The 70,305-nt window shown below is 44.4% G+C and overlaps 3 protein-coding genes and 1 long non-coding RNA gene across 5 annotated transcripts in view; 3 read left to right on the top strand and 1 right to left on the bottom strand.

Moving 5' to 3' along the window:
* Positions 1 to 10,896, top strand: part of GSK3B (glycogen synthase kinase 3 beta) — a 151,710-nt gene extending 140,814 nt beyond the window's left edge. For both annotated transcript variants that reach the window (XM_075034395.1, XM_075034396.1), the window contains 2 exons: positions 1,208 to 1,306; positions 8,224 to 10,896. In XM_075034395.1, coding sequence (XP_074890496.1) covers positions 1,208 to 1,306; positions 8,224 to 8,291 — 167 coding nt within the window. In that variant the 3' untranslated portion in view covers positions 8,292 to 10,896. The remainder of the gene's footprint in view (positions 1 to 1,207; positions 1,307 to 8,223) is intronic.
* A 10,646-nt stretch (positions 10,897 to 21,542) lies between these two features.
* CFAP91 (cilia and flagella associated protein 91) lies at positions 21,543 to 53,720 on the bottom strand. Its single transcript, XM_075034394.1, has 18 exons — positions 53,630 to 53,720; positions 52,715 to 52,791; positions 50,424 to 50,581; positions 47,570 to 47,653; positions 46,219 to 46,275; positions 45,137 to 45,318; positions 44,269 to 44,446; positions 43,759 to 43,916; positions 43,316 to 43,498; positions 43,062 to 43,204; positions 36,819 to 36,935; positions 33,676 to 33,747; positions 32,167 to 32,313; positions 28,836 to 29,057; positions 27,439 to 27,587; positions 26,133 to 26,224; positions 22,355 to 22,674; positions 21,543 to 22,274 (listed from the first exon to the last, which is right to left on the bottom strand). The coding sequence occupies exons 1-17, from the start codon at positions 53,718 to 53,720 to the stop codon at positions 22,373 to 22,375; spliced, it is 2,412 nt and encodes an 803-aa protein (XP_074890495.1). The 3' UTR covers positions 21,543 to 22,274; positions 22,355 to 22,372.
* Positions 53,721 to 53,964: 244 nt separating this feature from the next.
* On the top strand, positions 53,965 to 58,691 carry LOC142033876 (uncharacterized). The gene is made up of 4 exons (XR_012651376.1): positions 53,965 to 54,148; positions 55,309 to 55,459; positions 56,098 to 56,274; positions 57,701 to 58,691. It is a non-coding gene; the product is annotated as an uncharacterized LOC142033876 (long non-coding RNA).
* Positions 58,692 to 62,527: 3,836 nt separating this feature from the next.
* Positions 62,528 to 70,305, top strand: part of COX17 (cytochrome c oxidase copper chaperone COX17) — a 7,853-nt gene continuing 75 nt past the window's right edge. Inside the window, exons 1-7 of the mRNA XM_075034391.1 lie at positions 62,528 to 62,581; positions 63,484 to 63,651; positions 66,195 to 66,302; positions 67,449 to 67,724; positions 67,816 to 67,952; positions 69,677 to 69,783; positions 70,177 to 70,305. The exon at positions 70,177 to 70,305 is cut by the window's right edge and continues 75 nt beyond it. Coding sequence (XP_074890492.1) covers positions 62,543 to 62,581; positions 63,484 to 63,651; positions 66,195 to 66,302; positions 67,449 to 67,724; positions 67,816 to 67,952; positions 69,677 to 69,761 — 813 coding nt within the window. The 5' untranslated portion in view covers positions 62,528 to 62,542 and the 3' untranslated portion in view covers positions 69,762 to 69,783; positions 70,177 to 70,305. The remainder of the gene's footprint in view (positions 62,582 to 63,483; positions 63,652 to 66,194; positions 66,303 to 67,448; positions 67,725 to 67,815; positions 67,953 to 69,676; positions 69,784 to 70,176) is intronic.

Below are 70,305 nucleotides of genomic sequence, written 5' to 3'. Positions count from 1 at the left end.
AAAAAAAATTGCCAAGTAGACTACTGATCCCTTTAGGCCCTAAGTTTAAAGCTTGCATTAAAGAAAAGCAATAGGCTCTTAAAAATGAGCCCAAATAACTTAAGACTGTGTACAAAACCCCCTTACTGAACCCATGGCATGATTTGGATGGGTTTCTGTAGAGCCCTTGCCATCTGGAGGTCTTACGTAAAAAGCTGTCTATTCTCGTTTCTCCTCCAGATGACCTCCTGGAGCTCCAAAAGTCATCAGTCTCCTTCCGCGAGGTGACTGTTAACATCCTTTTCACCGGATATTGCTTTCTCAGGAGACAGCCAGTCACTCCTGTTTCTGTAACAAACAGGACCTGTCTTGTCTCGGCTCAGTCCCACCTTCTGTGAGGCACTAGATGCTGTTGAAAGGGTGCCAGAAGATTGTCATTTGTTGGCAATGTGTTGCCCTTAATCCTCCCACAGTTGTGGCTGTAAGATGCCTATTTCTCATTCTGATACACATCGAAGCTATATTAGGTTTGTAGCCTAAAAGACATGACTATTTTTTCCTTGGTTAATGTCTTCAGAAAGAGTGGTTGCATCATTTTGTTGTCCATTTAAATTCCCCAGCAGACCAATTCCCCTTGCCTTTCCCCGTGCTTTTAAAGGAGATGTCAGCTCTTCTCGGCATCGCCCAAGGAGGCTGCTGTGAGAGCTTGGTCTTGGGTTCCTGGGTCCTTGAGAAAGTGATGCTTGAGTGAGCCAAAGAACTAAATCCCTGAAGCTCTTGGAGCAACTGTTGCAGCTGCTTGCTTGCTGAACCAGTGCCCAAAGCAGCACCACTGTTATCAGGCTTCTCCTTGAGACTGATTGCAAGTGGGTTTGTGAAGGGAACCCTTCCACCGCTCGGAAGGTAACAGCGTTTTCAGGCCGTTGATAAGCAACAGGCTTGGCTGGTTCTTTGCTAACACCCAAGATGCTGTCTTTCTCTAGGAAATAATTCCCATGCACCACTACATGTAGTTTTGACAGTCTGGCTCTGGAGACTGCCTTGCCGAATATCACTGGGGTTTCCTCTCGCTGGTCAGCCAAGAAGAAAACGTAACGTGACCTTTGGCCGTAAGGGCATGCGTTTCACCCGAGGTTGCCGTTACGGGGGGAAACCCAAGGAGCTGAGCCTGCACGCGGGGCTCTTCGTGGACGATGAGCTAACTCTGTTTGTTCCACCTCCCCTCCAGAACTGTCAAGTAACCCATCTCTGGCTTCGATCCTCATCCCTGCTCATGCCCGGAACCAAGCAGCTGCTTCAACCCCTACAAACGCTACAGCGGCCTCAGGTGAGAACATGCAACTGCCTGCCTCCCCCCCACCCTCGCTCCCCCTGCCCAGGCACCTTCCCTCCGCTGAGGCTCGCGAGCCGCCTCGGCCCTCGGGGTGAACGGGGAGGAAGGGTTCGTTCCAGCATCGCCCGAATCTCGGTCTTGGCAGGCGGTCGTTCGGGTGCTGGCTGTGGTCACCAACCCAAATCCTAACCCAGGGCACTTAAACGCTGCATTTGACTGTTTAGTCTGGTCCTTGTCACTCAGACTTCCATAATTAAAAAAAATCATTATCTCACCTGGTTTTTAGCAATCCTTGTGGATTGGTTTGCACCTAATTTCTGAGCGCTCAGCCAGTCTGAAGTTATTACCGAGTTGGAAGCATGAGTTTGTGATGCCTAGGAAGAGAAGAAACAGCTGGCTCAGTACACGTGGCCTCCGTGGAGCGTGGATGGAGAGGATTTTTTCCCCAGAGGCATTAGCACTTAAAAGTCTAGTTAGGGAGTTCAGTCAGCATGCTCACTGCCCATCTGAGTAGTTGCAGTTGCTTCTTACCGAGTTTGCTTGTGTCGCCTTCGGGCGCCAGGCAGATGCTTTTGGGTTTTGGCCAGCGCTGAGTGAATTTCTTTTTTGCCTCGCTCGCTCTTCCTCAAGCTTCTGTCAGAAACCTTTCAAAAGCTCGCTGTTGGCCTGTAGCCACTCCATATTGTATTCTGTTTCCAGTGAAAGCTTAAAAGCCAGGTAATATCAGTTGGGAGACTCCCAAAGAAAATCCCAGGTGCTGCAGGATGTGGCAGAGGTGATTCAGCGTATGGCACTCTTCCGCTGAGTCAGCGCTGAGTCAGCACACCAGTTGGCTGTCTCGGGGCTTGGGCAACGCGAGGCAGGCTGCAAAATGGGTGTGTTTCCATACGTATCCCACGTACACGTCAGTCCCATTTGTCAAGGGCTGTGACCCCCTTTTGAGGTGCAGGAGACTTACTCAGCGTGGGATAGCTGATAAGGAGAAGCCCTAATTAAAAAGGTATTCTTGAAACATGCGGGAAAGCATTCGCAGGTTGATGTGCTGGATGGTTACCTGGTATCTGATGCACTTGGTCCAGCCAGTGCTGTATGGAAAGCATTTTCATACTCCAGGACAGACAGACGCACCCGGGTTTGAAAGAGGAGGCTTCTCTCTGAAAACGTAGTAGCAGTAGATAAAAGATACAGCCGGTACAGTTTATGTGCTCTGAATTTAGGAAAAAGCAAAATTGCTATTTTCAAATTTAGTATGTTTGTTTCATACACTTGGCAGTATTTTGCAAATAGTCATGTTCTCTGTTTCCCTTTTATGTGCATCTGTTGCTCAACAATGAGTGAGGAAAAAAAGCAGATAAAGTAGTAAAAGTAATTGAAAAACTACAAAATAAAAACATGGAAAATTATTTTAAGCCCTTCTGAAAAACATTGTTTCACTTAATGTCCCTTTCATGCCTTTTTAGGAGTTCTCTTTGCCAAGATATAAGTCTTGAGGAATAAATGGGGTTAAGAAATCTGTTTTCACCCAGCACTTTCCAAGACTTCATGTTGGGGGAAAATGCATTAGGCTGAGTCCTAAATGTGAAGTATACCAAAAAAAAAAAAATCCCAGGCAAAACCAACAACAACAAAAAAACCCAAACCCACAAAAAAATATCCTTGCAGCTTGAAAAGAAATTGTGAAATTAAGCTCAGTATTGGGCAACTTGCAGCTTTGGGTTTCTGCAGCACAGCTGGTTGGTAGCTTCTTACTCACATGGGGTTCTCACAGAAGGCGGTGGGCATTTCATCAGGGTTGTGATTTTTAGGAGTAGGTCCTATATGAGGTTATGTTAATCTGTTGTGCTTTGCATGCTGATGCTACACTTAGGAAGAGATTTTCGTGGAGAGGTCCCTTCTTTCCCTATACCCCCTGCATATCCCAGAGCAGTAAATTTCTAGTTTTTCAGTAGCTGCTAACGCAGCATGGGAGCAACTCTCCCACCCAACCCAGGGCAGCCCGATAGGCAGGAGACTTTTCTGCAAAATGTTTGCCTGTGGGACTAAGCGGTACAAGTTCAGAAACTACTTTTTTGAGTGGTGATGATGCAACAAAATGTAGCTCTCAAGCTAATTCGAAGGGCAAAGCAAGCTGCACACTGATCATGTGAATTACAGTTACATGTAACTTGTGTCTCCCTCTAGCAAGTAGAACTGATACTGAGGTTCAAGTGTCCGCTGTTACGTCCAGCGTAGTTGCCTGCTCCATAGGCTTGAGGCAAAGGTGCACGTACATTGAAATGCAGTGTACTCGTCCATCACTGCAGATAATCCAGGTGGGTTGTTGTTACCTGCTTGCAGACAGTTACTCCGTTTCCATAGCTGTCATGTTGGTATGCAGCCATGGCAAAATCCCAGCTTTTTGATGAGGTGTAAAGCACTGCTTTTTATCGTGCACCAAGGCAGGGTCATAGTTAGAGAATAACTAGAAAAATGAGACCTATTTGTCTGAAGTCTAGCAAAGTAGTGTTTGCCAGGAGACTTAGCAGTGGTGTGGTGGTGTTAAGAGATGGAAAGGTTGGCTTTTCAACATACCACATTAACAGTGCAGGTTTCATCAAGTCAGCAATACTAGCCCTTGTGCTAACCAATATGACACACATCTGCATTTTTTAAAAGTTATCCAAAACAAGTAATTTTTGTTAACTGATAGATTCACAGTGGTGATTTCGATAGCACAATGCAGCAGTAATCCTGGGATCATGTTCTTAAGTGCAGGGGAATTACTGTCGGTAATTTTTGAGTGTTAAAAAAATTTATTTGTTGTAAATTTCCTCTTGTCTTGAGGCATAAAGCTGGACTCGCTGTACTAATGGAACCTGGCTTTGCAGTGGGAGTATGAAGCCTTGCTGCACCACCATTAGTAAATTCACCTAAACGTTTGTGAGAAATTCTCTGTGATATTAGTGGCATGTCTAAAGCAAAGTGGAGGAAAAGGAAGGTGGGAGTTACTGGCTCCTGCTTGAAACGGTGTGCTAGCTTTCTGTGAATTATAGTGGCCGTTGACTAAAAACGCCAGTGCAGTTTTATTTGTGCGGATGCTGACTTGATCTAGCTGGAGGAAGAGGAGGAGGATGGTTTCATAGCTGTGTAGCCACAGCACCTGAGAGGGGAGCGTGCACACCAAGCCAAATGCGTATCTGCTTGTGTGACTATGTGGTTTTCTTCCTGGAACAGCCAGCAGCAGTAGTTACCTCCGTTAGTCAGCGTTAAGATGGGAAGAGCGTAATTGCCATCTGCAGGGAAGTTGCGCCAGCAGGGATGCTGGGGTCATCGTCTTAGGCATCCCGCTGCGTTGATCCCATGTAATCCCAAATGCGATGGTGTGCCTGAACTTTCCGCAACAAAACAGATTAGAGCTGGTGTTACCTGCCAGCGTGTGGCAGTTGAAAAAGACCACAGTGTTCCATAAAATAAGATTTAGCGCATTTATGGTATTCCCATTGAAGGAATTTTGGAAAACTTCAATTCCTTGATCAGGAGAAGAGGGGCAAGCAATTTGCTCAGGCTTCTGCAAGCTCGGCACTGGGGTGGATTCATGATAGAGGAGTAGAGCTTGCACGTTTCAAGCTCGCCAGTTTTGCTCTGAGCCCTGGATTTTGACATCCGTAGGCAGGCACAATAGGAAAACCGGGCTTTTCTCCTCCTTGGCTTGTCTCCTCAGCTCTCCTGTGAGGACTCCCAGGCTGGTGGTAGTTCCGTTTCTGTATCTTTGCAGATGAGCAGCGCGGTCTGTCAGCACTACGGATCCAACCAGCTAATGCTGTCATTAGTGCTAATGGGCTTTCTCAGACTGAGTTGGCGTCTCTGTCCTTCTCTGAACTGTAGCCCCATCTCTCCTTTCCGGGAGGTTCCTACGGAGTGCCACGTACCCCGCAAGAGAGCCGAGGCATTCCTCAGGGGGAAAAGCTGAATTGGAGGAGGTGCTCTACGTTGATGAGAGATACTTTTGCCCTCTGTTTGGAAGAAGCGGCTGACACTTAAGCCCGAATGTGGTTTCTTTGCCCGCCCAGGCAGAGGTGTCAGGCGGGTGGTTTAGGACGAGGAGGCTGCCCTGACCTCACGCCGCAGCCTCCTGCGTAGTCATCTGTCCCGTACCGGGAAGCTGCGTGTCAGCTCCTAGCTTCGCTCCACAGCAGCACAGGCGGCTGCTTTGCAAAGCAGAGGTTTTAGCAGCATCGCTGAAGGCCTAGATTTTCTTCTCTTATGCCCAAATACTGATTTCTCATGGTGAGGAGAAGTGAATGTCCCGAGACCCTCGTACTCCAGTTGTGCTCTTCTTCTGGTGCTTCAGCAAAGATATTCTGGAACAAGCCTCTCTTTGTTCCCCAAATGTTCTGTTGATGCAGAGTCAAAGAACAAGCCGGAATGTCAAAATACTGCATTTTCTTGCAGGTTCAGAGCCAGTACAGCCTTGAGCAGGCTCTGCTCTCTGTCCCAGCCTGGGTGGACTTCTCTATATTGTTGTGAAAAGCGCCATGTAAATGGTCTTGAGCTGCATCACCTCGTTTATTTCCTTTTTAACATGTGGCGCATATATTTCTCAGGAACTCCCCCATTAGAGTGATGATAGAAAAGGAGCATATGTTACATGAAGTAGCTCCATCTCCTCTTTTTTTTTATATCTCTGCTCAGTAGCAATGTAATGATAACTATTTCAGCCTCTGCTGTCTTCAGGAATAGATCAAAAGGCACATTTCATTTCAGCAAATGAAATACAAGCACTTTCTGTACACACACAGAGAAATCCTCTGCCAACAGTACAGACTCCAGCTGGACTGCTCGCATCAGGCACGGCAGATGTTGCATTAACTGGAGTTTATCCATACCTGAAAATTAAACTAGAACAGGCACAGTGAGAGTTTAAGACGTGGAAACTGTTAGCTGTCTGGCTGGGTCATTTTTGATTTCCATGGTCATAGTTGGTCTGCACGCATGTGGGATTTGGGAGTTGCTCCTTCGGGGGAATTCTCCACGTAGGAGGGCATCTCTCACATGCAAGGCTAGCTTTCCAAACAACACTGGTACTGTTGTCATGCTGTCTTAGTGCTATAATTATGTGAGCTTTTTTTTTTTATCATGGTGGTCATTCCTTTGTGAGGGAGGGGTTGCAATTAATTTGGGGTGAGAGGAAAGGGAATGGGAAACTCCCAGAGCAGTTGTCTTGCATCCTCTGCCCACACGAGGATTTCCCTTTCTTCCCCCGCACTTGTCGCAGTATTTCCTTTTCAGATGGGCATCATCCTCTCTTCCCACTTGTCCCTTGTATTCCTGGATGCTCCTATTTGATTTCCTATTTTTGTTGCCGTTGTCTGTGTATGTTACTTAATTTGTCACTCAGCAAGTGCTGCCCGTCTCCAGACTCTCCTTCATTTCATTGCCTTTGCTCGTGGCTGCACTTGCAGCTGTGGTCAGGTCAGCCTGGCAGGAGAGGAGAGGGGTTTCGCTCACAGGTGACTGCAGAGCGTTGCCTGGCTGCGTTGCCTCGCCAGCTCTTCTGTGCTGGAGAAGTATTACTGCATCCCCACCGCCCACCAGTTGCATTTTGTCATGTCTATTATTTATGCTAGTCATACTGTCCTTCAGTCTGAGGTCAGTAAATTATTCTTTATTTTTATGAGCCCTTTTCCCCGTGTTTTTTCGAATGCACTGTTTGCCCAGTCTGCCCTCTTCTGTACTGAGATAATACCTCTTTTTTTTTTTTTTTTCCTCCTGTTGCAGTATTGATAGCTTTGCAGTTAACCTTACTTAAATTAAGTGGGAGAAATGCATGACGGTCTCTTGCAGAAAACCTCACTTAATATCATTTTCCCATCCTGTATTTATTGTGTTGAGTATTTTATGTGTTTAACCGTTCATCCACTTATCTTTTTGTGACCGTGCTAATTAGATGCTATGTAGGATGGTTCCAGATGAAGTTGATGGTTTGTTTTTTTTCCTACCAACTCTTCTAATAGGAAGAACAGGTTTTTTCGGAGAAAACACCTGATGCATGTGGCCTCTGAAAACACAGTTACAGTGAATTTGCTTTTGGTATTTCTTTGCAAACACTGTGTTTTCTTGGAATGCATTTTGACATGTGCCCATGATCCTATGACTTGTCTCTCTGCGGAGCACTGTCCCTCCCAGAGAAGGGAAGACAAAGTGTTGGAGACCATTTACTGCAGAGACCCGATCCTCTAACGATGTCGTGTGCTTACGTAAACCTCGTTACTGGCTTCAGGCCTTGACGCTGGTCTGCTTCAGCAGTTCAGGGGGTGGCAGATCCCACTATTTGGTTGAGCAACACAGAATAAAGCAGTAGACTTGAAAGATGTTTTCTGAGGCAACAAGTGCATGAATTACACATTAACACACAAGCTGTTTCTGCCAGGGAAGCAGGCTTGTCACGTTCATTGTCTGCGCTCATTCACACAATTAACAGGCAGCTTTGTTACAAGAAGGCTAACGATACGAAACTTCAGCACCAACGTGAGACCTCGTAGCAGCCACGGATACTTGATGCGTTAGCGTTGGCAACGCGAGTGTGCCTCGGCTTGTAGTAGAGTTACTGGAGCGTAACCACGGGCAATGTTGCGTCCTGCAAAATCTCGAGCCCAGCTGGGTGTTCGCATGCTGGCCTGCACCCCTCTGCCCTCCAGGCTGCCTTTGTCCTGCTTAAAGACCCCCTTCCCACCCTCTGCCCGGACCGAAGTGTTCCATCTGCACCCCCTGAAGTCAGGAAGAGCATCCTAATCAAACAGCATCTCGGTGGGAGTCATGGGTTTCCCTGTGCGGAGAATGTCCTAGCTGTTGTTCTAAATGTGTCTGTATTTTGGAGGTAATACTGGTTGTTTTTTCTCTCTTCCCTTCCTCTCGCCTGTCGTTTGCTGCAGATGTTAACGCAGGAGAACGAGTTCAGACCAATAGTGTAGCTACAGCATCAGCCTCCAACTCCACCTGAACCGGTACCAAGCAGCCAGCTGCACAGGAAAAATCACCAGTAATTTGAGTCTTGCTCAGCAACACTGGTCACATTTGGAAAGAAAATTAAAAAGAGGAAAAAAAAAAAAAACCAACAAAAAAAAAAAAACCAACAAACCAACCAACCTGTTCATTTTAGTGTTCAATTTTTTATTATTATTATTGTTGTTCTTATTTAACCTTGTAAAATATCTATAAATACAAACCAGTTTCATTGTATTCTCACTCTGCAGGGTGTCCGGGGCAGGGGACTAGGTGGGGGGAGGAGGGAAAGCGGAGCAATACAACACACCAATGTCTCTCCCCTCGACAATCTCTTCATGTTGGAAGTTTGCCGTTGTGTACTTCAGAACCAGGACTCTTGCCTCATGCCCCCCTCCCACAACAGAAAGAAGGAAAAAAACAAAACAAAACAAAAACCCCAAACCTCATTCTCTGCTGAAGTTCGGGTTTTTTTGTGTTTTTTTTTTTAACCTCTTTTTTTCTTTTCTTTTTAAGTGAAGTTTCGGACTTTGATGTAGTGCACAGCTTGAATTTGGTCGGGAGCTTAGCAGGGGTCATTCAACAGAGCTCAGCGTTTCTTGTCAGTGAATCCATATCCCAGGTTGTCTGAAGAACTGCCCCGGCTCGGTATGGGGAGCAGGCGACGTGGTAGGAAAATAGGTTGCCGTGGGGTGGGGGGGGAGGGTTTGCCGTGTGTCTAAGGCTTGAACCGCTAGTGGAAGCCTTCCATTTTAAAAAATCAGTGCTAGCGATGAAGAAACCTGCAGCTTCATTACGGGAAAGGTCTTACCCCAGTGGGTTATATATAATATAATACACACACATGCACGAACACGAGCGGTTAGCTTTACCGAAGCAGCTCCTTTGCCCAGCCGGAGCCCCTGCCCCCCGTCGCGGGCCGGTGCAGGGCAAAACGGCCGGCGGAGGCGGCCGGTCGGTGGGTCGGCTCCCATCTTCAGCAGAGAAGAGCGGACGAACAAAACCCTCGGAGGGGGCGGGGGCCCAGCCGGGGACGTTAAGGGACTTTTTGGAAAGCGGCCACTGTGAAAACTTGGTGGTTTTGGGTGGGGTTTTTTTTTTTTTTTCTTCCTCCTCCCGCCCCGCCCCGGCTCTCGATTTGAACAGGCTTCCCTTTCCCAAGGTGCGTATAGGAAAAGGACACCAGGGTTTATAATGTGAACTGTAACAGTCTACTGGTTTATTTTGTAATATTTTTTTTAACTGCAGTTTTTACTTGCAGGATGCCACATTCTCCGATAGTTTCGATTTTAAATCCACAGCTAGAATCTGTATTTAATTTCATCTTTTTTAACCTCTTGCTTTTTTTGATCTCTATTTATTGATGCGCGTTGCCACGTCGCCATTATGTTTTTACATTGGTAGAATATTAATAAAATACACATCCGAGTGCTCTCGACAGTAATTTGTACCTGCTGACTTGTAGGAAAGCTGGCTATATATGAGTGTGTGTGTATATATATTATATAAATATATACATGTATACATAGATACAATACTGCTTTTTTTATTTTGTCTACGATCTCGAAACAGTCTGACTGAAGTGTGAGGTGAATGCTTGTTCTAGTCCATCTGTTCAGGGTCCGGGTTTCCTCCCTGCGACGGCGCGTGGCGTGAGCATCCACGTCTCTTTTTCCTGAAGTCAAAGCAATATTCCTCGGGAAAGGGTCAGGTGAGCGGCCGGACGCAGCCGCGGCGTAGAAACGAGACTTTTGGAGACCCGATCTTGTCGTAGGCTTGTGGTTGGTGTCCGCTGCGGCCTTACCCTCCTTCAGAGAAACCGTAGTCGCCTTTGGTGCTTATCAAGCTGTTATTTGACCTGCGGATCTCTCAGGCAAGCGGTTGCTTTTCGGGAACGCGCGGACCTTCGCGTGGCCTGGCGGTTGCCGGCAGTAGCGGCTTCAGCAAGCTCGGCAGCTGCGGGGGCGGCAGGGGTTTTGCTCAAGAGCTCGGTGTGTTTCCTCTTGTACCTTTGATGCTGTTGACGTGGGATTTTTTTTTTTTTTTTTTTTTTTTTTTTTTTTTTTTGGAAAACTGTCTCTTAGCAGCCCTGGAGCTGGCAAAAGCCCTGCTCTCTCCCTCCTGCCTGACACTCGGGGAGGGTTCGGGGAGGCAGGAGCTGTTTCAAGAGGTGAGCGACCACCTACCGTGAAACTGATAAAACCCTCATGTTTTCATCAGTCCCTTGGCGATTTGCTGTTGGGCACACAAACGAAAAACAAAACAAAACAAAAGGTTTTAAAGCTTTTTAGCTGTCATTAAATTCTGGCTGGCCGCAAAGGAAAGCACGCCCACGTTTAGAAACGGAAGGCTTTCCAAATCGTTACCTGCAGTTTAATAGAAAGGGTTGAAGAGCATCTTAACGCGAGAGCTCGGCTAGTCGGTGTCCCGAAAGGTAAGTGCAGGAGCTTGGTTGACCCAGTGATCCAAATAGATGCAGGAAACTCAAAAAGTAGGACAGTGGCAGGGTATGGATCTGCTGTATAGGCGAGACTGCTGAAGCATCGGCCACAGACGCTGTTATTTGGAGGCAGTAAATTACCGAGTCTTTAAAAAAAAAAAAAGTAATAAAAATAATGAAGAAAAATTGCTGCTTGTGCCAGGAAATGTGGCTTTTCTTCTTTTTTGTTTTATCTTTTTGCTTCAGACTGGCGGAGGGGAGTTAAGAGCTTTTCTCTCTGGTTTCGTGACTGTGCCGGCGTCTCTGTGTGTGTCTTGTGTGTGTGTGTGCATGTGTGCGTGTGTGTGTGTGTTAGGCTGGGGGGAGGGTTGGGGGCACCCCTCTGGTTTTATTTCTTTTTTTCAAGGATCATGGCAGGATCACACACTCTTTTATACAAGTTAGATCCAGGTCTTTGAATAACCTTTTTTGTAAATAAGAAAAAAAACAAAAAAAAACCAACAACAAAAAAAAACAAAGCTCCTCACCAAATTCAAGCTTGTACATTATTATTTTTTGTTGTTTTTGAATTTTGAGTTTTATTGTTTTGTATGTAAATATGTGGACCCAGGAACTGTTATTAATGAGCAAAAAGTTACCGTTCAGGGCAGTGATTCTGTTTAATAATCAGACAAAATGTAGACGAGCTTTTTAAAGCCATATAGTTTTAACTCTGTACAGTAGGTACCGGCCTGTATTATTGTAACAATAACTCTAGCGATGTATAGTGTATCTATATAGTTTGGAGTGCCTTCGCTTCCATGATTTTTTGAATTTTATTTCCCTTTTTTTTTTCTTTTTTTTTTCTTCCCTCCCCCTCCTTTATTAACAACGCCTCCCACCCCAAACCCGCATCTTTGCTCCCCACCCCCTGCTTTCTAACTCTTTGAGTGCTGTAAGGTTTCGGTGATACCCTGATCAGTAGCGGAACGAAAGGAAACCGTCTCCACCGTCATTCATTTCATTGGAGCCGTGGCTTTGTTCTGGATCTCTCCCAAGTTGCCCACCCTGCCCTCTCCTCCTCCCGCTAGCAGCGACTGGTTTCGTTCGGACACTTGCCCTAGCAGCTCGTTTAGACTTTGCTCGTCTCTTCCCCCCCCCTCCCCAAAATCCTGCGCCCAGAAGTCGGCTGGGTGGCAGCAGCAGCAGCAGCGGCTTCCCCGAGGCTCGGCCTTTCCACCCTCCCTGCGGCTGTGCCGGGGGCAGCGGTCGGGCCCGGCGAGCGGAAAGGACCCCCGGGGAGGGAAACCCCCCGCGCCCCCCAGGGATGCTGCGCTGTAGGAGTCCGCGGTGGTTTTTTTTCTGCTGGGGGGACTTTCTGTTGCCTTTCTTCTATTTTTTTCCCCCACACCGTTCCCCAAAGTCACTTTTGTTTTCTTGAGATGATAAGTTTAACATGACTCTTGATTTCTTGTGCCCAGCACGAAGGCCTTGTTTCTAAAACTAGTTTGCTTGTGTTTTACTACCTTGTTAGTATTCCACATAAGATTGTCTTGAATGGGAAAACACTTAACTCTTTACCAAACCAAAGGTTGCTGTTTTATTTCGAAGCATCTCGTGTTCATTCCAGTGAAGCAGAGGCTGCACTTTCTTTCCGATGACACGAAGGTCAGTGATGCCAAGCTGTTGGCGACAGTCCGCTCAGAGCTGTCCCTCTCTTCTTTTACTCTCTTTCGGGCTTGTTTTTTAACCCAGTCTGGTCTTGATCTGTCCTTTACGTCAGCCCTGCCTTGGCGTGGGTCTCTGAGCCGGACTGGATCGCAGTCTGTCTCCCCCCACGGACACCCGATCAAGACGCTGGTGTTCTTTAATGTTAAACTTATCTACCTTGCTAGGGAAAAAAAAAAAAAAGAAAAAAAAAAAGACCTGCAAAAGAAAATTGGCTGGTAGAAGATCCCCGAACACTTTGTCCCCTTATTTCGAAGCCAAGCTTTACCTAAAATAACGGCAGGTGCCTGCGACTCGCAACTTAAAATTTCCCCCCGGTTTTCAGTACTTGTAGAAGTCAAGCAGCCTGTCAGACTCGTACTCCTGTACTAGGAACCTCAGCCACCGCGGAGAAAAAGGAAAAGCTGATGAGGAAAAGCACAGTAGGGTATTCGGTCTGGGCTCTGCCTTTCGGAGACTGCCAGCGGGTACCCCTGGGGTGGCAGCTGATTTCCACGGGGCTCTCAGCCGGTTCTGGTCGTAGTTGGCTTCGTTTTGCAACACTGCAATAACGGCAAAACGACAGGAAAGGAAAACAGTACCTAAGGGGTTAGCTTGAGAAAAGTAGCTTCCTTGTGTTGGTCTTTCTCAATTTATTTTTAATATATATATATATAAAATATATTTATATATATATAATTTGCTTGCCTGTAAAATTTGCGTTCATTAATGTGTTGCTGATGGATCACTTGGGCCTGTACACACCAATTAGCGTGACCACTTCCATCTTAAAAACAGAAATCTAAAAATATATATATATATTAAGGACTGTGGGTTGTATACAAACTATTGCATACACTTGTGCAAATCTGTCTTGATTTAAAGGAAAAGCAAAACCTGTATAACATTATTACTACTTGAATGCCTCTGTGACTGATTTTTTTTTTTTTTCATTTTAAATATAAACTTTTTTTGTGGAAAGTATGCTTAATGTTTTATTATTTCCCCCGCCCCATTCCCCTTGTAAATACGTTTTGTTCTGTGTGACTCGGTTCGGAAATAGTTAACTGGTACTGTAATTTGCATTAAATAAAAAGTAGGTTAGCCTGGAAATGAAATTTAAAAAATACCAAGTGTGTGGTCTTTATTTCAAAAACTTGCCCCTTTCTTTCCTCCTCCTCTCTCCCTTCTCCACCCCTTGTTCCTCACCCTCACACCTCTTTCCACTCCGCAAGAATAGGTGGACGTGAATCTTTGTAATAATAATTAAAAGAAAAACCACAAGAAATAAGCATGTTTTCTTAAATGAGCTGTGTTATTCCATGCTATTTTTCAAGAGATGCCAGCTTGTCTATGATACCGTTTGATTTGATGGAGAGAGGAACCCTGGGACATAAATATTTCAAATTAAAACCAACCAATCTTCCTTTACCGTCCACCTATAGATACAAACTTAAGAACCTGTGTAAACTGCTGGCTTTGATGAATCCTGCACTCATGGTTGTTTGGGTTTGTTTTTGTTTTTTTTTTTATCATTTGATCCCATTAGTAATGTTATTTGGTGGTGATCTGTAAAGTTTGTCGAGACCACGTCCAGTGGACCGTTCCTCCAGCAAATCAGCACGTAGCTATCTCTGAGTTGGGTTTCCGGTACTGGATAATGTATGTATTAAACATGACATGTCTATTAGCGCAAAAGAAAAAAGAAAAAAAAAATAAATAAAAATCCTTTTTTGGGCTGGCTGACCTGGCCGAATCCATTCTGTCGCTATCCTAAAGGCTAGATGCGAGGTCATGTGACTGCTGCTTCAATAAAAACAAATTTATATTGCAAAGAGGCTCCTTTTGGTTTGTTCGTGTGCCACGAGCTGCGGTCGTCCCCATGAAACCTCCTCTGCTGGGCTCCTCCGGGCTGGAGCCTCCGCTCTGGAGCTGCTCCAGGAGAGGTGGGAGCTGGGTGGGAAGGGTTGTCCCCGCGGCTGCTCAGGGGAGAGACCTCGGTTTAGGAGAAAGGCCGCCTGTGCCCAAATTCAGCCGGAGACTGGAGAAGAGGCTGCAGGTACCAAACCGGTCGGTGCGTTAAAGGTCCGAGCGGGTGAAGCGCGGCGCTCGCCGCAGAGCCGAGGTATCCCCCGCTCCCCGGACCAGGCAGCCGGCGCCGACGGGACGGTTGATGCCCTTGGTGGGTCCACGCCGTAAGTCTTGCGTCGGGCTCCCTCCGACCCCCACCCTGCTTGCTGCTACGCGCCAGTTTCCCCGGACCGAGCCGTTTTGGGGGCTGTTCTCACCCTTCCTGGGTGCTGAAGCTGCACCCCTCAAAGCGGGTGCCAGCCCACCCCGGCTCGCTGACGGGGTCTTGTTTTGTTCAGCCTCTGCCGCTCCAGCAGGTACCGGGATGGGGCCTGGGAAGCCGGGAAGCAGCACAGGCGACGGGCTGCTGTCCCTTCACTTAACGTCGGTCCCCCAACGTCACCAGGGTTCGGGCTGCATCTAACTCGTGTGCCGAGACCAGGGCTGCTCTGCTCCACCGGTCCAGCCCCCGGCGTTAAGGGTGGCCAGTTCCATCTGCAAAGGCATCGCTACCTGTACGGCACCTCGCTAGGTGAGTTGGTTGATTTAAAGTTCACCACTGATGGGGAGTTCATCACAGTCCTCAGTAATTGGGGAGGAGGGGTTAATTATCCTTGGGCACTTTTCTAGACACACATGCACTGGGGTCTCCTGTCTCTCCTGAACTCTCACCGCGGACGTGAGCTGTGGGCTCCAGTCTCGGGTCTCTCTTCTGCATGTCAGAGGCCCTTAACCAGGACCCGGTCACCTCCTAACTTCTTGCTAACCTGACTGGAAGGGGCTCTTCAGCTCCTTCCCATCTTTCTAATCCTTTCAATTATATCTATCTCCTCTATGGTTGTTTTTTACATACTCCTTGAGCAGTGGGTACCAAAACCAGCCAGAGTTTTCCTACGATGGTCTCCCCAGTGTCAAATAAAGGCACTCAGAGACCATCTTGCAGCCGGTGCCTCTCTGTCTCCTTACCTGAGGATCACCTTCACCTTTCTGTGTGGAGGCTCCAGTTGTCCAGTTTATCCATCACTCCCTCCCATTGTAATTCCTGAAAAAGTTATCACTGGGACTTTTATAGTTTCATCCCAATCACCCTTTTAAAAGATAGAACAAAAGGCCTTAGCACCAAGAGCCAATCCCCACACAACCTCCCAGGGAACAGTCATTCCATCACCATTTCCCAAGTGAAAATACCTTCCGAGACCTCTCTGTAAACCAGGTTCAAATCCACTTAATTGTCAGTCACCGATGCCTTTGAACGATTTAAAATGCTAATCCAAACGCAAAGCAGTACCGAGCTGAATGTGGTACAAAAGTCTCCTCCACTGAGGTGCTTTGTCTTTATCCACCAAACTTCCAGCCATCTGGGTTGAAATTAAAAGTCGGCGTCAAGGCTACTGGCACCGTTTGTTATCTGGAAGGTGGCAGCTTTCAGGCTGCTGGTGGTAAGGTCCAAGTCGCTTTCAGCGCGAGAAGAACGAGAGCCACAAAAGAGGAGGGAAGCAAGCCGCAAAACGCGGAGGGGAGAGCGGGAGCACCGCGGTTTGTGTCTGAAGCACGAAGGCCAGTTGCTTGGAGACGGCAACGAGCCTGGCAGATGGTACACGACCTCATTAACCAGTCTTGAACCTCGCTTCCCCCCTTGGCTCCGGGAAGGGCTTGGCTGGGTCGTCTTCCCTCGCTAGCCCTGGGGAGGGAGGTGGCATTCCTGGCGAGGGCAGGGCTGCTCCGGCTTTGCCGGCTTTGCTAAACCAGTCGTGCCCAAAGGCTGCAGGGTCGGACCCGACCTGCTGCCAAATCCAAGCTCTGGTGGGAAAGGAAGGTGCGTAGGTAGCAATGCCACACGAGGCACGGCAGGAAAACCAGGCTCGTGTCTTGGTGTGAATGTCGTACAACTGCTGAGGCTTTGGAGCAGAGACCAGTCCCCCAGTGCAACTCTTACTGGTGCTCATCGCAGGTGATGGTGCTCAGGGCTGTAAGGAGAGTTGGACTTTCACAGCAAACACCTGCCTTTGGTCGATGCAGGAATGCGGTGCTGGATCTTGTTGCACACCCAGCTAACTCCTGACATCCTGGCACAGATATTTTCTTCTTGGTACGTCCTACTGCCTTCTGAGAGTCTGCATGTGACCGGGTAGGTCTCCAATGTAGTCCGTGGAGCTAAAGCTTTCGCTTTCAGGGATTCCCTGCTCTCTGCATCATCCATCTCTGCTCGTGCTCTCCAGAGGCAAGGCTGGGTCCTCCAGGACAAGGTGAGTGGGGAACGAACAACCGCAGCAGGGTAGGCTACCCAAGTCCAGGGCAGTCTGCGGGGCCTCCTCGCTTGCCACAGAGTGAGAAAATGTGGCCGCGGGCAGATGAAACCTCATCCCCAGGCAGAGCTGCCTAGCAGAGGAGCCATGGGCAGGGACCTGGGGTCTGGGTATGTAACACATTGCTAAGTAGAAAGATGGAGGAATTTGGGTTGGTTTTTTGGTTGGGGTTTTTTTTTCCCTAAGCAAAATTTTTAAAAACTGGCAGAATCCAGGTGTTAGAACACGACTGTTCATCTTAGCTTGCTGCCTGAACGCCCTGTGCTTTACGCCACCTCCACGTGGTGAGCATTCGCGGGGTCCAGACGCCTGTCGCTGATGCAGGAATACGTGGCAGGTCTTGTCAGAGGGAAGCCGGGGCTGCAGGGAGCCGGGTCTCTTTTCCCAAGTAACAAGCAATAGGACAAGAGGAAATGGCTTCAAGTTGCGCCAAGGGAGGTTTAGATTGGATATTAAGAAAAATTTCCTGACCAAAAGGGTTGTCAAGCTCTGGAACAGGCTTATGGGAAGTGGTTGAGTCACCATCCCTGGAGGTATTTAAAAGATGTGCAGATGTGGTACTTGGGGACATGGTTTAGTGGTGGACTTGGCAGCATTAGGTTAACAATTGGACTCGATGATCTTAAAGGTCCTTTCCAAGCTAAATGATTCTATGAGTCTACGTTTCCTACGGCGTAAGAGCAGGCGTGTCCTCCTCCTCCCTTCTGCAGCTCATTCCCGTAACCAAATCCTTTGCCAGGCAAGAGTGCTCAGGAGGCGGATGGTGATTACTGGCAAAACCCGGGTTGTCTGAGGGCATTTTTGCTCAAGATCACCGATGTTGTTTGGGATGCTGTCATTTGTTAGTAGTCTCAGGCAATGAAGGGGACTACCCAGCTAGGGAGTCTTTGGACCATCTCGGTTACACTTCATTCCTCTTTCAAGGTTTTTGTTTTGTGGCACCAGGCGTAGAAACAGGTTGGTCAATGGAGGCTGTTTCTGCTGGAGACAACAGATTCGGGGCCTGCACAGCAATGAAAAATGGTTTGCATTTGGCTGGAGGCAGAAAAATTACACGGGCAGGTGGAGAAAGGCTTCAGGAGGTAAGGAACCAACATAGTGTTTGCAAGAGGCTTTAAAGGTTGGCCGTTACTGGTTCAGTAATAAACAAAGGGGAGATTCATTCTTAGGATCAATCCTGCAGCAACTTAAGGAGAGAGGAGCGAATGCAGCTTTTCAGTCTCCGTAACGCTGGTGGGAGCGGCTGCTTTCCAAATTCTAGCAATGTAAAATGGTGAGAAGATGCTGGCCGAGAAGGGTATTTAGGAGAAGGTTTAGTGCGCTCTCGGTTTAGGGACTACGTAAGAGCACTGGTTAAATATTTCAGGCTTCTTGCTGCATCTGTATTCAGAGCACTGGTGTTGTTCACGCTCAGTGCTGACGTTGTCACCAAGAGCAACAGCATCGGGTCCTTTCTGCGCAGCTGCAATTAGCTCACTGCAATTTGCATTGCAGGTAGCACCGCACGCTTCCAGCCGCTACCCCAAGGAAGAGGAGGAACATCCCAGCGCCCAGCACTGACCGAGGAGCTCCAGGATGGGCAAGGAGTGCAGGTTTCTCTGAAAGCTCCCTGTCGGGGGGACCAGATGAGATAAATCTCAGACGGCTGGGCATCGGCTGGGCTGCGCAACAGGTCCAACCAGGCGTAGACTAGTGGCCAGGCGCGATGGTGAGTGTTCGTAGGGGCAATCGCAGCTCTCAGGTCTGTTGGGGATGGTGTGCTGAGCCAGGCTGGCCGGGGAGGGCTCTGGCCCCGAGTACCAAGTGGATACAGGTGGGCAGCCCAGGAAGGAAACGGGAACGGGACATCCCTTCCAAGTGCTATGTGAAGGATTGGGCTTTGGCAAGTGGGAACAGGCCAAGAGAAGTGGCCTGGACTCCAGCCACATGACGTGGAGGATGAGGTGCATGGGATTGACATGGCATGTGGGAGAAAAGGAAGAACGAGAGGGAACGAATGATACGATCAGAGCAGAGAGCCAGAGCTGCCTCTCCTGCCCCGGTTTCAGCGTACACCCTTCCTATTGGCCCGCTGGGACTGTCTCTCCCGTGCAAACAGCGTCTGTTGAGATGCTTTCCCTGCCAGTCCTGCTCCTGGCAGTGGCTGTGAGGAGAGGTGGGGGCCTCGGTCCGGAGTGGTCCCAGGCAAATTGAATTTACTAGTCTAGGTGTACGCATTACATCTCAGGGAGTTGGTTTTGGCAGGTGTTCAAAACAATTCCTGCCTCTCCGGTGGGATGGCGGGCATGCGTGTGAAACAACAGCTCCTCTTCCAAGCCCAGGCCCGACTCTGGAGAACACTGAGGTGAGGACGCTGGTGGATGCCGAGAAGATACTGACTCACCGGTCAGCAAAACGCAGGGAAAGCTGCATGAACAGGATTTTGGTGGAAGCAGGGAGACAGGACTGGGAGGAGGGAAAGTTAGTATCAGTGCAATTGGACCTCGTTAAAAGCCTTTGGCATGTGAGGACCATACTTGGAGGATTATTCCCCCACCAAAGTTGTGTTGAGGTCTGAACTGAGCCCAACAAAGTAGCGGGCAGGTCCTGTGTGCTCGTGAGACCGGGAACAGAGGGAACAGCAGCGCTCAGAAAGCGGCAGGAACAGCCAGGTCTACAGCAGCAACTTTTGCGATGGTCATCTTGCTTTTAAGGGAGGCAGGAGAGACGGGAGAGCATGGGTTCGTTGTGTTTTTATGTTGACTAAAACATAGATATAGTAAGCGCCCAGTGGAAAAGGTGCGTTGGCTTCCAGTTGTCCTACCAAAAGTCCTTTTTGCTGAACTGTAGGTATTGCGATAGGATCTCCTCCTTCCACACTGCAAGAGCCGTATCAGCAGGGAAGACTTGAGACAATTTGCGTTCATTCGTTTACCACAAAGAGACCGATTTTTCAGCCTTCTCACAGTGCAGTGACCCCAGAGGCTCGTTTGGTTCAGCCCGTCTCTCCCACCTGTCAGGATGCAGAAGCCGGCAGAGCAGCACAGCCAGGCTCCCTCCCAGCGGGCAGCTGGTGAAAGAAAAGCGGGACAAGCAGAATTTCCCCAGTGTTTCCACTGTATTGGTGCAGCCCTGGAGGCATCTGCTCTGTTTGTTTCGGGTACGGGCTCCTCCCCAGGGTTGTTCTGGCTCCTGCTAGGAGAGGGAATGGTGCATTCTTCTGCTGTTGATTTATGATCCCAATTCCCTCTCACTGTGCTCGTTTTCTTTCTCAAAGCACATTCTGCAACGCTTGAAAAAAAGCCCGCATGTGACAACTGAAAGCAGTTTCTAGAGCAGAGTTTCCTGCAGGAATCCTGCCGTGGCCGTCAGTTTACACGCTAGGCAATGTCATGTGGAAAAGATGGCTTTACCACAATGGTGTCCCTTAAATCATAACAGAAGCCAAGATATTTATAGCTCAGGCTGTCCATAGCATCTGGAGTCCTCTGCCCCCTCGTTGTCATGCAGAGGGCTGTATCCCGGCAGAAGACCGCAGCGCTGCAACCTACGTCCATTCCCACACCTGTTGGAACACTTCTTATCTTTTTAAAACCACGTCACATTGCACAACAAGCTACCTGGAGAATGTTTATTTTAACCTACCATCTCAGAAATACAGTAAATGCCTCAATGGATCAGTCTTCCTGTTCTACTGTTATGCTGCATCAAGTTTTCCATGTCTCTCTCATTACATAGAATCTTGTGATTCATGTTATCCCCCCCCTCTTTCAACCAGGCTAAATTTGTCCAAGGTGGCCTGAGGCAAAAGAGCCGATCCCTGCACAGCTTCTCCTCCCACACTGTGAAGAGTGTTTCTTTCTATGTTTTTGCATTTGCTACCTTCCCTTTTACTGACTAGCTATGTACGCAATGAGAATTTTTCCAAATCCCCAAACCCTAATGGGATCATCCTCACAGAGTCCTAACCAAAACTCATCACCCATCTCTGACTCCTGCCAGATTTTGCAGTACTTGCAGAGGCTGCCTGACCCCACCAGTCACCTGGTGCCCCTGGTTCAGTGACCTGGAGACCAGCAGTGGTTTCTTGGTGCAGCCCTTGTTTCCTCTCTCCAGTTCTGATTTACAGCTCAGCAGAATATGAGGGTATTCAGACTTTTTTCCTCCTCTCTCCTCCCTGCCACTCCCCCCACCAGCCCAATCCATAAACCAGAAACCTGATGCAAAATTTTTCCAGGAATGCACTCGTGAGCCTGAATTTTTCACCAGCTGCTAGTTTGTGTTTTGAAGGAGCAGCACCGTGTTCAGGATTAGTTAGCTGGACTGTATCTGAGACTTTATAGACCCAGCACAAAGAACAGGCTATCAGTTACACAGAAATGATGGAAGTACACAGAGATCAGCCCATTATCACATTAGCACTGAGAGCTAATACTGCTATTTGTTGCATAAGTTGTAGCCGTCCATGAGTAAGCATTTTGGGTGTGGTGATGTGGCTGCGCCGGCTCCTCCAAAAGCTGGTGCATTTGATGTTGGTATCGGTGTAAATGTACCTTCCAGATGCTAAACCCGCAGACTTCAGGAATTTTGACAGGTGAGTGCTGGAGAGCTGAGCAAGTCCCTGACAGCTCTCTGATCAGATGCACTGCGCCTGTCTGCAGCCTGCTGATTTCTGACATCCTGAGCTGGAGCACCCCCATGCTTGCAAACAAGGCAAAGCCAGCATCCTTTCTGGGTAGCCCCCTGGAGCTGGAAAGCCAGAGTGACTAACACTGTTCTAAGAAAAATAAGATTCTTTCCAGAATTGTTCTCCTTTGGGATGATAAAAAGCAAGAAGAGGTCAGCCCAAAGAGTGACATTTCTGGAAAAGCCGTAAGCACTGGCTAATGGGTTCTTTGCACAAGCTCCATCAGCCCCTGCCACGTCATTCTGCTATCACCTAGCCTTAGTTATTAGTGCCAGACACTGCCTGGTTGGCAGGAACCACTCTGCTGAGGTCAAGGGCGCCTGTTCTTTATGCAAGGACTAATTATGTGAAAAGATGATGCAAGAGCTGACCGTTTTCATTCAACTTCAACGCTTTATAAATAGCAGTGCTAATGCAGGAAGCCGCTCTGCCCTACTCCACTGAGGAAATCAGTGGGACACGCTTGAGAAAAGACTCTGTGTATGATCTCAACTCAAAATTTCCCACTGCTGGAATATTTTTTCATTTAATGTTATTGATCCAAGGAAATACCATCAAAAGCCCAGGTGCAGATCTTTATTGGTCTGTGCCTGGAAAACAAACAAGGAATGCTGCTTTCTCACTCAAGCTTCTCTTAATAACTAGAAGAGGAAAATTAGTTAATGAGGTCCAAAGCTAGTTGGGGAAGGGGTGGAGGGGGTGGTCTGGGGCTGCTGCACCAAAATGTATACAGAGTGGTTCCAGGACAACATTGCTGGCAGGCAGCAGGAAGGACAGCCCAAGGGACAGAGAGGATTTTCCATTCTGGGTGCCCTGAAAAAAGTAAATATAATGTGCTTGCCTCTCCTTCATCATGCTCTGAGCTCAAATCACAGAGGGGAAGGGAAACTCACCTGGCTCATCTTCTGTCTCTAGGAGGCTGTGGGATCCTTCTCCGATCCATCAGAAAGGTTCACTGCTGTCTCTCCTGGGCTTTCTTCGCACAGAAATTTAGCTAGTTCGTGTGGAATGGGGGCAGAGCAAGCGCTCTCAGCTGCACTTGGTCCAGCAGCTGTCCCACTCAAAGCAGCGCTAGCTGTCCCAGCAGGAGGATCTCCCTTTATCTTGCTGGCAGATGTCTCCTGATGTAGTGCCAGATCAGCCAATACCCTCTCTGTGCCCCTGTGGATGATCTGATGAGCAGCATAGATGTGTTTTCTTTGGGATTGCCTCACTGCACATAAAAAGAGGTAAGCCTTTTACTTGGAAATGTACAGCAAAGCGTTCTCTGTAGGGGAGAAGGGAGGGATAGCTTTTAGCCTTCCTGCAGCTGTGGAAAAGCCTATCTCAGGAAAAAAAAAAAAATCACGCCCTTCTAACTTTGGCTGAAAGCGTTCTACTGCCACCTAATAGCAGCAACCAACTTTGCATTTCACTTTGAAGACTAGCCCCCACGGTGGGAAGGACAGCCAAAGTGTTTTCCTTTCCAGCTTAGGGCATAACTGCCCAGGATATGTTATCAGGCTCTAAAATAACCTCTACTTCAGTGTCTGTTAATTGCAGCAGGCCTCTGGAAGACTGGAGCTGAAATCTGCCCTCTCCTGTGTTACGATTTTGCCTGCACTGAGAAACTCTTACTGAGTTCCAAGTAAGACTTGGAGACAGTATAGACACATTCAATCACCTACCTTACCACTTCCCTTTTGCTGCTGCAGGATTGTTCTTTATTGTGCTTTACAGTTTTCATCCAATCTCATTTGTCTATATTTCCGACCCACCTCTTGGGAAATAATTACCTAAGCCAAAGCATTCACCCTACAATTCTCTTCATTGCTCTTCACTATTCTTTGTTCCCTCTTTCTCTCTCTAGACTTAAGACACTGGTAAACAGTCATGGAGATTGAAATACTGCATGCTTGTAAGGAGGGTGTGGGGAATGTTGCAGGACCGAGTTATGGCTCTCATCATGTCATTTCCCTGCAGAAGTCCAAGCCTTCCTTGTTGCTTTGGTCTGTTTATGTTGTAAGGCTGAGTGGTACTTTAACTGTGAATCTGAACCACTGGCGTCTTGCATGCTGTCACACAGTTCTGCATACTGTCATTGACTCGGTCGCTCAACTTTACTAACCCATCCTGTTTATGTTTATCCATCTCCCAGGTCCATTTTGTCAACAATGAATGCAACTGGATCTCACTTGCATTTGAAAAGCTGACATTCACCAGCCAGCTCTCAATTCCCAGGAGAGCTTTTTCTACCCAAGGCATTTTGGCTTCAGTCGTGTATGCATGAACTGCATCAACCATACTGGGAATACTCTCCTGGTATTGCTGCAGTCCCCTCCTCCACCCACAGTGAATTCCATCTAAAAGAAAGCAGGCTCAAATTGGTGAGTGATTGTCCTTTTAAAAGTGAGTTTTTTCATATCAGCACACTGACTTCTACTTCCAATGAGGGAGAGTTCAGAAGTGAGATGCAGAGGGGTTTCAGGATGAGCCAATATTGCATAATCCCTGCTTTTATGCATAGGAATGTGACAAAAAGAGGAGAGAAGAAAAAAAAAAGAAAAGAAGAAAAGACTAGGTAATGGCAAAATAGAGATGTTTAAGGCGAAGCTAAAGCGTAGGCAAAGACTGAACTTGGAGGCCCTCAAATCTTTGTTCTACAAATGGATTTGCTCCTCTGGCAGGCCAGACAACTGCTCTCAGATCAGTTCCTGCTAGTTTCAAGGAGGGTGTATGCTCAAGCATATGCCAGATTGCTAAAACACAGTTTCATAATGAATAATCTGGCTCGCTATAGGGAAAGCTTTAAAAGCTGCCACAGAAACACAATACAGTGATGGGCTTATGAGATCTAATGCCATTCTTTGATACCATTTCCCTTGGATTTACATGGAATAGTTACCGATTCTGCTTCCCTGAAGGTATCGCTGTGCAGGAGGTTTACGGCAGGGTGTGTCCATCAGAGCATACATTTGATAGAATTCAGCTCTCTCTTAAGTGTATGGAGTCCTCTCCACCTCATGCAGCAATAGCAGAAGAGAGTATGAGCCAGGTCTCTTCCTGACCTTTGATGTCTGCTGTCACAAGAATATTGTGGCAAATTTCACCTGATCACATTTGAAGGAGCTCTTGTACTTTATTACTTATTGCTCTAGGTCTTCCACCAGCATCCACTTTAATTTTTGTCTGGGTCTAGCTCTGCTTTCCAGGCAAACCCACTGTAGCTATCACAGATTTTGAAGTTTTTTTCCCTCTGTTGCTTCAGAGTGCTTCTGAGGTGCTTTGTTCGTTAGCTGCTGTTGGATTTAAGCTCAGTATGTATTTTCTTCCTTGATGGTACCTCTGTATGTCCAGAATCCTAGGCCATCTCCAGGTCTTCTCTTCTCTTCTCCCTTCTGAGACAGGCTACCCTGTGTGTTTTAGTGCCTGAGCTACAGGCTTCATTGACTAAAATTACAGCACCTGCTTTGGTAGGCTTGCAGAAGCAGGGCCAAGGAGAAGGGAGCTGATTTAAGCTTATGTAGAATTGCCAGCTGCTGAGTAGATACTGTTGTTGTGACAAATATGCAAACTAGGAAGAAAAAAGTTTGCACAATTCGGAGACCACAAAAAGTGTTTGCAGGGTTTCTGTTTTCATTCACAAAGCAACAAAAAAAGCAATGAAGTGCCTTTGTTCTCAAGTCAGAGAAGTACACCGCGGAAAGGACCACTTCAGACTCTATTGTGATACAATTGCTTTTCTTAGGTTATATCCACTTTCTGTGGGTGACTGGTTTCATCACAGTCTTCTAAGTGTGCTGGTCAGTGGAAACATCCCAGCTAAGAACAGCCATTAATTCATTATACTCAATGTAATACACAGGTTTCCAGGACCCTCCCCTCTGTATTTTGACAGATACTATTCCATTTTGGCTAAACAGAAGCATCCTTTACAATTGCAAGATTATCTGCTTAAAATGGAATGCCACTACAGCCAACCCTAAAACCTTATCTTTGCTTCTAGCTCTCAACCAGTTGGGGGGGAGGGGGAAAGCATAGGAAAGCATATAATCTTCCTTCCACATATGGCACGTATTTAAGTAAGCTGCCTGTTAAAGACTTAAACGTTTTTTAGAAATTGCCATATAATACACAAATCACAGCTATGCTACTTAAAGACTTTTCCCAGTTTGTTTTTGAAGGTGCAATGGGTGTAGGGTTCGGTGTTCGGAAGATCTCGCGATGTCATGGAAAGTTAGAGGGTTAGTCGCAGCCTTGTGATGTACCTGTAATCCCGCCTCCCCTTGTTAGCATAAAAGGAATTAACTGCGCAATAAAAGGCGGAAGTTGGCGCTCACACTGTGTGTGTTATCTGTCTCTTTCCCTGGTCCGGGCCGACCAGTGATCTAAGCATGGCACCTTGATATGTAGCGAACGCTACACAATGGGCTGCTTCTTTTCATGTAGTTTTATTGTTGCAGATACACCAAATTTACATCAGGTCTGAATTCAGGCCACCATTTTAAAAGACTAAAGCTCACGAGAAATTGGTAAAAAAAGGTCAGAGGGCTTAACTTTCTACCTGCAGAGTGCAAAAGAGGAATCTCAGAGAACTGAGACAATTCTTGGCACTGCATCTTTCCTTTCAGTGAGCTAGAGCAAGGAGGGTGAACCAGTTCACAAAGAGAATAAAGTTACTGGACTCCTTACCTTTTTCTCTGATAAACATTTTCTCAGCTTCTGGAATCAGGAAATCATAAACCAGCTCTGCTACTATCTCTTCTGACTGCAGGCGAGTTCGACTACAGAACAGATGCAGAGTGGTATTAGTATTTTAATTTTCTTTCCAGGTCACCTCTGAAAACACAAGACTCCCTTGTAAATATTCGTGCTATTTTCAAGGGAGTGTATTTTCATGGCAGTAATTGTCAGCTGGGTCTCTTTACCCTACAAGTAAGTGACAGTGTGACTATTCCCCTTTGCACTGCACTGCCAATGTGTTCAATACTGCATTGGAAAGCACTATTTCCAGGGAGAAGATCACCCTACGCTCCTTATCCTCAAAGGTATTTAGGAGCCCAGTTCTCACTGATGACAAACTGAGTTAGACATGCAGATACCTCTGAGGATTTGCATCTTTGTCAATTTAGTCTTTGGCCCATTGCTGAGTTTGCTAAATTTTTCCCTTTTGTGACTCTGCATTTGGCTGGTCCCCGTGCTCTTTTCCATGCCAGTGTTTAGTGGGTTCCCAATTGGCCCAGGGGCTGCATGCATTATCTACGCTTCATTCTCCCCAAGGATTTCAACATTCTGGTTGTATTCATCTAGTTACAAAATACACAGCTGCTGTACCATAGGAGAGTCACTGTGTCATTGGGATTTTTATGGCTCAGTTCCAAAAAAAGAGCATAGAAACTGAACTGGAGGTTTGGCAGGTCCTAAAAAGTATTCACTGCTGATGCCCCAGCCAAACACAAGACTGTGGTGTTCTCAACAACTTACTCTACTCAAAGTGCCTTGTCAGGCAGCCATCAATATGACTGACCCCCATGGAAATTGGCAGTTTCTTAAAAAACAGCCACCCCAGAATGAAAGGCTGCTGTATAGCTGTATCTTTTAGCATCTCTTTCAAACGGATTTTCCGTAGTAGTGTAAATAAATGAAAAGACCAGTATGAATGGGTATTGCTTTAGGCAGTTCCCAGATTCACTTAAGGCTCAGTCACAGCATCACATTGGCATGGAGAAGTCTAAAAAGGGTGATTCACAGATCCCACAAGTGATTTGCAAACAGAATCTGGCACATGCTGTATAGAAATAAGGCTCTGATGGATTTATATGTGTGTACCAGGTAGTAAGTGTGGTTCCCATACAGCAGTCGCACTACTGAAGCGATCATGAACAGCATTGCTCTGCCCTTCTCATGTCTTAGATTACACATGTAACCACAGATGCAGTTGGTCAGGCAGGTTCTAAACTGCTGTAAACAGCCTCTAATGTGCCATTTAATAACATACCGACTTTCCATTTCATAAGCAATGTCATTGATTTCTACAGCCATTCTCTGAATCTCTTCCCTGGCTTGTTCTTCAGCTGTGTCCTCCATGCTACTCAGGATAATGTCTTCCAAGTAGGAGTCAATAGTCCTCTGGTGCACTTTCACCACCTGGAACAAAACACCAAGATATTGTTCCGCTGTGCCAGGAACATGGTGGAAGCAGATTTCCAAAGAAGCAAGAACAACAGATTTTCACCAGACTCTTAATTTCAGGCAGGCCAGCCTGAGATTTGGTTTCAGAGGTGTTTTCTGGGAAGAATAACTTGTGTAAAAATTCATTTTCTGATAATTCTTTCTGAGAACTAATTGAACAGAAACAAGTGCAGGAAAGAACCGGTGGTGGAAAAAAACTTATCCACAGATCCAATTCTGCTGCAGCAGGTTAGTTCTATGAATGCAATAGCAGTTGCATCCTCAGTTCTCATGGTCCCCTGAGCAACAACTGCCAAATAATAATCATCAGTATTGACTTCAGTAAATTAATCAACTTTCATTCAAGCAAATCCTGAAGGAAAAGGTTCCATCAAGCCAGTCAAAGTAACATGAATAATGGTTGTACAGCAGAGATTCTAGAAATGGGTGTTTTCCTTCTGCTAGTCTGAAGGGCATAAGCTTATGGCACTTTGACTCTCTTTGCTTCCCACTCAAAGGTGCAGAAAAGAGGAGAAGCTAAAATTAAAAGAAAAATAAACATGATGCCAGACTCTCTTGGCATTAACCTCCTCCCACAAAGTTTGAAAATCATTGGTTTAGTCAATTAGGCTCCCACTCATTCTCTTCAACTGGGAGGAATATGCTTCACACAGTCAGGAGCTAGGGAATAGGAATAGGACTGTAGAATAGTTATGGAATATGGTAATAATTCAGGACTTTTATTTCTGGATTTCAAGGTTATGTTATCCATTATCATTACTTCAAAATAATTTTTGTACTTCTTGTTATTTGCAGTCCACTTTTGGCAGCCAAAATCTTTCCAAAACTTTGCTTAAAGGCATCCTTCCTGGGGGAGCACCTAGTAGTTCTGCTGGACAGAGCAAGTGCTGACGAAACATTATTCTTAAAGATGATCTAGGTACATCTGTTCTCCATGGGTGTTTGTTGTAGAAATTTAGAAACCTACATTCATTCGTGATATGCCTAACAGGACTGTCTGTAGTGGTATTCAGATAATCCTTAATTTAATAGGCATGACTCTTTTAGGAAGGAATCACCCTCTCTTCAGTAAGCCTTCCCCTTCATTTTTAAAACTAGCCATAACCAAAGTCAGAGCTGAAGCATCTCCCTTCCATCTGGACCTTCCCACAAGTAGGCAGTTCCTACAAACTGCCCACAGTCCCACCAGTCTCCCTCTCTTGCCTGTCTGAAAATCTCATCTTCTTCCTGACGCCGCCTCTCTTCCACTTGACGACGTCCACTCTCCTCCGCTTCCCGCATCCGCCTCTGCCTCTCAGCCAGCATGACAAAAGCGTGGATCTTCCGTTCTTCTTGCAGCCTCACCAGCTCTTTGGACAGGAAATCAAATATGTTTGCCAGTGCCCTTCCTTCTTCCCTGGCCAAGTGGCTTTCCATTGATGATAGCTTTAAAATAAAAAGGCAAAGAATTGTGTTACAAACCCCAGGAATGTTGTTCAAAGTCCCAGGACTACCACAGGCATGTGAAACAACTCTGCAACATCCTCTCAGACCAGCCATGGGACAACCCTAGGAGTTTTGCATTCTTCTTGTTTTACATGTGCTGGCCTGGATTCTGTATAATGTAATGTTTCTATATATAGGCTCTGATGGCATGAAGAGGCTAAAAGATGGCGAAACTAGTCAGGGTGGAAATAGTCCCGACACTGTCACACTAGGACAAGCAGCCTCTATGCTTGGGTAGGTGGGAGGAGATAGAACACTAGACGCGCTGTATACCAGGTATTATGAACTGCTTTTGTGGCTGTGAGTATAATCAGAATAGTTGCTGAGGCCATCTGCTTGTTACTGGGGAATGCTCCACTGCCCAGACCAGGAAAGGGGACATATGAAAGTGACAATGAAATAGCTTCAGCTGCATACCCTCCATCTTTCTTACCTACACCAGAACAGAAAAATAGGATTAAAAGTTGCAAATGAAGCTTCTTTCTAGCATTTGGAAAGTAAATCCTCAATCTTCATGAGTAGGCAGCTTGAGTAAAGATTTAGGAAACCACAGTTGTGAGTACAGTCACATTTCTATCCTCTCCTAAGGATACAAAATGTTTGTTACAGTTCAAAGCCACCTCAGTGAAATGGTATGTCTTTGGCTGGACTTTCATGATGTGACCAAAGTGACTAACTTGCTGAGACAATATAGCAACCATGAGTCCCTACAGTTTTAGGTACCAAGTTATTACCTAAAACTGTACAAGTTACTAACCACTAACAAATTGAAATCAACAGTAATTATATTGAGTTTTCAGAAGTGCAAACAAGACCTCAAAATTCCAGGTAATGAAAAATCAGAAAGTATGTGACAGAGCTGAGACTAAATTCCAGGTGTTCAGCATTACTGTGCCATTCACTCCTTGTTCCAAGCACATCACGTTTCACGGGTCGGGTATGTGTGATTGCACTTTGGAAAGGGACAAGATCTATGGTAAGTTCATTATCTCCAGTATGGACTATGAAGCCACAGTCCTTGGCAGGAGGGAATGTCTGGAACTGGTTGGGATGCTGTGTTTCTGTTGGAATAAACAGACAATAACAGAGTAGACCTGAACTTAAAACTCAAAATGGAGCTGAAATATCCCAGACAAGTAGTAATAAATCAGCTTTCTTATACTGCTGTGCCATTTGCTCATGCAGTGTTTCAAAGAAAGTGGGACTGTCAGTGTTGCACACATCTAGAAGTGACAGTGCTTAGCCCATGGGTGTTTAAGATGGAGGACAGCAATGCTGTAACTGCACCACCCCACAGGGAGGGATAACATGGAACTAATGTGCTGCTTCCTCTTTACTGCTCCAGGTGCCGTGCCTACAACTGGTGTGAAATGGAGGAAAACAACCCAGGAACACTCTTGTCTTAGACTTTTGTTATACAGGAGGTTGGAAATTTTCAAACCCTCATCTTTGACCATTTTATCTAGAGTTTCCATCCTCTTTCTGCAGGTAGCATTTTTTGAAAAATGCCTCTTTTTATAATGGAAAGGTCAAAAACCTGAAAAAAACCTGTGACTGCCAAAAACTATAGAACTCTGAGTCATCAGTGACTTTCTAAAATAGCCACACACATAGGAAACTCCTGCACATGCATTCCAGAGAGTTTTAAAGTTCAAAGTTTTTGAAGACCTGAGCCTTGGACTGTGTGCCTTCAGAGACATGACAAAAAAAACAATGCAAGAGTAGAGGAGGTAGATACCAGCAGAGGGGGATAGTGGCTCTCCCAAAAGGAAATTCGGAGATCAGAGGTCAGCATCTTTACCTTTGCTCTCTCTCCTTCTCTGTGAATGTCATTATGGTGTCTGAACTGCCCTCCTTTACTCTCACCTGCGCTTCCAGAAGAGAAGGAGCATTTCAAGTTCCTAATGCCTAAGGCTTTTATTTGTCTCTTAATTTCTCAGTAGAAAAATTCTGTATTACTGCACTCCACACCTGGGCTCCCTGTATATGAAGGAGCATCTGGAAACGATAAACAGTAAAACACAGTCACCCGGTTCAATTTTTACTGAGATCTGAGGGGAAATTTTGTTGCTGCCCACCCAGCAGGAAGCACTGGTCTGGTTCCATCTCCACCAGGCCAGCTGGCCAGTGGATGCTGTTATCGTAATCTGGAACCTGCAGAATTGCCTCACAGCTGGTCACTGAAAAAACAGGATAGTAGTAAAAACGATAGGAAAACCTGCAGGAATGTGGGACATGCTGTGTATCTGAGATGATGCAGTGAAGTCTGGACAAAATTTCTTTATGATCCATTTCAGACCAGCATCTGCCATTAGATTCACTTTGCTCTGGAAGGCTGTGGCCCTGCAAAGAAATAGGATGGGAATTTGCATCCCCAGCTCTTGCTAGATCCTTGGCAGAGGATGGAGCCCAAAATTTCTCTGCTTTCCATAACAGTGGCAAGTACAACAATGTGACACCATTGCTAAGGTCCTAGAAGTCTCAAGCCCAGCCAGATATACAAAGTAAGCCTGCTTTGGCTTCTTTTGTGATGTCTTATGCCCGAGGAGGAGCCTGAGAGGGTGCCAAGCTAGGAAAGGAACAGGGAAATGACAGAGCAGTAACACACATTCAGTAAAACATCTGACAGATGTGAGTGACAAGCATGTATTGCGATGCCAGGTCACAGCACCAGTCAAACGGTTTGAAATGTGGGAAAACTGAGGTTTGTCTGACAGTGCAGTTTGTTCAAAGCCCTGTAAATATAAATAAGTGCTCTGTCTGCAAACAAAGCAAGTGCAGCCTGGGTAGCAGCTGTGGTCAGGACTCCTCAGTCTGTTTCTGAGATTCCCCAGAGCCCCCCCAGCAGTGAGAGAGCAATTTTAGCCCCTCAGGCATTCAATGCTTGGCCTGTGCTAGGACAGCATTTTTGTTACTTGGGGTGCTTTCTGTGCTGTGGATAATAGAAAGCATAAATAAATTAAATGCGGGAGAGCTGGTGGTACTGCAAGCACAGAGTGCCTGGTCAGGACAGTGTTGTGAATCAGCCTTCCCATCTATACAGGCAAACCTTGTGCATTTGCAGATCATGCTGTTGCTGTAGAGCCCGTGTCATTTGCTCCTCTGCCTTCAAAAGCAGCTGTCCATCCTCCTGGAGTGCGTGAGTCGTGCGCAGCTCTCTGATCAGTTCCAGCCGCTTCTCCTTCCCTTCAAACATCTTTAAAATAAAGTTAAACAACCAAGCATATTAAATGGACAATATAGATCAACATGTTTTGCCAGCAGAGCACACCCTTTTTCTCCAAGTTGCAAGGTCAGCTGTTTCCAAGACCTAGTTCTCTGTAATGAATTTGTGGCCACATTTAGGCAAACACTACGGCTGTCAGGTAAATCTTGCCTAAGCCCTCCTGCATAGAAGATGAAAGTTGAGACCTTCTGCTGTGGTGTATAGATGATCCCTTGCTACTTTATTATATTTTTTTTATTATTATTCTGTTTGGCTTCACCCAGAACTTAAACCACTGAAATGCAGAACAGCAACACCAATGTCAAGTGAAAAGGGCAATAGCCTTCTGGATATCCTGTTATATCAGCCTCAGTGTCCCAGCGTGAGCGTTGCCCCTTTTCCTCAGTCCAGGGTTAGATGTCTCCTCGTTCAATATCTACTGTTCTCTGACCTTCATTTTGTGGGAGTCCAGCAACAGCTCAAAGCAATAAATTGGTGGGGAGGTTGTTGAAAACTGCTGCTGTCCCTGTTATGGGATTACGTGTCCCAGCCCTTCCCTGACACTGTCTTATTTTCATTCCCCGTCTCTTCCAACAGGGCTTCCAACAGCAACAAAGGATCACTCAACCCCGCTCAAATCATTCTTCAACCGAGTCATGTATTTCTGATCCAGTAGAAGCTGGAAGAAGATTCCTAAAATGATGGGACATTTCATGATGTGGAAGTCAACAGTCCTGCAATGGCATCAGACATCCTTCTTATAGATCACCACAGAACTGGAGAAGACTTGGGAAGTCTATGTTCCACCTCAAGCCACTTTCACAGTATTGCCTTGTTCGCTAAAGCTTAGGTCAGGGTCCCACATGGGAACACTTCACAGGCATTAAATAATTAGTGCAAGAGAGAATATCAATTATATTGGTGGTATGCTTCAGTTTCTCATCTAAGGTTCAGCTCACCATCACAGGAAACTGGAAAGATGGTATGAAATACAAGCTGCCCTGCTGGGATGTGGGAGGTTTCAAGGCAAAATGTACTCATGGTCCAGATCTAGTCTAGAATTTGCCATTTGAGTAATTCTGCTATGAAATGTCTAATTAAACAGCTGAGTGTAGGGGATGGCAGGAACAGGGAGACACTCGCAGACATGTGTAAGAACCTAGAAGGTCCTGTAAGAAATTTGGGCTGGAGAACAAAGACTTCAGCCTTGAAGGACTCCAGATAACATACAGGAGGATATGCTGCAGAAGCCTCATTACCCTTGATTGGTGCTGTGGAAGAAAGGTTGCAAACACACTTTCAACCATTCCCACCATCATTCTGGACAGACATAAACAAAGAGACACAGAATACCATGTTCTGAATAGCCCTGCCTCGGAGCAACTTCTGCAGACAGATCACTGCCAGTTCTGTTTCCTCTTCCTCCTGCCAAAACACAACAAATATCCACACAATAATTAATTATTTCTTTGGAGACTGAGATTTGTATAGATTATCCATCTAACTATTAAAAAGTCTAACTCACATCCAGCTTTTTCTCAGTTGTTTCTGAATACCATTCTTCTAATTTCTAGGGAAAGGAAGGTGAGTCAGAATAATATGTACTTCCATGTTTTATAAGAGATGGGGAGAAAGGGTGTAAAATTAGATTCTATCTGAGATTTTAGAGGGTCTTTAGAGACAAATATCTAATGATAAGGAGATGTTGATGGAGAAAATTACTGTATGCATGAGAAGTACTATTTGTAGCTTGACTGAATCTGAGTTTGCAAAATGAGCATCAGCTACATTAATTTAACAGGTCAAGACACTAAGGGGATAGAATTATTATTGAAGGAGGTGCAAGAGAGCTGTTAACCATAAATAAAGGGATTAAATTAAAGGGGAACATAAACAATTTTTCTTTTGATATTTATTCCAGTGGTGACCTTTATCAGAGTAACTCAGTGAATTTAAGACCAGAAAGTGATAGTTTGGAAGTCGCATTAATTACATTATATTGTGATTCATCTCTTTGAGAACTTTACTGGGCTAGCATTGTGTGACTGATACCAACTTGGAAGAATGATGGAGCATAGTGGGAAAGGGAACATGACCATGGCGGGCAGGGGAGGGAGGAAGGTTTATAAAGGCTTATTTTAAATAGAGGAAGCACAGCTGGCAGCATTTTTTCTTGCTGAGGGGTATTCTAGTCTGGAGTTGATGGTAGCAGAAGGAAAAAGCCCATTGGATGCCTGGGAAAGATAAAAAGAAATCTAAAAATTGTAAGGAAGTTTTTTTAATAAAAAGCCTATGAGGTCTGCATTGAAATGTGGTATTTTAGAAGTGCCGGAAAAACAGGGAAGACCGTGGGATGAGAGAAGTGGTGTGGGCTTGAATCTTAGTATCTGTTTTTTTCTTAGGTGTTGAAGATTAAGTTTTCAAAAATGGAAAAGGAAGCATTCCTGCCTTTCCACGCCACCACCCAAGAGAAGCAAAGCAGAACTAGCCAAAGGACTGCCTTATGATTTGCTATGTTCTTTTTCTCTGGAAAGAAGGGATGAATTTCCAGTCCAGTTAGAGAGCTAAACTGTACCACATCACCTGGCTACAGTCCGAAAGCCCTTCAGGACAGAGTTTTGGAAATGGAGATGGCACATATACTGGACAGGTAAGCCAAACTGCTTGGTTTGATTTAAACTAACATTTGGTTTAAATTTTCGTGAGATGTGTTTTTCTGTACTTCTGTTGTTCAGTGCTGCAAATGATGCCTTAGCAAGGGTAATCATCAACTTCTCCATCTGCCTGCTACAGACCAGCAGGAAAGAATAAGGGGAGATGGAAAGCCTATCATGCCCTGTAGGAAAAAAAAAAAAAAAGGAATTAAGGATATAGAAGGATCTAGGAGCAGGCTGAAAACTAGAGGGGGCTGGGAGAAAGTGATAAACCAGTGAAGGAATTCAGAGGCGCTCTGTGAGCTTGTTGTGGCTACTAAGTGCATAAGAAATGACTGGGGGAGAGGAGTTGAGGAGGCCTGCAGTAGTGCCTCCATTCTCTCCACTTTCTTTTATATCCCTTGTGGTCCATGTCACCTGCCTGTCACTCTGGCACACTTTCCTTTTGAGATCCTCAAGTGCAGCGGGAAAAGGCTGGTGCACATATCAGTTGGTACTTGTATGTGCGTATGGCAGGAAGAGAAGCATTAACAACAGAGAAGAGCCTTGCTTTCAGTGCTCCTCGCAGCCAGCTGGTAGGAGAAACCTGACTTGGATTGTGCAAGGCAGGAGATGTTAGTGCTGCTCTTTCATGGCTGAAGTGGCCTGATTCTACAGATGGAGCCTCACTGGAGAGCTCCACTCTTTTATATGTTCACACATAAAGACACTTGAAAATAAACCCAATGTTGACAGAATTCATCTAGGTGGAATTCTATTGTATTGGAGCTCTTTAAAAAACCACTATAATCTGTAAACATGCTCAAGAATGACTACAACTGCGGGATAAATCTTTCTGACTTCTTTCCATGTTACTTATAAGTACTTAAAAATCTGCTAAACTGGTAAATCTGAATAGTGTAAATCTACCACTGCAATACAATATCTAATACCTAGGAGTTAGTAAAGCTGTGGAAAGCTCTTCCCAAGGAGAAATTCTTGTTTCAGCCATCTTAAAATAGACTGTATAAAACATAGGACATCATACTGCACAAAAGAAGACAGCATGGATGATGCTGTCAAAGTGAAAAAGACTTTCTCACTTTCATGGTTGTGTGACTCTCTTAAATTCACAAGTTTAAATGATAGTAGTGTCTGATTCTTACTACATCATGAAAATGGTGTTAATAAGCAGATAAAGCAATCCACTGGGGCAACCACCTCTTAAGTACATTAAGAAAGGAAAAGAAGTTGCAGCTCCCCTAAAAAGTTGTTTTTTCCTACAGCATATCACATCTCCCATGACACATCATTACTGCTATTTCAGTCTCTGCAGAAGAATCATCTTCTGTGAACTGGAGCATGCTCATCAAAGACTGCAGCCTGCATGATGACAAGAGCTTCACTCCAGCAAATTAATGAAGTGTATGCTCAGTGCTAAGCAGCCAAAGTCTCATTGACTTCAATGGGGCTAAACTTAATTGCTCCACTGGATTACGATAGTGTTGTCAGATCAGAAGGTTGGAAGACACTGAATAATGATAATATGATTCTGCCTTTTTGTTCCCCAAGAACAAGGGATTAACATATCTACTGATTTATGTCTTTTATAAAATAAAGTTTAGTTGAGGATTTGGCCAACACATATTGTAAAAGATTTGCAATTCTTTGGCTGCTAGTATCTTTATAGAATAAAGAGAGACTAAGAGAGTCTAAGAAATAGTGATGCCTATTTCTAACATGAATACACACACACAAAAAAGATAAAGCTCACTTCTTTCCTTCTCTGGACATTCCTTTAACAACTTGTAAGAAACAATCAGGGATCAAAAGAAAAAAAAGTGCTAAAACCAGCCCACTTACAATTGATGGGTTTTCCAGGATTGGAGTGGGTGGCCGAGGAACAGGCTTTTCTACTTTTTCAAGGAAACGGAGGGGCTTCTTTGGCTCCTTAACTTTATTCTTCTTCTCCAGTAGTGCCTGGAATAGACATACAATTTAATCAGAACTGGGCTAGATAGAACAACACAATAAGGCCAGTCCTCTAGATGCTGACTGTTGCTGATCACACTGACTAAAGGGAGCTGAAAGCATTTTGCACTTTGCAAGCTTGTGGCTTCTATTTCTCACTGCGCATCAACTAAAAAATGGAATATGGTCAGTAGATGAGGCTATTGGTTGGCCAGAAGATACTGATGGGAACTTCAAAATCATGTGTAATGGAAGCAAGACTTATTTTACTATATTTACAAGTAAGTCATCAGCAATTGCATAGGGTGAGTCACCTAAAATTAATCTAAAACTGGTAGGAACTTAACCTCTAATATAATAAATTCTTAAGTAAAAGCATATTTCAGATTTTTTCATTTTAAAATAGGAATCTCATTGAACCAATTAAATATTGACCCATATGCAAGCAGAGGAGAGGCAGTCGTGTATGTTACTTTCCTTATGCAATGACAAAAACATTAATTATTTTCCTATAAGATAGAGGTAAGATCCTTTCAAAACATGAAAAATGGGTAGGAATATCACAATTTAATTGCAGTTTACATATCACTACAGAATGGTTATAAGTCTTTGCCTTTAACTATAGGTATAATGCTTGTTACTGCAGGTTAGAAATGTTATAGGGTCAGATTTTATGAAGGGGGTCACTTGAAGAGTATACTGTCACTGTTCTGTGCCCCTTCCTCAGTGAAATGTCTTTGTACGATATGCTCTTAATGTGCAGGGTTGAACCAAATGACCCAGAACCCTTTCCTTGCAAAATACGTTTTAAAACTCTTCTCTGCTCATCTGCAGTTGCCCAGCAGCCCAGTGGCACTCACAGCAACTGTACAAGTGGACTAAGGGCAAAAGGGAAACTAACTTGCCTGAGAACTTCCTTCTACCAGGAAAATCCACAAGTCCATTAAGAGTGGGTTTTATCTTGCTTACAGCTCTTTGGTGGCAGATGCCAAACCTTGTCAGCCGAAGCAGGCTAGGAGTGGAAATGTCACCATTGCCTCAACTCTTTCAAGACATTTTCAAACTGTTTAGAGAGCCAAAGTCCTGCCAACTTCCCATCGCAAGCTACTTAGAACAATATATTCAGATAATAATTTCCAACTGCACGGCAGCGCTTGCCTGCTGTAGGACATCACACTTTGGCTTGCAAAGAAAAGGGAAGAGACTATGTGCATTTAAAGCTCCTTCAAAATTATAATCCTACGACTGTATGGGTTGGATCTATAGTCTTAATTACTGAAAGAATAGACGTATTCCAGCAAGGAAAAGTGTGCCTTTTTCTTTTCTCTCTCTCTTTCACATGTTCAAATACAGTATTTCACTAGGGATGGAAACCAAGCAAAAAACTTAAGAAAAAAATCCCATGATGAATTTCTCTCTCCAGTAACAGGAAATTGAAGCCACTTGCACAGAATTGCTAAATTAATGAAGTTTTGAAACTCCAGTGGTCATTCTACAAAACTCTTCTTGCATATTGGATCTGAACTTTCAGGCCAGGATAATTAATTGCTCCAGAAAAGGAGAGAGATTTCTAGGTGGAGGGGATAAAATCCTTTATTATTGAAAACTTCTGAAATGGACCACATTAATAATGCAAGAATCAAAGCCTACAAACTGCTTATAAGCCATGTGAAATGGTTATAGCTCAAAAATGTTGAGAGATTTTCTGAACTGTTTCTTGTATTTGATGACCTTCGAGCTCTCTGGCATGAAGATTATAACAGTGCAACAGTGCTTGCTATGATTTATAAGGTGTTTTGCATGATGGGGGGGTTTGAAAGAAAAAAGATGCTGTAATTGTGATTCTTTTGAAAACAATGGCTCCTATATTTATTAGTAAAATGTTGCATTCATAAGAATTTTTCTAATAAAACCTTAGCCTCCAAAAATATTTCTTGCTAACCACAATAACAAAATACAACCAGAATAACAACTTTTAAAGACAGAAAAATCTATAAGCACTTCTGACAAGAGGAAATTCTTATTAATGTAGATTTGAGAAGTACTGCGGTTCCCAGAAGTTGTTTTACCTTTTCATGTCAGCACAGTCTAGTGCCTGCTTTGCTATCTTTACTAAGTCAAAAATGCTTACCATTTGCTTTCTCTAATCTGAGGTTTTAAGTTATTTTAAGACTTCAATGTAAGAAAAGAGAAAGAAAACATGGGTTTTTTGCATTAAGTGGTTCTGCCTAACTTAACAAGTTACCATTTTTTGAAATAGGGAGACCAGGGCCCAAGAATTGCTGTAGAATACTTTCTTTAAGAAGAAAAGAGTGCTAAACTTCTGAACAACATACTTCAAATGTTACTGCCTACGTATCACACTCTAATTTTTCTGAATAGTCTACATTACTTTTTTCAGGTAGTAGGTTCAGAGTCATGGTATAATCTGGTTGGATTTGACAGTGAAGGACCAGCCAATTCAGCTCCTTTTCATTTTCCTGGCAAATGCAGTGAATAGCAAATGGCATGCATGCTTTTGGCCATACACCTTTGCTTCTTCGCTAGCTTCTGCTAGAAGCAGAACTCTTGACAGGATAGCGGCTTGAGAAACAACTCTCTGTTCAAAGAAATCATTCTTTAGATTCCTTCCTTATCTTCTCTGCGATCCTCTCCTTTTCACAAGACACTAGGTATATTTTATTTTCATGTACAGCACAGAGTATACAGTCATGTTTCTCTTCCTTTTTGCTCGTGAATGAAGAAGGTGAGATCATCAAGGACAGACTGACTACCTACTTTGTGATGCAGCATGGCTGCTGCATCTTGACTGATCAAGACTGACACAACAGCTCTTGGAGCTTGTCTGAGCACGAGCCAGCTAACACTGTGCTGGGGATCTGTTCTTGATGAAATAACTGCTTGAACAGGATTTCCTACATTTTGAAGTTGGCAGAGATTTTCTCCAGAGACATTCTTGGCACCCCTACTTCTCCACCTCCTTCTAGCAACTGGATAAAGGAAAGCAGGTGTGATGAGAGTTGCACTTAATGCTGAGGTGAGAGGTTCCTTGTTCTGACAGCATCTTGATCTAGCACTTTGAAACTACCTGACACTTCACCCCTCTTGAGTCACTAGAGCATAGAGGGTCAGCCTAAAGTCACGCATTGTTCTGCACTGGGATTTCTTCTAGCAGCTCTTCTGTTCCTTGGTGTATTCAGTTACCTAGTTCATTTCTTTCCTATAGTAATTAGCTATATCAGTATGCTATCTCCTTAATGCCTTGGATTTTCACATAAGGCTGTCTATATAATGGCTCACTTACTTACATTCTTTAAAGCATTGTCATCTGCACTGGCTAGAAACTAGCTTTCCTTGTCCTTTTACATACCAGGCTTAAGATGCAGATCATTGTTTTTAGTGTAAATGCTGAGTGGCTCCTGTTTCTGCCGTGTTCTCTTGTTTTAGAGAATTATTCAAAGAATACTGAGTGTACATAATATTCCTGCAAAAGGTTTCAGGATGCTCCTCAAAAAGTCTGCTTCTAAAATCACTTCTTTTTGGCTTAGTTTCAAGCCTGGAAGAAGCTGTTCTCATTCTCAAGAGGACACAGATCCTTTTTGTAGTTCCTTGGATAATTGCTTGTCCCTTCTTACAAGCTTTAAGCTTAAGAAAACCCTCTATGGCAAACCAAGAGGAACATAATGAGGAGGACTAGTCTATCTTGCCACTTGTTTGGCCAGAGAAGCAAGCCTTGGAAACTTCCTTTATTAAAATTAATTACTTCAGAGGCCAAAATCTAGCGTTCCTCCTCTATTTGCCACCTCCTTCCACAGATTATGCAGGGAAAATGAAAGAAACTAATTCTAGAGCTAGATCACTGTGTACTCTCTGAATTTTCTAGAGTTCTGCTTTATTTCTAAGATTATGGGAGAAAATGTGTAGATTGTGTGCTAGGACAGCACTAAGAAGAGGCTTTTGAAGAGAAAACTGGTCTAGCTGCTCAGCTACAGAAATAACGCAGAGCAGCACAGTGCCTTTCTGAGATGATCCCTAATTGCCTGCTTTAAACTTCTTTCATACTGTGTGTGATGGAGGTTGTTGGCAGGACTGAGACTGCTTGTGCCAAGTGGTCAGACAGCTGTCCTCTCAAGTGCTAAATTCTGTTAACTCAAGTACTCTGCACCCTTTACTGCCCTCTTCTTGACAGCTCCAGTAGCTTATGAGGTGGACCAGTCAGAGAGACCCTGCTAAGCCAGAACATGCTATAGCCACCGAATTTAAGAAGCAAAAGCCTCTGATGGGAGCAGTGACCAGTAAAAGCACCACAGAGCTCAAGCGCTAATTAAGGCAGTAATTTCTTGTTGCTCTGAACAGAAAGTTTGTTTAAATCTAACGGTGACTGAGGCAGGCTGGGTGTTTCACAGTGTCAGTACTTTCTGCTTGTCTGGAGCAACCAGTCTGGTGGCTACTTCTGTATATCTAAAAGCAGCAGTTAAATTTTGCACAGTGGATTTATCATCTTTGCCTGCAAAGGAAATGTTTTGTGATTTTAAAAGAATATACATTTTGCCTTCTTGTGGTGGGGAAAAGAATATTAATTATGTTAGCCCCCCAGTTGGTATAAACAGTAGACCAAGTGATCTACATTGATTTAAGAAAGAAAATATGCAGAATTGCCTGCTTTTGTTCTGCATTCCATCTCCCTTTGGCCACCAATTTTTCTTTCAAGAGACATTATTGTGTGAGCTGCCAGCATTAGGGCATACTTCTCCGTGACTACAGTTTAGACACTCCACTGTAGCCTTTCAAACCATGAGAAGTATTTTGAACAAAAAGAATACAATTGCTGTAATTGGAATTCAGCTCTGAAAGCTTGGGCTAACGTTCTGCTGCCTATGAGAACCGTATTAGGATCCAGATTATACATAGTCACTACTTGAATTTTATGCAGAAAGCACCCAAACTCAAACCCCTTCAATACTGCTGTGTCTTCTTCTCTAAAACTGTAGTGAATTAATGTCCTTAGTTCTTGAACAATTCCTGTAGCTCTCAAGATTTTCTTCAAAACTTTTCCTTCTGAATAATAATCAGATGCAATGTTTCACCTTTTACAAGACCTAGTGGAATTTAAATTTGAGATAATATGATTGATTTTTCAGAACAAGATTTCAATTTTAAATTCATTAGTAGAAAGTTACTGTCTGCATTGAGAGTATTATTAAATTACACTAAACCAAGAAAACTATACATGCAATTTCCAATTATGAAATACTTCTTCACTAAATAAAGCATAAGTGAATGTTGCCAAGCTTTACAAATGAAATTCAATATTTTTCAGAGATACAGCAGCCAGCCAAGAATATGCCTGATTTTAAAAAAGGTAACACTCAACAGCATCACAAGAAGCATACTTAAAAGTACATGTAATTTACAAATACTGTGATTGTAGATGCAAATGAGGCACTTCTTTCCTCAGTGGTTAATTGCATATATGGACACCTCATTTGCATGAACAGTTGTGATAAATTAAGATATGCAAAACACTATTAGCATGTTTGCAAATCAGATGCTGTTGTTAGGGAACAACAGTGATGTGCATCCACCGTTCTGATCTGATTTTATGAGTGGGGTCATTTTAATCATGCTTTGCTGCAGGTGTTTTTACAATATGTACTAAAAATGTACATTTTTTAAAATTTACAGAATTTTTAGAATATGAACCTAGATTTGGTTTGTTTAATTATTAGTAGTTTGACAGTGTAACCAGTAGGCTTGCCACTTGTGCATTACAAAAGCAAGGAAGAAATGAGAATGAGCAAATGGCGGGAGAGAATTCCTAACTGACATAATATGTTTCGATCCAAATACTTGGTCTGTAGGAAGACAGAAGCAGCTATGCTTGTTTTCTAGAGAGTTGGAGCAGAAGCACAGATATTAGGGAGACAGTACTGACAGACTGAGTTCCAGAGCAGTACTGGTCATGCCTACAACAGTCTGAATGTCCAATCCATTCTGTCCTTGAAGTTGTCTTACAGAAAATACTAATCTAGCACAGGAAATTGGGATGAAAGCTTATACATGTGTCTTCCACATAGTATTCTGAGCAGTTCAAATCTAAGAGGAACTGATGTGCTGCTGGATGCAGCTCCATACCTGGTGAACCTGTGCCAGCTCCACCTCTAGCCTTGCTGACCTTTTAATAAATCCAGTCTTAGTGGTAGTATACTTAGGTTTTGGAGCTTTAATCTTGGCCTGGGTGAAAGAATCTGGGAGAGATGCTTCCAGTTCACACAGTCCTAAGAAGTACAAACAGCGATTAAGTAATGGAGTGGTGGGGAGAGAACTTGAGTTTTGTTGATATTTTAAGTAAGTATCTCATACAAAGTAAGTCTTCCAAAATGCCTTACCTGCAAAGGTGTTAAGATAGAAGTTTTTTACCACATAGCATTCAGAATGGTTGTCTGGGAAATAACCAATTCTAGACAAAGGAGCGTATGTTTGTGATGCAAAGTCTGTATATTCTTTGATGATATCTCGTCTCTCCAGCTTCCCCATCACATTCTTCCTCTTAGCTATCAGTTTCCTGAGCACTGAAAAGGAAATATAAATGTGAGAAGGTTCTTCATACAAATAGTTCTAACAAAAGCCCTATCTTCGGAAATTCACAAAAGCTTTTGCTGGTTAACATAAAACATGACCTTTTGGACCAGAACAAATGCTGGCCATGCATACTTATATTGTGGATGCAACCCGCTTCATCTTGAATAAAGACTGCAACCTTGTGAAAATAAAAATGGCTTGTCTGAAAACTTAAATCTCATTCTACTCTCTCCCCAGTTTTCAAACCTACTCAGTGCACAGTCATGCTGAATCTTTTTTATTTTCTCTTCTTTAGCCTTCTGATGATTTTGCCAGTGGTCATCCAAGCGCTTGGCATCCAGCTCATTCTGATTCTTTTCTCGCCTCTGCAGCAGCTTCTTTAAGACTTCCAGTCGAACCTCCTGCAACCTGCAAGGAAAGAAAAGGCCGGGTATGACCTACTGTACTCTGCAGTGTTCTGTGCAGTGCTGTCATCATCATATCCTACATACCAACTGACTACTTTACACATAGTTCATATCGCATATCTCAAATTTAATCTTTCTTTTTAAAAAGTGAGTTTACCACTGGTGAAAAGTATTGTGATAGCAATCTAAAATTAACAAAAAAACAAAATTTAACAAAAATATCCTTTCCCAAACTTAGGGCATTTTCACAGAAATAAAAGGCTTGTACCCTTCAGCCAATCCCCTAAACCTTCCTGTTCCTTCTCTATTCAGCCAATAATTAAAAGAAATTAAGAGTATAATTGAACTCCTACTTTTCTATTTCCTGTTCTCTAAAGGCCCACTCCTTCCTCTCCATATCATCCATCATTTTCCTCCTCTTCGTGATTTGTGAGGCATTGTCCATTGTTGGAAGAGTTGCTTCCCATGCACGTTTTTCCCGGGCACGTTCAATCATCTCCACCTCGGCAAGTCCTGCTGGTAGCCCTCGACCTTACAGGGACAAGAAGAGGCAGCTCTTTAGAAGAATGGTGAATCCAGCAAATAACCACCACCAATAAAGTATTAGAGGGCTGGATAGGCACACACAAGCAGAGCTGTCAATAGCCAGAAGTAAATACTTCTAGGGCCAGTAAAATTCTACAGTATGAGGAATGGTAGGACCTGCAATTGCTATAGCTTAGTTGATGTTAACACTAGCACTTCATTCCTCTACTGCAGGCTGCAAAGGAGGAAAAACTTTCCCAGGACAACACTTTCTGAGAATGAGCACTTTCTTTGGCATGTTCAGTGTCCATCACTATTGTGGGTGTGATGCTGGGAGATGAGGATCACAGGTATATTCTGAGGCACCAGTGTTCGTGCTGATTTTTCACTGATGTCTAACTCAGAACAGCTGAAGAACAGTAGGTAAATAGAAAAACTGCTCCTAGTTTGTATCTGTAAAACATATGACCTTTTTATATTGAATGATCTCAAAACTCTTTATGAAATGCCCCAGAACAGCGCTATTAAGTAGGAAAATAGCATACCTGTCTTAGAAATAGATAAAATAATATGCCTCAAAGGAAGACAAGGAAGGGCTGCCAAAGCTGGCAATAGACTTGAAAAACCTTGAAAAAAAGAAAATCTCCTGCCAAAGAGGCGACGATTATTATCATTTATCTTAATTTCACAACTCACCCCAAGTGAGTGTAGCAAGTGTCAGAAGTTCAGGGACTGAGCCACTGGGAACTACATATTCAGGGGAATAGGGATCCGTCTGGGCTTCACCATCCCTGTAATCTGTCTGTGTGCCCAAAGTTCGTAACTTGGGACTGAAGACCTTGTTGTCTCTTGTAGCTGAATGGACATAGGGCTCTGTCCTAAAGACATGCAAGATGGAAGAATGTTTGTAACATTCATTAAAAAAACCAAAACAAAACAAATGCAACACTAAGTCAAAGGTAGAATACCCAAATGTGTTTTATCTTAACATTGCTCCCATTGATGTTAACTCCATTATCTTTAGTAAAAGCAGACTGAGGCTACACTGAGTCCTCTGAAACCTCCCTCCTTAGGTAAACAATCCAGAAATCTTATGGTTTCAGCTCTCACAAGTTATTACATGCAGATCTTCCCTATGTATCCATTCTAAAGCACTGCTTTTAATGGGCACAAAAAGTAACTCATGGTTGAGTGTAAAATGAAGCTGGACTGCTTCAGTTTAGCTTACATGTTTGTCTTTCCAACAATTGCAGAACAAAGATTCAATTCTGATGTAAGCACATGCAACTTCCATTGACTCTACTAGGAAATGAATCTTCTTATGTCCCCTCAAAATTTGATCCCCACTGGAAACCACATTAGACTACTCCATGGATGCTCTGCACCACTGAATAGTACTGCAAGTATCACAGAGATTGTAATAAAATATCAGAAGATTTTCCAACAATATTGCTGTATTGGAGAATCTTCTTTGCATTGGTATCTCTTCTAGGATTCAGAGACACTTGGCTTTCTCTTTCAGGCCTCACAATCATAACACACTTGAGGCACATGTCCTTTACCTACAAATTACTACTTATATACTGCAAGCAAATTCTGAAACAGTCAGTCACCTGTTTCTTCAGGAGTTCTTAATGGTGAACAAACCCTTACCTCTTAACAAATTTCTCCTGCTGGTTCATTATGAATAATATTGGTCACCAGCTAAATAGTTTCCCAATCTTTTTCTAGTGAGATATGACCCACTACACAGTAATGTTCCAGAACTCACTACTTACTTTGCCATTGCATAAGCAACATTTAGTGGAAGCAGCTTATTAGAAGGGATGAGAGGTCTGAAAAGAGAATGCAGATGTAAGACAACAACCATGAGCATAAAAGATCATTACAGTTTAGAAAAACTGCAGTCCACTAATTTCAGTGGAGTTACACTGATTTCCCACAACTCAGGTTCTGTAGTTGCATGTTTAAGAATTGTGCCTGAATGTTAAATAATTCTTTCATAGCTAAGGAGTAAGAGATAAAGTTTCACCAGCAGGACTGAGTGTTATTCTTCTGTCAAAGCAGCAAGTGGAATTGCAAAACAAGACAATAATTAAAAGAAGTTTGTTTTGAGTGTGTTCACAACATTTTGTGTTTGTTTCACTAATTAGTTTACTTTTTTCACTTTGAGCTTTTGAGAGGTTTTTTTTGAATAAATTCTTGAAATCCTGAAATGAATTCCTACCATCAGCTGGTAAGGTAAGCTGGTTTGGACTTATCTTACTTAATTTGATTGTTTCCTTTTTTGTAGTATTTTATGAAGCATCTTAAAAGTGATATGGGCTCAACAACATAGTAATAATTCCTTTTTAGGCATTCTTATAGTTTGCATATTGCAGTTCACTATCAATTTCCCTTAGCATCTGAGAGACTTTAAAGCTTAATTTCAAATTGCAGAAGATAACATCATCTTTGTCCTTTTGTTGTTGTTGTTGTTAAAAGAGCCATAAAGAACTTCAATTTATTAAACTTGGCATTTTTTTTATATTTAAAGTGGACATATTGGCCAATAGCTGTTGACTATTATAGTGAATGTAATTCGAAGTATATGTGACTAAGTTGAGAATGTTTGTACGCTAGCTGTTGGTTCAGATCTTGAGTCCATTGCTGACCTGCAGTGTCATTCTGGAAGGAGCAGAGCAGTCCTGCAGTAGAGGACATTGATGAAAATTTAATTAAGGATTCCATTTGCTTCCTTTCTGCTCCTGGCAGAAACTGGGAATTAAAAGGTTCCTTCTTACGAAGGCACCTTTCCAGCAGTCTGGAGAACCACAATGGTTTTGTGAGCATCTTCTTCCTTTGTGTAGGAGGATCTACAGCCCAAGGCTTTCTACAAATAATTATCAAGTACAGAATGCCTGGTACATTTGCTTATATGGTAACTCATTACCTGAAAATTCTGGCATAGTGTGAATTTAAAAAGACCTTGTGATTTAAGATTTGGTTACTATTTATATTTTCCATGGCAGTGATCAAAGAACTGACAGAAAAGACAGAAAAAATAAGGCTCTGGCATTTATTCACATGCTCTTTAAACTGCACAAAAGCAAGCTTCTGAACTCTGTTTCAAATCAGTTCATTCCTTACCGTGCAAAGTATTTGTAGCGATTCCTTCCACTAACTTCAGGATCTTCATACACAATTTGAGGTATTTGAAGAGAAGATTGAGCTCTAAAATCCAAAATACAGGATATCATTTAAGAAGTATATTCAGAGCAGTTCTGATCTTTTTTTCTTATGCTTTTTTTTTTTTTTTAATCTCTCTCTGCTTCTCTGGTTGCACAATGAAACATGCACACTACAAATTCTATAAAATCCCCATACTTGTACAAGCAATTCTATTTTGTTTTTTTCGTACCTACATATATAGCAAAACAGTTTGACACTTTATGTATATTTCCTACTATGTAAGGGCAAGAAATTGTCATTTGCTGCCTTTAATAAAAATGTCTTATGTGCTTGTCATGAAAAGGATTGGCCACTTGTAAATGCTTGACCTTGTAAAGCAAACTACTTTTATTGGGAGCGGGGGGAGCAAGCTCATTTCCTCAAGAGGGAAAAACTTTCCATAACAGAAAATACGTGTAAAGGAGTAGAATGAACAAAGGGGAAGACTACCACTTTCTACTTTTCAAAAGTAGCTAAAGAGATTTTGAGCAAATGTGGAAAATTTTAGAATCAGCAATTTCAATTTGAATTCTCCAATAAAGGAGAAAAATTAGGATGATCATGTGAATGTTTCAAAACCTGTGCTGGAACAAGTATATCTTTTGCAAGAACAGTCTTTCTTCATTTTTTTTCCCCCATTTTGAAGTAGGCAGACTGTTTAAAATTTTCACTATAACATCTTGGAGTGTTTTCTTTATTTTAAAGCTTTGGAAGACCATGAGGTAGACCTCATTAAGGTAGTCAGTGAGAGAACATGTAGAATTGAGTCCTTGAAAAGCTATGCATGAGGATTGCTATTCGATTTCACAACCACTTTATACTCCAGTCTTATTCTTCTCAACCTGCAAGGTAGTTAAAACCAAGAAAGAGAAGTTCTTTTTTTTAAAAAAAAAAAAAAAAAAAGAAAAACCCATATCATGCCATTAAGGTAAGTCATTTCTTTAAGCTATATATATGGCAAGTCCTGAAGGTCATGTTTTTCGTAAGACCATTTTTGGCAATTTGTAAGAATCCGGACCTCAGATGTATGGGATTGTGGGTGCTGGAGTTGGTTGCTGCTGCCTAATTTTAAATACAGAGGTATATTTACAGAGATACAATTAACAATACATAATATTGCTCGACAGCTGGGATCAAAACAGCGGATCGCATGCTGAGATCAGTTGTCTTCAAAGACCTCATCTAAGCCCTGCGAGCTGTGCTGTGGAACTCAGGGAGCCACAGTATGGCTACCCACTACAGCAAAGCCTATAGAGAGATGCTTCATTAACCTCCCGTGACATACAATTTACTGCCAAGGTAAGTTTAAAGTCATCTCTTCCCAGTGCTTTCAGTCATATCACATAACAAAAGAGAGGGGAATGTTTTGAGATGCAGTGCTGTAACCTGAGAATACTTGCTCAGCACTAATCAACCTATTATTGTGAAGTTGTGTTTGTAATTCAAATGAGTTAATTGAGCTGACTAGTTCCACTAGCTGACTCTTTACATATCAGACTGTTGCTCCATCCAGATGGATTTGTGTTTCATTCAGCACAGGTGGGCACTTATTCTTATGATCTAACTTTATTAGCATAAGCTGTTCATCCTGTTATGGTATAGTTATAGGCACAATGGGAACTCAGTGAAATAGCCCCTTTTATTCCACAGATCCTGCCTCTTGCATGTCCTTGACTTACATTTGCTGACTTTGCTGAAATAAATGAGCATTTATTCCTGGTAACCTTGCAGACGCAATGCAACTACTGAGAAGACAGCTGGGAAATATTCTATCTTCTGTATCAGCAACACTGTCAGTCAGTGCAGGTTGAAACAGAGGGGGTGTATTTCTCATGTTTTGTTAATTTCAAGGCATTTTGCAAATACATGTTGTTGAAATGCAAATCAATTTTAAAGCGGTGCAGGGGTCAAATAAGTTCTTGTTACAGAATAACAGGCAAAGTATAAGAAGCCACTGAGGTTTTCATGTGCTGGGGACAGTTTGAAATGCTGAAAACAAGAAAAAAAAAATTCTTATTTTATTATGGAAATGAGAAGAATATGCTTTCGAAACTGAACAAAACCAGGTGTGAAATCCGCTGTATCATTCTTAAACATCTTCGATCACTGTCTGGCATGTAGTAGAACTTACCAACAAGCCCAGAGCACACATCATCTGAAAAGCCTACGGTCTAAAGTTAGCTTGTTAATGCAGCCAAAACTTCTGAAAACCACTACCTAGGCTGATGCCTGCCATCTTGAATACAGCCACAAGAGGACTCAAAAAAATACATGGTGTGGCAAAACACATAAACGTGTTTTTTTAAATATTTGCTGAATCAGAAGCCCAAACTGTGATGCCAGGAGAAAGTTCAACTAAGAAACCCCTGCACTAAAAATGTGGTGCCCTGGTTCAGGCCCCATACACCCTTGCATGAGCAGCAAAAGCAATCTAACCAGCTGCAACTGCATGGGACTAAAAGGAAACAGCTCCTGCTGAAGTAACACACATGAGTCACTGAAGTCTTCATAACTTATCTGATCTATAAGAGATTGAAATAACTCTCTTTCCCGGTAACCGCTGCAAAGCAGATAGCACAGGGATGAAGGAATGTGCAACATCCATCCTGTAAGAAACAGATGGGCAACCATACTCCACAACAGCTGCAATCTCTTAATTTCAAGGGAAATATAAGTAGGAGCAAATTGCAGTCATCTCCACTTCAGTGTGCATGGGTTTTTGTTGGTTTTGTTTGCATGTTTGTTTTAAATTATCCAACCATAGAACACTTACGCAGCAAGCTTCTGAAGAGCCTCCAGGCGCTGCTGAGCCCTCCCTCTCCATCTTCGGTCAATAAATGGAGGCACCGGATCTTTGCCCTCCAGGCACAAACTGTGGCCCGGGAAATGAATCAAGCTACTAAACATACTTCTGAGCATTGGTGCCTTTACCTAATGTTCGTGTGGACACAAAGAAGAGAGGCAGTGATTTAGCAATTTCAAACAGCATTAGAGATCAGAATTTCAGCTTGCTGTGATTTACAGGACTGCACATTTGGGATGGGGAAAGAAGGCATACGTATGCTAATGATGTCAGCTGGTTAGATGGTACTTCTCAAGATGTGGAGCATACCAGACTAGCAGCAGATGCACAGTTATGTCTTCTGGCTGTTTTCCAGTGTCTAAACTTACACTTAAAATCGAAGGATCTAACGGTTCGTTACATAAAGAAGTTAGCGTGCCGTAACTGTGAATATGCAGTAATATGAACTTCTAGCACATTACCCCATGTAACTCCCTCCTATTTGGTGTGCTCTAGAAATGAAGTAACATATTCCACTTACAAAGTTACATTATTTTATACTGTAACAGTTTTAGCATATGTTAAAAATATCTCTATGGGAGTTAGCACACAAAAATGATCACATTAAAAATCCACACCCTTCCTTCTAAGCACTAACTCCCCTGGGTAGGTACACCTTAAATCTCTAAATTTATGGTTGCCAGTAAATCTTTGCAATTGTGACTCAAGTATAAGTGATGTAACTATATTGGCTTGAGCTTCTGTAAAGCCTGAAATCAGTTTTGAATTATGAATCGCTCCTTTCATTTCAGCAGGTGCTAACTCAGATGCATATAGGGTAGTGGTGACATTTCAAGCACACTAACTCACCACAGTGTAAGAGAGTGTCAGATGATGAAGATGTAGGTACCCTGCTATGAGTAGCTGCTTGCTGTGCATGAGACTGCATTTTTTTTTCATTTCTCTCCAAAGGGAATTCAGCTTTCAGGCATTTGGAAAGCCCTATAAACTAATATCATCACAACCCCTGTCCACCCGGTTTTGTGATAGAGTAAGAATTCAAAGATGTATTGTTTTGAATTGCACATTATGCACTTGCTGATTTGTATGCTTAAAACATGTTTTATGCCAGTCAGAGTGAGTCCGTCACCATACCCATCCGCAACATTACACCTATGACGTGACATTAGTGACAGTATGCTTGCTTACTTTGTCTGTCCTGAACTGTTAACACAGCCATACTGTTGCAAGGATCTCTATGATGACAGGCAATGTTTCCAGCTCCATGTGTATGTCTCTCTACAGAGAGGCAGACAAACACACATTTTTTCCATGTAGGTATAAGAAAGAGTCTGAGATAATGGGGTAGGAGACATCCAGAAACATTCTTCAAAAAAATGTTTCTTGATTCTATTGTTGGAAAGCTGCTCAGGGATTTTGTCCTCACGGTACAGCAATGGAGTTTCAGAGTTCAGAATATCTGCCTTGCAGGCTCAGTCAAGTGCATAGCTTCAGGGGACTCTGTTTAAAATCCAATTCATTGTGCAGTTGTACTGAGTCTGTTTTCCTTTGGCATTCTACCTATATGCAGCCTGTCCAGCCATCAATCACTGCTCTCTGAAGGTGTGACTGCAACTCCCACAGACATGCCCTAGCTGGTTTTGAACTAGCTGGGGTGAATACTGATAGCAGGGGAGCAAATGCAGTAGGGAGCTAAGCATGGGCTAACTAGCTGAGGGCTTAGCTAGTAAGTTAAAATTGCACTAACCTAGTATGAAGAATCAGGACGGGTCTGCAGTCTTTACAGGCTGCTTAGCTGTTGCTACCTAGTTCATTTTAAACTGTCTAATTATGCTACCTTGAACTGTAGTGTAAGTGCCCAAGGTAAATGAGAAGGCACCATGTGAAATAACACATTATTTTAACAGTTCTGCTTGAACAACAGCCCAAGAACTGTCCAGTTCGTTTAGTAGATCTTAATAACATACAAGCTATTGTTAACAGCATTTGGAGATAGTCTTTTAAAAGTACTGACACACAATTTAGGAAATTACTCAGGACATGAAAGTGGGCATTTCTAGGCTGCTGCTACAGTCACCCTAGGCCTGCAGTCATGGTTACTCCCTGTGTTAAGTCTTGGTTTAGATAAAACTACCTCCTTTGCTTTGTATTTTGCTGTTTTAAGGGAGCAGCTTAGAACTGAGACAGAGTTTCTACCCATGTGTATGCATACACGCAGAAACATAAGGCGCACATGTGAGCTATCTTTGGCCAACACCTACCACTTTATCATCGACAAGCTGAACGTGGACATTTGACTTTGAATGGTTCTTCTCACTTGATAGTGTGTACAGAGGGTCTGAAAGGTAAGTGAACAAATGGAACTAGTTACATATTTGAGGAATCAGCATGAATCATCAAGCTCCATTGTCTGTCCATATGAGAGTATAAAACAAACTAGGGAAGAAAAAAACTGAAGTACATGTCTCCGTATCAAAGAAGTTCCACCATCACACAAATGAGCCTCAGAGCTGAACTACTACTGTTCTGTGGAACACGCACATGACCGAAGAAAAACCTACTTTCTTTGGAAGCACTGCCAAGTTAAAATAGAAGATGAAGACATGAAACAGAAAAAAGAAAGCATGGTGCAATGGTAATCAGTGGAAATATCGTCCTCTCCATGATGCGTCCCTCTGGGACACAGAGCTAGCGCTGACTTTCCTCCAGCTAGCAAATGTTTCGCAGTCCCAAGCCTCTCCTCGCTCCTGGTAGCTTCCTTACCGCTGCCAACCCTAACGCTTTACCCCTGTGGGGCTCTGCCCCGCTCCTGGGGCTTGCACCCATCCTCCCGGCTCCAGACCTGCTTTCCCTGCCTAGCCAGTTGCCGGCCCCTCCGCGACAGCCCCTCGGCCCGCTCCGGCCCTGCACCTCGTCTATGCACGGCGGCCGGTCGGGGAGAGAGGCGGGAGGCCTGCTCGGGCAGCCTCAACCGCCTCACGACCCGCACAACCGTCCCGTCCCCTGCCAGCACCTAACTCCCCACCCGGGGACCGGCCGAGCCCCCCTGGACGCGACCTCCCTCCCCGCGGAAGGGTGTCGGGCCCGGTCGCACCGGTTCCCTCCCCCCCCCCCCAAGCCCCGGTGGCTGCAGGGGGCGCGGGGAGGACGCCGTCCCTCCCGGCCGGGCCTGGTACCGTAAGGGCAGTGGAAGGTCCGGCCGGGAGCCATTTGACGGCCGTCCCCGAGGAGCGGGGCCCGCACCGCGCCCGTCACCGTACGGCTCATGGCGCCGCCGTTCCCATGGCGACCGCCGGCGGGCGGGGCCGGCGATGCCACGCCCCCTACGGCGGGACGTTAATACCGGCGGGGGGGGGGGGGGGCGGTCCGGTTCCCCGGGGGCGGTGGCGGCTTCTCGGGCCTTTCCCCGGGGACAGGCCCGGCCCTCGGGGTTTTTCCCCGCCGTTTCCCTCATGCTGCCGCCGCTTCCTCCGAACCTCCGGTGGTAGGGGGTTGGCTCTCCCCACCCCCCCCACCCCCCCCCGCAGGGCCCTGTGGGGCGGCCCGGCCCGGCCGCCTCCATCTTGTGCCGCCGCAGGAGGGGAGGGAGCCCGCGGGGTAGCGGCGGCGGCGGGGGCCCGGCCTTGTCCTGCTCCGGTGTGGAAAGGGGGGGAACGCGGGTCTTTCGTCGTCTTTTCATCTTTCGTCGGGCTTAGGTGGGGTTTGGTTTTTAACGGCTCTTGCTGGAGTTGTTTTATGTGATGCGCTCCAGTCCCCCTGGACCCTCGCTTAGTGATTAAGAAAACTGGTGTGGGAATGACAGTTGGGGACTGGGTTCAAGCCTGGGTATTATTCCTGGCTTTGCTTGTTACTGTTTAGGACTTCTGCGGCTGTAAAGTGGTGAAAATAGGGTTGGTATCCACTGCCCGGAGAGGTATTTTTGCACGTGTAAAGCATCTGGAGAGACCCGCACAAAGTGTTACAAATAAACATTAGGCTTTGCAAAACATTGCTGGTTTTGCAAGGAGGAGGCCGTCCTCGCTGTGAGGAACAAAGTTGGAAGTTTCTTCGTGCCGTTAAACAAGAAGGGCTAACGCTTTGGTCAGCCTAAGGAGATACGGAGGCAATGCTGCTGACACTTGCGATAGGACGTAAAAATCAGCAGAATTGCAAATGGGCCCTTTCCTCTGCCTATAATCTTGGAGCAAGTCCCTCGTGTTAGTTATTTTGTATATAAAACTCTGTATACCGAGTAATTATTCACAGCTTGCCACATCTGACATAAAATTGTGGCCCCTCAGTGCTTCATCACAAGAGAGCAATGTTAGAACCATGGTTCCAAATTCCTTGGCTCTGCCAGTTTACGCATAGACATTTAATTCAACTTCGAATGCTGGTTTACTTTCTTAAAGGCCCATCACTTGCTTGAAGCAACAACTTCTTTCTTAGGGTAGTTGATCAAAATGAGTCAATTGAAGACTCGAATGTGGGTCTGAACTAAGAAATGCTGTCACAGCTTTGTTGCTGACTGACGTGTATAGGATACTACTTTCCGCAATGGATTGATCCATGCCCTAAAGATACCCAGCAAGCTGTAAAGGCCCTCATTTTACTAGAGAGCTTTACAATGTGATCTCTTATTTTAATTATTGACAGGGGCAACGAAAGTCACTTTTTAATAGAGTTGCCCAGCATTTCTCATGATCAGATTCAGTTTTCCTGTTTTGTATCTCATTTCATTAGAACTCTATAATTTCCATGCTGAAATTTTTCCATGCTGGACATCTGCCTTGAGGCAATGAGGTGTGTAAACTGTACTTTGGCCAAAAAAATGATTCTTTGTCAGCTCCACCCTCTCACATTTTTCCACTTTAAGGTTTTCAGAGATGACTGGATACAGGTGGCCTGGAGTTCTGTTTTTCTGATGAGGAAAGGAACCAGATGGAAACCAGGTAGAGAAGAAACAATGGAGCAACTACATGAGTTCTTGACAGAGTACAGCAAAATGCCAGGGCATAGCTTAACAAGTGAGTACTTTCTGGAGTTGTGGAAGATCAAAAAGGGGCAGTCCCACTATTAACTTTAATCGCATTAAATTGGACTAAATGTGAGATGTTGCCACCTTCTTCTTTGTTCACCATGAGCTGCCTGGCCCCGCTGCCTCTGATCTCTTGGTGTTGGCAGCTGAAAGACTATGTGGGGAACCATCTCGGGAGACTGATGTGGCTGAAAACTAACCTGTCAGAAAATAAAAGGTAAAAGTTTTCAGGTCACTGCATAGCTGCCTGAAGACTAGTACTGGCTCACGGAAGGTATATGTGGCTGAGCTAAAAAGCTCAAGGTTCAGGTTCATGGAGCTTGCTTAGATTAGATTGGGGGTGGGGGGCGGTGAAATACTGGCTTATTTTTAACTAACGTTTCAGAGAAATCTCTGTGAATTACAGATGTGGACAGTGAACAGCCTTACAAGTGTTCAAAGATGTGTTGATTATTACTATCTTGAATGTTCTTTGCCTGAAGTCTTCATATTCCTGTGGATCTGCAGCTGGAGTGAAACCTGGCCAGGGCCCCTGGCATGGTAGTGTGTGCTGCGGAATACACTGCAACAGCGAAGCAGTGAGGTTTGGTCTGAATCGGTCTTTTTTTTTTTTTTTTTTAAATGCAGATCAGCCATTTCCAAAGAAAAAGATCCCAAAACATGAAAGGCTCTGAGAAAATGTTTGATCCCAGGCAGTAAACTCGGCAACCTTGTCTCTGACCAGCGCTTTGGAAAAGGGACTCAAAGCTTATCTGGCAGGTCGGTCTGTCCGCATCAAGGACACATCCTGTCACTCTGGTGAAGGTGAGCTGAAGGCAACTAAACTGTGAGCAATCAAAAAAGATTCCTGTTTCTTAGTTACAGTTTTCAAAGAACTTGACCGGTGGGCTTTCTCCTCAGGGCTGCGGGCTGTAGCATGATTTTTTGGGTTGGCTGTTTTGTTTTTTTTTTCAGTAATAGCTTTTCTAGAACAAGACTGTAGCTGAGCTGGGGTGCTGTCTGATGACTTTTTTTATAGCCACTTGGCTCTGAGGGGACACCAGGTGCTCAGATGTACGAGTAAACTGTCCACACCTTTGTGAGTTACTGTGCAGTGACTGAGCGGACTAACTCTGTGCCAGTGCTTAGCATGTTGCAAAATTGCAGTAAAGTGCACTAGTTTAGCTGCCCATGAAAGAGGCTGAGCCAAATGCATTTTATCTCACATTAACCTTGAGATAAGATGGTGTAATTTGCTGCAAGATGAACTACTGCTCTGTTGATGGACTCGTTATGCTGTGATGACTTGCTGATGCGTTTGACTGTAAAATCAGACAAAGAGAAGTGGAAAATTTAGACAAGGAGGGTAGGATTAGGCATTAGTTGAGAGCAGAATAGTGGCTGGACAAAGAGAAGATGGATCGGATGTGAAAGTGTGGTTTTAGAGGAGAAACTTGGCTGGCTAAGCAAAGAAAAATTAGTAGAAGAGTGTGGTGGTAGAGAACCAGTGTGCAGGGGGAGGAGGGAGAGAGAGGGTGAGCAGCCAGTAGAGCAGAACTGAAGTGGTCTTGGCAAGAAAATGGGAGACCTAGATGAGGAGCTGAAAAAGTGGGGAAGGGTGCATAAAGGCAGGACAAGGGGGGAGAAGGCAAAGAAGTTGAGCTAAACAGATGATGAGTCTCTCTACTCTGTCTTCCTTCTGTCCTCCAAAGCCTGGGAGGGAACTGGGTTTCTTGAATATGACTTTTCCCCTGAAATTCACGAGGATCTGTGAAGCCCCTGGCAAGATGTCATCCATCTGGCTTTAAGCTTAATTATGTAGATAGTGCTCTTCTGCTCTCTGTTCGTTAGCAGTTGTCAAATGACAGCACTGTTGTGGTGGTGGGTGCATGTGATGGTTTGTGGCAGCTTTTTTATAGTTATTAAAAAATTCTTAAGTTACAGGCAACAAAGTTACAGCAATAAAAGCACTGTTGAGGCTTTGATTGCAGGAAATGCCAAAATTGTCTATTTAAAACCGGTAACCGTTAGCGTGCCATTTCCCATTCTTGCCACAGGATGTCGCAATTTCTCCATGTATGGTCCATCACAGTCTCTAACCTGGGTGGCGCCAGTTCAGCATTTCTCTTAAATGTGGAATGATAGAAAATTAATTTGGCCCTTGAAGCCATCCAAAGTAAGCTCTAATTTCCATTCCCTGTCCGATCTCCACCTAGTTTACTAACTGTGTATAATAAACACCTCTTTCCAGATGTGTGAAACAAGAGCAGGAAAGCAGCAGCACAAAGCTGCAGTCAATGTGATTACAAGGTTTTTAATCCAGAAGAAGTGGGCCTTCCTCCCAGCCCATCAGAAGAGACCGTGAAAGAGAGTATGGAAAAGAGGAGGAGGAGGAAGACGTGGTCATTATTCCTAGCAGGGAGCACATCAAAAAGATGTGAGAAGACAGATGCTGTGAAATCTAACTTTTTGTGGATTAAGGCCATGTCTCTGTGCTGGCTTTTGGCTTAGTAGGGCATTATATCCATTGTGGAATACCTCACTTGTAACTTGTGACATCTTTTGTAAAAATGGCCTTGGAGTACTGATTGTGGTAAATGGAGGTTTGCCGGGGTGATGTCTTTGGTTTCTTTGTACTGTTTTTACTAAGAGCTCTGCTGAGGCATCTTGAGATACAACTACTGAAACTGAAAAAACTAGATGAGCCTCATTATAGGAGACCTGTTCTCTCCTGCTTTTCTTTTCTTAGTATGACTGTTGGCACACTTCTTGTACTAAAAGCAGTCTGTAGATGAGGATAGCCTAAAAAGTCAAAGTTCAAAGAAAATGAAGTAGTAGTGCTTTGTGATCACAGTTGAAGGATTCACTTCAAAGTGTGCTGAAAGACTTCCGTAATGGTTTTGATTAGCACTTGGGGAAAAAAAAATAAAAAAGGAAAGTGGAATGAAGGACATTTTCAGCCCATGGTTCAGAGAAGTCCAATTTGTGACAAACCCCTGAGTTTACCAATACTTCAGGCATCTCTGAAGGACATTTGTATACTTAATTTCACTTGCATTGAATGAGCTTTGGATGAGATTCTTAATGAACAGGGATGACATTTGAATGATTTGCTGGGCTGAAGTCAGAAATGTTGTTGTCTCACCTCAGTAGGAAACGGTTCTTGGATCGAACTGCTTAGGGGACTATTGAATTCCTAGTGTTCTCACTCCTCCCATGCAATACTCGGAAGAATAAATGGCAGTGCCAACAAGTTAGCTTGCAACTTTCAAGTTCCAGTGTGTTAAGACATTTCTTTTTAAAATTAAACCTCAGATTCCCTCTGTTCCTTGCTGCACCAATCAGTGGTTGAATCAGCAGAGGGGATGCCACATCCCAGTCAGAGCACAGGAGGTAAGAGAACAACCAGAGGAACAATTTGATGGAAGGGGAATATTACATTAACAGACAGGATTTTATCCCATAGGCTTAGAAGTTGGGATGAGCTTATATCTTCAAAGCAATCAAACTACTTTTTCCTTCTGGAGACCTGGATGAGAAATGTACTTATAGCTGGGTTGTGATGGGACTCCATATCTGCTTTTCGGGAGGGTTTGGCTCCAGCCTTATCATCTGTTTGTCTATTTTAAAAGTAAATAAATTAAAATCTGTATTTGCTGGTAGCTGCCTGTTATGCTGGGGGAAGGAGAGAAAAACCCCTGACTGGGAAAAGGGAGCCCAAGTACAGGGAGGGAGGGAGGGAAGGCAGGCAGGCAAGGTGTAAGTAGAAGGAGCTTGAGGAGGGATGGGAGATGTTTCAGGGAGTGGAAGGGGTTCTGGCCACCACTGAGTTCTGGTTCTGGTGATATCCATTTCTCTCAGCTCCATACTAAGCAGAGAGAGGACAGTTCTTGCTTTAAAAGGGCAATCCTAAAAACCATTTGGAGCCTGTTAATAGTCTGGATGGGAGGATGTGAATTGCCCTATTTTACTCAGCCAAGCCTGAGGAGAGGCCCTGCTGAAGTACTGAGCTCCCTAACACTTGACTGGTGGTGCCTGTGTAGCCTGCAGGGATGCAGGGAGGGTGCTGTCACCAGCAACTGACCATCCTGGCCCGGCCGATGGATCACGCTTCCCGACTCTGCTCTCCCCCAGACAAGGCAGGGGGCTGGCATGACTAAGAGGGCTGATGACTCCCTCAGAATGTCAGGGGCTGTAGAGAGAAGGTTGTCTCCTTGAGCCAAGGAGATCTCTTTACCCAGAAGCTCAGGAGTTCAGTAGCTAGATTTTTAGTGACTGCTTGATGGATTGTTTGTACTAAAGCCCACAGCAGCGCAGGGTAGCTTAACAGTTCAGCAGACAGGGAGACACGTAGTATGTATTTATCTGATGTGTCAAAAACTATGAAATGGAGTACCTTGCCGACCTCTGCAGCATTTCTGCTCTCCTTGCTCTTTCTCCTATTGTTTGCCAAGGTGCCTGGTCAAGTCTGGCTTCCAGCTAGTTGGAAAACTTTACCAGGGAGTGAATGTTTGTGCTTGCCTGATCTGAAGGGAGCACCAGGGACTCTTGATTTTTCTGTGACCATTTTAACCACTCTTTTCATGGAATTAAATAGCTGGACAGAAGTGTTATGGAGACTCATTTTAGCTTGTTGTTAGAATACAGTATAACTCTTCCATACACTACACTCTTATTTCCTCTTAAACAATTAGTGTGACATGATCTTAATCCTGTCTATTACTTTCCAAAAAAATATTTACTTATCATCCTTTAATTACAATCCACTGAGGGCTAGGGGCCTGGGGGAGGCCTACCAGAAATAAAAGGGTGAGACAGCAGTGACAGGACACTCAGGCCACAGGAAGGAAAAAGCTAGAATCGGATGGGGGCTGAACAGAGCCCTCTCAAAGGATGCGTAAGTATCACTTCCTTCATGTAAGAAAACAAAGCCTGTACTCTCTTCAGTCATGAAAGTTCCTCTATCGTTCCCCTCTGTCTTTGCCTGCACCCTTCACATGTCACGTCCCAGTCTCAAATGGTGGAGACTGAACAGAACACAGTACAGGATCTAGAGCACATCACTGGTGTCTTGACGTATCAACTATGAGAGCATGCCAGGAACTCAGCATCTAGCGTGTTGATCTGGAAACGTCCCTTCTTTGATGCCGAGTAAGTCTTTGGATGGACCCCTAGGAGAATCACACCTGGAGGACTCCATTCTAGGTTTTAAATAAGGGACTGGAGTAGTTGAAGTTAATGATGTGCCAGTCCAGACAGGAAGTGTTGAGTAAAATTTAGTGTTTGTTACACAGAGTAAATACCAACCCAAGACACTCAGTACTTTGAGAAAATGCTGCACAGCATACTCTACAGCATCTTGAAAATAGCCAGGATATGGGCTTGAGCTGAAGGTTTAGATGACATTTTCTGCCATGTACATGACTTGTGTTCCCATGTCACTTTTTCAAAAATAATTGTACTCCAGCAACATAATGTATTTAGGAAGATGTCAATGTAAATAGGCTCTCTTGAGAATCCCTCCACCTGCATATAGAGATGCCTTAATGCTTCTCAAAATCTGACCCTTAAGCACTTGATAGCCAAGTCGAATTCATTTTTGGTGGGAATAAGGATTCTAAAGATCTCCTTGAGAAAGTGCCAGTAATGCTTGTTAGACTTAGAAAATCTCCTGGGTCAACAAGAAGAAAAGCGGAAGAAAACAAGTGCAAATTAATTAGGTGTTCAGAGTTGAAACCTAGCTTGACCACTGATGTGAAAGAAATGGCTTTAGAGTGACTGAGTTTTCTGCATTATTTTGTAACTTTGCAAGTCAAGTAACGGCTGTGGGGATTGTAAATGGATTCAGAAGATACATAATGTTGCAGGCTCCTTACAAGCAGCTTGCAGCACTGTACAGCATATGGCTTGATGCAATATTTAAAAGGAGTGAGGTGGTGGGATGTGAGTATATAGAAGTATGCAGCTGCAATCAGTGACATCTCAAAAATGGCATGACTCATGTATTTGTAAATACTAATGATTCCTTCCAGGCTTCCAGTTAGGTCCCGCAGTTTGTAGTGAATGTTAAACTGTTTTCTATAGTGGAGCATCACATTTCATAAAACATGATCAAGAGAAACTTGCATAGATTCAAACAAGACAGGAGCGCTACCAACACAGACATCAAAATGGCATACCAGCAAGCAGAAGAAAATTGTTAATAGCTTAGAGGAAAAAAAGGATAACTGGAATGTGGGCAGTGGAAAAGAACTGTACTGTATTGCTGCTTCTCAATTGATTGACAGCTTAACACCATTCACTGGAGTTGCAGAAACACTGCCTCATTTGCAGCAGAGCCGATCAAGGTTAGAAGTTTGTATTAGGGAGTATTTTATGGAACTACAGTGAGGCATTTTTCTTCAGTACACAGGCAAGTGGACTTGGGTTCTGAGTGAGATTTCCTGTAATGCATAAGCACAGGCCTTAGGCAGCATTTGATTTTTGTGGGGTGACTTATCAGAGATCATCCATGCATGCATGTGGTGCTACCTATTAACAGTGGCTCAGCTCTCTGATTGCTTGGGGTCACATTCTGATCAGTTCTGACAATTCATATAGGGCTTATGCAGAAGTTTGAAAGTCTTAACTCTTTCAGCTCATGAGAATTGAGAATGAAGGATGTTTCCTGTTTGGAAAGAACTGCATAGGCAGCTGTCTTGGTTAACTCTGCAGTGGAGGAAAGATAAATGTCTGAGGGTAGCAAAACTTCCCCGTGGGTGACTAGTGTGTATCTTCTTCATGCCTAAACACTTTTAAACCTGGGCTATTTTTTTTCTGATGTTTAACTGAAACCAGAGAGTCTGACTGCAGCGGAGGGACAGACCTTTGCAGAACAGTGATGTTATTTTCCAAATACAGATTAGGATTTTCTGAATTACTAAGCGCAGTGACTGTCTGACAATACAGGCTTGTGTTCTTCATCCATGCTCTTTTGTTGTGTCGGTAGCACATGCAGCCATTTGAGCGCAAACACCTGGCCTTTCCTTCTCACCAGTCTGTGCAATGGGATCTATTCCAGAATGCTCGGATTTTCACGGGTGTTCCCCCCACGATGGGAAGCAGCAGATCAGTTATCCCAGCAAGCACTGAAGTAAGCCTGACCAGGTTTGAAATGCAGCTCCAACATCAGCTGCTGCATATCTGCATTGTGGAAAAGCTGCCACATGTCCAAAGGCTCAGTTGTGCTTGCCTCCAATGCATGTGGAACAGGCGGGTTACTTTGTGGCACAGCACAAAATGCCGGCTTCCTTCTTTCACCATGTTACCAGGGTGATCGCATACTGAATTTGCTGATCTGGCTTTTGCAGTGTTGCATGCATAGCAAATTCATAATCTTTAGTAATATGTTTGGATATGCTTTCAGTGGGCAGTGAAAAGAAGAGGCATAGCATGAAAGTGACAATAGTCATAATCTTAGCACAAACTGAGGAGAGATGTGCAGAAAAAAAATGTAAGAAAGACATTAAGATCCTTTAAGTTTATATCAAAAACAAGCACTGATGTCTTTTTTTTTTTTTTTTCTTTTCCTGCATGAACATCCAGATTTCACTGGAAAAGTCATTCATTGCTGGAAACAGTGTCTTGACTGTACTATAAAACCACTGGTTTCTTAGCAAAAGCAAGCAGTGGTGGCAATTCTTGAAATTATTTTTGCTGCAAATTTTGATTGGGACAAGAGTCTGCTCTGCCTGTTGCTGTAAGAGGGTTGCCATCTTCTTTACTATGGAGGACTAGGCCGCAGAGTCCTGGTCCCAACATGAATTTCTGGGATGCTGTGGTCATAGTCCTGCAATGTCAGAGACAGCAGTTCTGGTTCTAAAGTGGCAAGTGGCTGCGATCTTGCAAACTACCTTCCACCTCCAGCCTCTGACACTCTGAAGATTTGGCCGAATTTGTGGCAAGAGATGATCTGTTGCAGTAAGAGCTTGTAGGGTACTCAAAGAGACAGAAATGCCTTAAAAGTAATCTTGATTCTACTCTTGTTTCTTTAAGGGCTTGCTTGCCAGTATGGAAGGAGACTCTCTCCATACAGCCTTCCGTGGGAGGGGATGGTTCAGTCCTGTGGTACAGCACCCCTGCATACAGAATTCATGCCGTAGTCCTGAAACGTGGGGATTTGCCTCTTCAGCCTGGGAATGGACTGGCGCATCACTTCTTAAGGTGATTTTAGCCCAGTGAACCACTTGCCTTCACCTAAAGATGGAATTTGAAGCTTAGAGGGGATGTAATTAATCACCTTAGAGTCTCTTCCATTGTACTAGATCAGAGCAAAGTCCTTCTATCCTAGCATCCATTCTCTCTCAGGTCACACCACTGAGCTGATAGTATTTGGTAGTTGCAGGTCTGCAACTCTGATCAAAAAGAGAAACTCTACCCTGTAGCTGGGCAGTTAATATAGTAGGCAACAGGGCCCTGACAAGTCATCTTGCTCAGAGGTTTGAAGTCCTTTTTTTTCCCCGTATGTATCTAAGCACTGACCAAAACCACAGACAACTTCTTTGATAATCAAACACAGCGTATGGTTGACTGGGCTGCTGGAGCAGTGGCTGTCTCATGTTTATACTACATCAAAGACAAAAATATTTCTCTAGACCAATATTAAACAGGTTTCTTTTTTCAAGATGGTAAAGGGTCATTGGTTCCCAGAATAGGCACTACATGGAAAATATCAAAATACCTTCAGCTCTGTTCACCACACAGATTTTCCACAGTTAAATTTACTTTCCGTCATGTATATCAGAAGTGTGAGAAATCTGGAAAACCCTGGACTACCCCAGACTGCTACTTTCAACTGACATTGATAGGGGCTTACCCTACCTAACAGTAACAATGAATGTAAATATATTTTTGAGGTTCCTTGAAAAGTCTGTCCATTTGAGTCTCTCTAACAGACAAGTACTTCTTTTTTTGGACAACCATTCTTTTAGTGGGCTGAAACCGAAGATAGAAGAAGCCAACAGCAAAGACTGCAGTGCTACTGTGATATTTACACATCATGAGTCACTGCTGTATGTTCTTTAATTCTGATAAAGGGGAAATAGGGAACAGGGAAAATAATATGGAACCCCATGGCAACTGGGCAGTCTCCCCCTATTTCACCCATTACTCCTCTAAACCAGAGCTGCCAATGTCCAGTGCTGTCTGTAGTCCTTGTACTCTAACACGTGGCACCAGGCTGCCAAGTGACATGGTAGACTGAGGGACGGTCTTTTTTTCATTATCTTTTTCAGAGACTCTGAGATTTTCAACTGAATCTTCTTTCCTGGGTACTGGAGCTGACAATTTTCCAGCAGTCTCAGCTCAGTAGCCTGCCCTTAGCTATTCCTCTTTGACTGGTAGATAAATCTGTTCATCCTGACACATACTCTTTAATATAATTCTTCTGCCACTGTCAGCAGGCAGAGGACAAGCGGAAAACAAAAAGCACCAAGTTAACAATCAATCCTTACGCACAATGTAATGTCAGAAGAGAAAAGGCTGTGAGCTCCCGTCTGCACTGTACTCCAAATTGGTGCAATCAGTATGAAGACGTGTTAACTGTGCTTTAATGGCAATTCCCTTCCTTCTCCTCCCTCCCAGCACCTGCCCCTTCATCCCACCAAGAAGTGATTCCTTCTTCCAGGGTGATTCTGTTACAAACTATTACCATGCAGGCAGCATGGCCAAAATAGCAGCGCTTCTCCTTAATCTATTTGGACAGCTGCTGGAGTTAAAATGGAGTGCTGCTTGCAGAGATGTTTAGTCTCCACATGCCATACCTTTGTGCGGACCCCTTTGAAGTCTTCTCCCAAGATGACTAAATTTTAACCTCCCTCGGCCCTTGGTATTCTGTAACTCTGGCAAGAGTATAAAATGTGTTTTGTTTGGTCTTTTCTTGGTTTCTACAGGCTAAATCAATCTAATTCAAACTCTTTTTTTAAATAAAAGATGTTGTTAAGTAAAAGATACTGTTCACTTGCAGACTTGGGAAACCCCCTTTGAGGTTTTTTTACCACAGGCTTTCCCTCAAAGAGTTTGCATTTCTGCCACCAGCTCTTTCTAGGCCTTTGGATAGTGGCCAGCAGATAAAGCTTTAGAAAGAAAAGACAAAGCTAGTTAATTTGAAAGGAAAACTTGCTTAATATGTTTAAAAACCCCTAAATACCAAGGCACTGGTTTGGAGAGCTGATCCGTGCTTTTGATAGGCGTTTCAGTCTCAGCTCCATCTTGCAGCATGTTTGCATGGATTTGGGAAGAGCGTATTCTGGTCAACATACGCAACCTGCACATCTTCCAGTTCATCACAAACTGGCTGTATGGCCTCCCAACACGTGCGCGCTGAGCCAGGAAGCTGCGTGGGCGCAGGTCAGTCTGAACAACCTTCCCAGCCGAATGGGATAGCTGGGGACAGGCTACGGAGCCTGAGATTCACGGATAATTAAGTAGATGGCTGATGAGGTGAGTGAGTGTTACATGACACCATTTCAGAGGCAGGATGGCAATGCATCAGCGATCTCCTCAGAAGCCTGTGTTTCAAGGAGTCACATTATCAGGGTGCCACAGAGGTGCCCCAATGGTGAAGACAGGAGAGCTTCATTGACCTGTGTGATGAAAATGGGGAGCTTTGGACTTCTGGAAAAGAGCTACTAAGTTCTACTTCTCATCTCTCTCTGTGAGAATGAGGGGATCAAAAAAGAATCCTCTCCTGTCATTTACTCATTCAGGTAGCACAAGTCGGTGGTGTTGGCATTCACCGTGGTGATCCAGAAGAACAGAAGAGCAAAATCTCTCAACAGAGAATGACCTCACTTCTGGCCTGGCTTATTGGAAGGGTAAATACTGAAAATAATTCTCTCTGTCTTGCCCAGGGCTCTTGAAAACAATGGGGCTGCTTGGTATTTCATGAATGCTGTAGGGCAGGACCCTTTTCAATCTTTTACCTGACTGGAGTATTCAGATCCCTAGCAGATATTTTGAGCTCCTAAGTTTTGCTGAGACTGAGAGCATGCAACCTGTTTTATAGAAGCTACTGCTATTTACTCTTCATCACAGACCAAGATAAATACCTCTGTAATTGACAAGTATGGGATAATCTGCCCCAAGTGTAAAAAACTCACCCTAAAGGTCAGAAATTAATTAAATACCTAAAATACAGGCCTTCTTGTCAATGTGCTTGTCAGTGTTCTTGTCAGTGTTCCTACAGTTTCGGATCCCCTTAGTACCTGATCCAAGCTGCCAGTTCTTCTTTGACTCTTGCTACACCCTGTTAAAAGGCACAGCAGCTGCATCCCACTGGGCATATTCTTCTTTTCCCCTTCCAACTTCTCAGCAGCGTCACATCCACTGACGCGCAGCCTTTCCCACGTTACCTGTGTGGGGCGTCCCTTTGCTCTGCCAACGTGCCTGCCAGTCTATACGCGAGCAAGTGTAACCCTGTCGCCATCAGGGCTGGTGGCAGGCACAAGCGTGGCACGCAGTTGCGTTAGGGAGCTGAGAGGCCGTGGCGAAATAGCCAAGCTGTTTTGTAAGTGGCAGAGGCCTGGAAGGCAAGAGTGGCTGCTGATGCCTGGTTTGGTGCAGACGACAGAGGAAAAGCAGCTCTGTGTTTTTTTCCCTGATTGCCCGTGGCAGGGACCGGCCAGGCTGTCCCTCAGCCGTGAAACAGCAACATTTCGTGTTGCCAGTGATGGTGGCTGTGCTCGTCACGTGCAGGTTCTTCCCTGCCACGCATCTCCAGTTTTCTGCGCACAACCGCGATAAAGAACTGAGCCCCTGCTTTCCCCACTGCTCGAGTAGGAAAAAAGAGCTTTAGGTCGCTGGCTACAACTTTCTGATCAGGGGGCCTGGCTCTGGCAGAACTGAAATCCTGTCAGTTGCCGCTCTGAGTCTGCGGTGGGCGGCAGGTCCTCTCAGGAGCTGACGCCATTTTCCACCCTCCTGCCCGCTCCCTCCTTCCCTCGTCTCTCTGGCTCCGCAAGGGTCGAGCGTTCCTGCAGAATCTCTCTTTCGACACGCTGACTGACTGTTACAGGCTGCAGATCCGTCTGTCTTCTAACCGCCCCCGAGCCGGGATAACAGCTAACACCCCCCCGCGGCTGAGGGAAGGCGAGCTCCCGAACTACATCTCCCGGCATGCCGCAGCCGGGAGATTACCCGGAACCAGCGGAGTTCTCCCGCTTGAGCGGTCCCTGTGGCTGAGGAGAGCGGTCGTCCTCCTTCCTTCCCTCCCTCCCTCCTTCTCTCCGCTCAGGCAGGTAGCGGCGGGCAGCGGGGCTGGTGCGGGGACGGGACACAACACCCCGCTGACGGCCGCTCCCTGCCCGGTTCTCTTCCCCCCCCCCACAGGCCGCGGCCGCCGGGGAGCCGCCCGCCATGTCGTCGGTGGCTGCCGCCAGCTGCGACGCGAAGGAGGCGCGGGAAGAGAAGAAGCCGCTGAAGCCTTGCTGCGCCTGCCCCGACACCAAGAAAGCGCGGGACGCCTGGTGAGGGACCCCCCACCGTCCCGCCTCAGGCTTCTGGGGGACCCCGACTCCCTCGGGGGAGGGCGGCGGCTCCTGCGGGGGGATTATCCCCTTCGCGGCCTGGGCCCATCCAAGAGTTAACGGGGCTTTTTAGTCCGTCCGCCGCCCCCCGGTGTGGCTTTGACCCGCTGGATTTCCCTCCCGGCCCTGCCCCTTGTTACCCTTCTAGGAGTTTCTTGTCCCTGCCGATGTGCCGGGGTGATTTTTGGGAACGCTCCCCGGGTGGGGGGTGTTGGAGCATCCAAGAGGGGTGGGAGAGGGAGAGCGCGGAGGAGAAGCTGTCTTAAAAGGGTAAATGAGAAATAAAGAGATTACTATCTCCCAGCCCTAGTTTAAAACAGGTTTCTGAGATTAGCTTTTAATGCCACTTACAAATCTTCACTACTGTTGACTGGCCGAAGCAGCTATCAGCAGGTAGTCACGCTTTTATTGTTTAATTGATTATAAACACTGTACTCTCTTAAATAAATAAAAAACCCCACTTTGTTTTTTAGGTCTCAGAGGATGACCTTTCTCACAGGTGCAAAACTTGACAATGATATATATAGCTGCATTTGTAATTATAGGCTTAGTCACAATCATCAAACAGCATGAAATGCACCCCCAAAATAGAGTTCCTTTGTCTATGACAGTAAATCTTTAAAAAACTTTAATCTGGTGACCAGGTTGTCTTTTTTTTTAACCTGACAGGTGGTACAGATGTTGTTCAGTAGGTGACATAATACTGGAAGCTGTATTTTTGCCGAAGCTAGGGGTGCATGTTTAGATAGGTGGTAGAGTAAAGGTGAGTCCAGGGATCCCTAAGGAAAGAGTGGTAGGATGCAAGTCCAGAGTCAGATGGGGTTGCCCTGGGCGGCCAGCAGACCTGTCCATACTTACTGTAATAAAACTTAAATGATTAAGAAAATAAGATATTTTAGTTATTCACAATTTGGTAGTTTTCTTTGGCAGCAAGAACAGCATAACGTGGTGGATGAGGGTTGATCAGACCCGTGACCTGTGCTCTGCAGAGCGGTTGAATCCCCACCTCTGGGGACAGGAAGCGCTCTGCCAGTCAAATCAAAGAGCAAGTCTGAACTGCTTTTGCGGTATACGCCGTATGCTGAGGATGGTAGGCTCTTACCGCTATTTGAATATATATTAGACACTTGGATGGATGCGTAACACCAAAAGTTGCCATATGTTAAATAATTTTTTTAAGAGTAGCTGGACAGGTTTTTTTGCTTCAGGTTCCCTAAGTACCAACTGATGCTGGACTGAAATGTCATTTACTGGTCAACCTATTCTGTATTGGTCTCTTACTGGAGAAATTTTGTTGCTTCCTTACTGAATGATTTGAAACTGATTGCTGACGAGACCAGCATACTTGATAAAGTGATGTGACAGCCTTGTGTTGTGTAACAAATCACTGTCTAGACTTGCCCGGAATAGACACTGGCCTGTTCATAGGAAATTCTGTTATGCATTTCATCAAAGTTTTAAGTGCACAGCTCTGGACTTGGTCACCTTTCTGAGATAGTATTTCACTTTCCAAAACAGTGCTACCCTGGACAGGATAGGCAAAAAGATTTCTGGAGCCTAGTAGGGGTTTTTGATTGTCCCCAACAGCTTGTCAGTTCTGTGGCTTTGACTAATAGTAAGCAAACATTTTGTTGTTGAACCTTGGAAATCTTTTTGTTCTGCAGCATCATTGAGAAGGGGGAAGAAAATTGCAGGCACCTAATTGAAGCTCACAAGGAGTGTATGAGAGCTCTGGGCTTCAAGATATGAGATGAGCAGGATTGTGAATGTGGTGAGTATAGCCTTCAGTGTCCTGGCATCTCAGCTGGTGCCACTGGAAGGCCCAGAGTACTGCTCGTGATGGCAGAGGTATCCTCCTTATGAGAGGGAAGGCAAAATAATCCTCATTGACACTAGAGTAAGCACTGCTGTCCTTGTGAGGGTGGTGAAGACTTCTGGCAGTGTACAGCCTTTGTGAGTAGCTCTTCAGCAGTAGAGTATGGTTCTGCCTCTTGTTGTCGTCTAATAGATCTGAACTTGAACTTAGATTTCTAATGCTAGGGCAGTGTGGGCGTTGTTTTTTGTGGCTTTGTTGCTGGGGGCTTTTTTTGTTGATTGTTGAACTGTCCCTCAATATCCAGTGGAAATCCACGTTTGGTGAAGCTGTCTTTCCTCTCTCTTCTAGATGATGTCTGTGGTGTGACTGTGTTCTGGAAAGCTGCAAAATGAATTATTTCTGCAAGTTACTTCAAAGAACAAATAAAGAATCTATTTATAAAGAGTCTCTAATGATAGACTGTGCATCATGTCTGTG

Source organism: Buteo buteo, chromosome 8 (genome assembly GCF_964188355.1).
Source record: "Buteo buteo chromosome 8, bButBut1.hap1.1, whole genome shotgun sequence".
NCBI classification, from domain to species: domain Eukaryota; kingdom Metazoa; phylum Chordata; class Aves; order Accipitriformes; family Accipitridae; genus Buteo; species Buteo buteo.
This window is presented reverse-complemented; position numbering and strand designations above follow the sequence as displayed.

Excerpts from the sequence above, each read along its gene's own strand:
- CFAP91 (XM_075034394.1), bottom strand. The coding sequence starts at position 53,720 with ATGAGCCGTACGGTGACGGGCGCGGTGCGGGCCCCGCTCCTCGGGGAC. Across the intron at positions 50,582-52,714 it reads AGCTTGTCGATGATAAAGTG|GTAAAGGCACCAATGCTCAG; the intron begins GTAGGTGTTGGC and ends CACGAACATTAG. Across the intron at positions 45,319-46,218 it reads GTTGCTTATGCAATGGCAAA|GACAGAGCCCTATGTCCATT; the intron begins GTAAGTAGTGAG and ends GCATGTCTTTAG.